The 72,089-nt window shown below is 44.2% G+C and overlaps 1 protein-coding gene across 1 annotated transcript; it reads right to left on the bottom strand.

Annotated features, from left to right (window-relative positions):
* Nucleotides 1-34,488: 34,488 nt before the first annotated feature.
* Nucleotides 34,489-46,622, bottom strand: LOC123729532 (extensin-like). The gene is made up of 3 exons (XM_045704404.1): nucleotides 46,592-46,622; nucleotides 44,995-45,892; nucleotides 34,489-34,837 (listed from the first exon to the last, which is right to left on the bottom strand). The coding sequence occupies exons 1-3, from the start codon at nucleotides 46,620-46,622 to the stop codon at nucleotides 34,489-34,491; spliced, it is 1,278 nt and encodes a 425-aa protein (XP_045560360.1).
* Between the last annotated feature and the right edge of the window lie 25,467 nt (nucleotides 46,623-72,089).

Below are 72,089 nucleotides of genomic sequence, written 5' to 3'. Positions count from 1 at the left end.
AACAACTACCTTATACACACAAGTGTAAAGGAATGATTAAGAATATGCATATATAAATATATGGATGAGCGATGGCCGAACGTCATAGACAAGATACAGTAGATTGTATAGAGTACAGTATATACATATGAGATGGGTAATGTAGGGTATGTAAACATTATATAAAGTGGCATTGTTTAAGTGACTAGTGATACATTTATTACATCCAAATGTTAATTATAAAAGTTGAGTCTGTATGTTGGCAGAAGCCACTTAATGTTAGTGTTTAACAGTCTGATGGCCTGTTTTTCAGTCTCTCGGTCCCAGCTTTGATGCAACTATACTGACCTCGCTATACTGACCTCGCCTTCTGGATGATAGCGGGGTGAACAGGCAGTGGCTCGGGTGGTTGTTGTCCTTGATGATCTTTTTGGCCTTCCTGAGACATCGGGTGGTGTAGGTGTCCTGGAGGGCAGGTAGTTTGTCCCCGGTGATGCGTTGTGCAGACCTCACTACCCTCTGGAGAGCCTTACGGTTGTGGGCGGAGCAGTTGCCATACCAGGCGGTGATACAGCCCGACAGGATGCTCTCAATTGTGCATCTGTAAAAGTTTGTGAGTATTTTTGGTGACAAGCCAAATTTCTTCAGCCTCCTGAGGTTGAAGAGGCACCGCTATTGTGTCTTCTTCACCACGCTGTCTGTGTGGGTGGACCATTTCAGTTTGTCTGTGATGTGTACTCCCAGGAACTTAAAACTTTCCACGTTCTCCACTGCTGTCACTTCGATGTAGATAGGGGGCTGCTCCCTCTGCTGTTTCCCGAAGTCCACGATCATCTCCTTTGTTTTGTTGATGTTGAGTGTGAGGTTATTTTCCTGACACCACACTGCGAGCGACCTCACCTCCTCCCTCTAGGCCGTCTCGTCGTTGTTGGTAATCAAGCCTACCACTGTAGTGTCGTCTGCAAACTTGATGATTGAGTTGGAGGCGTGCATAGCCACGCAGTCATGGGTGAACAGGGAGTACAGGAGAGGGCTGAGAACACACCCTTGTGGGGCCCCAGTGTTGAGGATCAGCGGGGTGGAGATGTTGTTTCCTACCCTCACCACCTGGTGCGGCCCATCAGAAAGCATGGACCCAGTTGCACAGGGCGGGGTCGAGATCCAGGGTCTCGAGCTTAATGACGAGTTTGGAGGGCACCATGGTGTTAAATGCTGAGCTGTAATCAATAAGCAGCATTCTTACATAGGTATTCCTCCTGTCCCGATGGGTTAGGGCAGTGTGCAGTGCGGTTGCGATTGCGTCGTCTTTGGACCTATTGGGGTAGTAAGCAAATTGGAGTGGGTCTAGGGTGTCAGGAAGGGTAGAGGTGATATGATCCTTGACTAGTCTCTCAAAGCACTTCATGATGAAGGAAGTGAGTGCTACGGGGCGATAGTCGTTGAGCTCAGTTACCTTAGCTTTCTTGGGAAAAGGAACAATGGTGGCCCTCTTTAAGCATGTGGGAACAGCAGACTGGGATAGGGATTGAATATGTCCGTAAACACAGCAGCCAGCTGGTCTGCGCATGCTCTGAGGACGCGGCTAGGGATGCCATCTGGGCCGGCAGCCTTACGAGGGTTAACATGTTTAAATGTTTTACTCAAGTTGGCTGCGGTGATGGAAAGGTTTTGGTAGCGGGCCGTGTCAATGGCACTGTATTGTCCTCAAAGCGAGCAAAGAAGTTGTTTAGTTTGTCTGGGAGCAAGACATCGGTGTCCGCGACGGGGCTGGTTTTCTTTTTGTAGTCCGTGATTGACTGTAGACCCTGCCAAATACGTCTCGTGTCTGAGCCGTTGAATTGCGACTCTACTTTGTCTCTATACTGATGCTTAGCTTGTTTGATTGCCTTGCGGGGGGAATAGCTACACTGTTTGTATTCGGTCATGTTTCCGGTCACTTTGCCATGATTAACAGTAGTGGTTTGCGCTTTCAGTTTTGCGCGAATGCTGCCATCAATCCACGGTTTCTGGTTGGGGAAGGATTTAATAGTCACCGTGGGTACCACATCACCGAAGCAGTTGCTAATAAACTCGCTCACCGAATTAGCATATACATCAATGTTATTGATGATGCTACCTACATGTACAAATTACCTCAACTAACCTGTACCCCCGCACATAGATTCAGTACCGGTACCCCCTTGTATAAAGCCTCGTTAAAGTTACGTTATTGTGTTAATTATTATTATTTATTTTTTATTTTACTTTATTTTATTTGATAAACTCTTTTTCTTGAGCTGCATTGTTGGTTAAGGGCTTGTAAGTAAGTATTTCATGGTAAGGTTGTTTTCGGCGCATGTGACAAATACAATTTTATTTGACGTTCTAGACGATTCTAGGCTACTAACTTTATGGCAACAGTTTAGGGAAGGCCATTTCCTGTTTCAGCATGACAATGCCCCTGTGCACAAAGTGAGGTCCATACAGAAATGGTTTATCGAGATTGGTGTGGAAGAACTTGACTGACATGCACAGCGTCCTGACCTCAACCCCATCGAACACCTTTGGGATGAATTGGATCACTGACTGCGAGCCAGACCTTTTCGCCCAACATCAGTGCCCGACCCCACTAACGCTCTTGTGGCTGAATGGAAGCAAGTCCCCGCAGCAATGTTCCAACATCTACTGGAAAGCCTTCCCAGAAGAGTGGAGGCTGTTATAGCAGCAAAGGGGGGACCAACTCCATATTAATGCCCATGATTTTTGAATGAGATGTTCGACAAGCAGGTGTCCATATACTTTAGTCTTAAACAAATCTACTTTGAAACAGAAGCATACACCTCACACACAAGGTTATGGTCTTTGAAAAATAATATACCTGTACCATGTCAGATACAGAGTTGGAATTTCTTTAAAAAAAATGTTTGCATCCCACAATTACTCATCACAGAAGACTGAAATATAACATAACTGCTTGACATAGAAACATCAGATTTTAATTGTTTAAAAAAAAAAAAAATCTTTATGAATGATGATATTATGAAATATATTAAGAACGTTCCACCCATGAGGCTAAAGAGGGCGCTTTTGGTAATTGACTGCAGGAAAGGAGAGAGGTCTGGGAGAGTAGAGTAGAGCTGAGTAGAGTATTGCTGATTAGAGTAGAGCAGAGTAGAGCTGATTAGAGTAGAGCTGAGTAGAGTAGAGTAGAGCTGATTAGAGTAGTATAGAGCTGATTAGAGTAGAGTAGAGCTGATTAGAGTAGCGTAGAGCTGATTAGTGTAGAGCAGAGTAGAGCTGATTAGAGTAGCATAGAGCTGATTAGTGAAGAGCAGAGTAGAGCTGATTAGAGTAGCGTAGAGCTGATTAGTGTAGAGCAGAGTAGAGCTGATTAGAGTAGCATATAGCTGATTAGTGTAGAGCAGAGCTGATTAGAGTAGAGTAGAGCTGAGTAGCGTAGAGCTGAGTAGAGTAGCGTAGAGCTGAGTAGAGTAGAAATGATTAGAGTAGAGTAGAGCAGAACAGAGTAGAGTAGGGAATAGAGCTGATTAGAGTAGAGCTGAGTAGAGTAGAGTAGAGCTGATTAGAGTAGAGTAGAGCTGATTAGAGTAGAGTAGAGCTGATTAGAGCAAAGTAGAGCTGAGTAGAGTAGAGCTGATTGGAGTAGAGCTGATTGGAGTAGAGCTGATAAGAGTAGAGCTGATTAGAGTAGAGTAGAGCTGATTTGAGTGGAGTAGAGCTGATTAGAGTAGAGCTGATTAGAGTAGAGTAGAGCTGATTAGAGTAGAGTAGAGCTGATTAGAGTAGAGTAGAGCTGAGTAGAGTAGAGCTGATTAGAGTAGAGCTGATTAGAGTAGAGTAGAGCTGAGTAGAGCAGAACACAGGACAGCAAAGTAGAGTAGAGCTGAGTAGAGTAGAACACGGTAGAGCAGAGTAGAGTAGAGCCAGGTTAGGAGCATTTAGATTCCATACACACATCAGTGATCTACTGTGGGGAGCTCTTCCCCCTAGTGGATTAGAACTGTAGTGGTATGCAAAGATGCTCAACACAAATGATTAAGGATTCTTTGGGTCATAATGATTCAATGCTAGTGTTAGTATAATTTCCAATGTAGTAGAAGCAACACCAGTTTTATTTTCAGTGGTAGTAGAAGCAACAGTGATGATACTAGTGGTAGTAGAAGCAACAGTGATGATAGTGGTGGTAGTAGAAGCAACAGTGATGATTGTAGTGGTAGTAGAAGCAACAGTGATGATAGTGGTGGTAGTAGAAGCAACAGTGATGATAGTGGTGGTAGTAGAAGCAACAGTGATGATACTAGTGGTAGTAGAAGCAACAGTGATGATAGTGGTGGTAGTAGAAGCAACAGTGATGATTGTAGTGGTAGTAGAAGCAACAGTGATGATAGTGGTGGTAGTAGAAGCAACAGTGATGATAGTGGTGGTAGTAGAAGCAACAGTGATGATAGTGGTGGTAGTAGAAGCAACAGTGATGATACTAGTGATAGTAGAAGCAACAGTGATGATAGTGGTGGTAGTAGAAGCAACAGTGATGATAGTGGTGGTAGTAGAAGCAACAGTGATGATAGTGGTGGTAGTAGAAGCAACAGTGATGATACTAGTGGTAGTAGAAGCAACAGTGATGATAGTGGTGGTAGTAGAAGCAACAGTGATGATTGTAGTGGTAGTAGAAGCAACAGTGATGATAGTGGTGGTAGTAGAAGCAACAGTGATGATAGTGGTGGTAGTAGAAGCAACAGTGATGATACTAGTGGTAGTAGAAGCAACAGTGATGATAGTGGTGGTAGTAGAAGCAACAGTGATGATAGTGGTGGTAGTAGAAGCAACAGTGATGATACTAGTGGTAGTAGAAGCAACAGTGATGATAGTGGTGGTAGTAGAAGCAACAGTGATGATAGTGGTGGTAGTGACAGTAGAATTGGTCATTTGTACAGGTAAGACAAATGCCCTTCTACATATACTGAATATGCTAATATTTATGATATTGATGCATATGTGTATTGCTTGTTACTTTAAGGGACTTTGGGGGGAACTTTGGGAAAGGTTATTAACATTGCAGACAGCTGTACTATTGGTATTACAGTGAGCCAAGCCTGTGTAAGTTTGTTGTGTTGAGCACTGGTGTCGGGACATTCTGTTGCTATTTCTGTTTCTGTTACTGTGGAGTATTCTGCACAGTGATTTCTGTTCTGGCGGGCTGATTTCCTGCTGCTCAGCAGTTTCCCAGCCGGGCCTCCAGGGTCCACAGGGGGACGTATGACTGGGCCATGCAGAACTGAGGTAGTCACTCAGAGAGAGCGTTCCGCAACAGACACATCCCCTTGGCGTCCTTCCTTCTGGCATGTTCATGTCCACTGCCCTCCTCCACCTCCCCTCTCCTCTCCTCCCTCCTCCTCTCCTCAGCATGGCAACACACATAGGGTGAAATGCCCAATGTTCTCCTGTATATCCGGCTTCATATTCAGAAGTGGAGACTGTGAAACAGGTGCACATGTTGCCACAAGGACAAAATTGACATTTCTGCTCTCGCATCCTCAGCAAAGCTTCCGCGATGACATAACATGTTACCACCCACTAGTACATACTATGTCTGGAACACTCGCTTAACATTTACTGCATGCAGTGATTAATAAGGCTGCCTGCAACTTCCATTCTGTATACTCAGTCCTGTTGTCAAGGAAGAACATGGTACAACATCAGAAGCCTTAACATTGGTTGTTTTGTTGTCACAGTCAATGTGTCTTAGCCATAGCATCTGTTTGGAACTGAGATTAAACAGGACGCTGTATCTTTCCACACTCACAGTGCATGGTAACCCTGCAGCCATGGTAACCCCGCAGCCATGGTAACCCCGTAGCCATGGTAACCCTGCAGCCATGGTAACCCTGCAGTCAGTCAACGTTGCCAACAGCAGACTAACTGCTGTTTCTGATTTACGTAGAAGACGGCACATATTTTCTGAACCTCTCTGAGATAATGAATAATACTTATAACAAATGTTACTGTATGTTTATTAGGTAATTAAAACAAAAAGACAGTTTACAAGATACATTTACAGTAGGTTTTATGTCATGACTGAACATGTGTGTGGAACCAGATGAAGAGTAATTCTATTTAGCCTGAAATGAGCAGTTTGTGTTGTGTTTCTCCCTTCTGTGCCGTGGGCAATGCTTTGCATTGTTTTTTTGGTGAGCATGAATGCTGACCTCTGACCTGTGAAATGGCCCCTCCGACCCCACTGAAAGTTCACAGGAGGGTCAATGAGTCCTGTGCCTCTGTCTGCAGACGCTGTATGGATGGAGGCTCCAACCCCTCAGGCCAGAGGCTCACACATACAGTATAGTACATAGCCTCCGTACATATCCTGCTGTCTACTATACATCTTACAATGAGATCAGCTATCACATTTACATGATACTGAGAATAGAAGTCAGATCTCGCATTCAATGTATTATTCATTTTATGCCTCCTCACTTTTAGTCAATATCTAGGGTCAGCTTCCCGGACACAGATTAATCCTAGCCCTGGACTTAAACACATGCTCAGTGGAGAATCTCTGTCTAGGAAACCGGTCCTCAATGTCACAGGCTTTTACGGTAAATAGAAAATTGACAGAGATTCATTTTTCAATATTTGATGTTTCATTTCTGTGCCATTGGAGATAAGTGTAGACGTTTATCACGAAGAACAATGTGCTTGGCTGGGACATTTACCATAATATCTACTGGGCTGGGCTATCTACCATACACTCTTAGAAAAAAAGGGTTCCAAAGTGGTTTTTTGGATTTCCCTACAGGAGAACCCTTTTTGGTTCCAGGTAGAACCCTTTTTGGTTCCATGTAGAATCCACTGTGGAAAGAGTTCTACATGAAACCCAAGCCGAAGAACCCTTTTAAATTCTACATAGCACATTTTTTCTAAAAGTGTAATGGGAGAAATCATTCTCATGCATTAATTAATACACTATATGATTGAATTCAATCTCGCTTCTTGTGTGATTTGAATCATCTCTGTGTTGTGTTGTAGGGTAGTGCATGACAGCCTGCTTTGCTAGGCCCGGAATAGTTTGTTTAGGGTCTGACTGGGCGAGGCTGTTGCTTGGTGATGGAGAGGATCATGATGATTACTATGACATCATTACACGTGTGTTCTGCTCAACACATCCATCTTCACACGCAGTACAGACACTCCTGAGATGAATGAATTGTTCATTTCTGAGTTCAGAGCCAGGTCACAGACGCGTATCCCCAGATATCAGAGGAGCACAGCATGTAAACAAAGGGACTTGCACAACTCATTTTTCTTGCTTTCATTTTTTTCATTATTTGCGGTATCAAATTACTTATCAAATTATTTCACTTAAAGGGCTGATCTATCATGAAAGGTTTAAGATAAACATTAGATTCAGATTTATGACACTATCAAACATCTTGATTTACAAAATGGAAGAGATAGATTCACAGAAACCACGCAAATAAATATCAGCACGACTGCTAACATAGTAGCTGTGTGGCCATGCTAACTATACTAATATAGTAGCTGTGTGGCCATGCTAACTATACTAATATAGTAGCTGTGTGGCCATGCTAACTATACTAATATAGTAGCTGTGTGGCCATGCTAACTATACTAATATAGTAGCTGTGTGGCCATGCTAACTATACTAATATAGTAGCTGTGTGGCCATGCTAACTATACTAATATAGTAGCTGTGTGGCCATGCTAACTATACTAATATAGTAGCTGTGTGGCCATGCTAATCATAGCAAGACATTGTTGATGTAGATGAACATGAATCTGGTTTTGCTTCTGTCCTCTAACTGATATTACAACTCTGCTTAGGGTCCATTATATTTCAACTTTACACATTCCACTTCACATAGCTGTCTGGGAAAAATACAGGTACAGTCTAAGGTCTTTCAAGCCATGTCCCCTCACTGTACTACACTGTACTATATTATACTATACTGTACTGTACGGTACTATACTATACTATACTATACTATAGTATAATATAGTATACTATACTATACTATACTATACTATACTATAATGCGTTCTGCATTAGCATCGAACTGCCCCCGCGATATGCAACTTTTCAGGGAAGTTAGAAACCAATACACACAGGCAGTTAGAAACGCCAAGGCTAGCTTTTTCAAACAGAAATTTGCTTCCTGCAACTCAAACTCTAAAAAGTTCTGGGACATTGTAAAGTCCATGGAGAATAAGAACACCTCCTCCCAACTGCCCACTGCACTGAGGATAGGAAACTCTGTCACCACTGATAAGCCCACTATAATTGAGAATTTCAATAAGCACTTTTCTACGGCTGGCCATGCTTTCCACCTAACTACCCCTACTGCATTCAACAGCACTGCACCCCCCACAGCTACTCGCCCAAGCCTCCCCCATTTCTCCTTCACCCAAATCCATTCAGCTGATGTTCTGAAAGAGCGGCAAAATCTGGACCCCTACAAATCAGCTGGGCTAGACAATCTGGACCCTTTCTTCCTAAAATTATCTGCCGAAATTATTGCAACCCCTATTACTAGCCTGTTCAACCTCTCTTTCGTGTCGTCTGAGATTCCCATAGATTGGAAAGCAGCTGCTGTCATCCCCCTCTTCAAAGGAGGTGACACTCTTGACCCAAATTGCTACAGACCTATATCCATCCTACCCTGCCTTTCTAAGGTCTTCGAAAGCCAAGTCAACAAACAGATAACCGACCATTTCGAATCCCACCGCACCTTCTCCGCTATGCAATCTGGTTTCAGAGCTGGTCATGGGTGCACCTCAGCCACGCTCAAGGTCCTAAATGACATCGTAACCGCCATCAATAAGAAACAATACTGTGCTGCCGTATTCATTGACCTGGCCAAAGCTTTTGACTCTGTTAATCACCACATCCTCATCGGCAGACTTAGTAGCCTTGGTTTCTCAAACGATTGCGTCGCCTGGTTCACCAACTACTTCTCTGATAGAGTTCAGTGTGTCAAATCGGAGGGCCTGCTGTCCGGACCTCTGGCAGTCTCTATGGGGGTACCACAGGGTTCAATTCTTGGGTTACCTCTTTTCTCTGTATACATAAATGATGTCGCTCTTGCTGCTGGTGAATCTCTGATCCACCTCTACGCAGACGACACCATTCTGTATACTTCTGGCCCTTCTTTGGACACTGTGTTAACAACCCTCCAGACGAGCTTCAATGCCATACAACTCTCCTTCCGTGGTCTCCAACTGCTCCTAAATACAAGTAAAACGAAATGCATGCTCTTCAACCGTTCGCTGCCTGCACCTGCCCGCCTGTCCAGCATCACTTCTCTGGACGGTTCTGACTTAGAATTTGTGGACAACTACAAATACCTAGGTGTCTGGTTAGACTGTAAACTCTCCTTCCAGACTCACATCAATCATCTCCAATCCAAAGTTAAATCTAGAATTGGCTTCCTATTTCGCAACAAAGCATCCTTCACTCATGCTGCCAAACATACCCTCGCAAAACTGACCATCCTACCAATCCTCGACTTCGGCAATGTCATTTACAAAATAGCCTCCAATACCTTACTCAACAAGCTGGATGCAGTCTATCACAGTGCCATCCGTTTTGTCACCAAAGCCCCATATACTACCCACCACTGCGACCTGTACGCTCTCGTTGGCTGGCCTTCGCTTCATAATCGTCGCCAAACACATTGGCTCCAGGTCATCTACAAGACCCTGCTAGGTAAAGTCCCCCCCTATCTCCGCTCACTGGTCACCATAGCAGCACCCACCTGTAGCACGCGCTCCAGCAGGTATATCTCTCTGGTCACCCCTAAAGCCAACTCCTCCTTTGGTCGTCTCTCCTTCCAGTTCTCTGCTGCCAATGACTGGAACGAACTACAAAAATCTCTGAAACTGGAAACACTTATCTCCCTCACTAGCTTTAAGCACCAGCTATCAGAGCAGCTCCCAGATCACTGCACCTGTACATAGCCCATCTATAATTTAGCCCAAACTACTACCTCTTCCCCTACTGTATTTATTTATTTAATTTATTTTGCTCCTTTGCACCATATTATTTATATTTTAACTTTGAACTTTCTTCAAATAACAAATCTACCATTCCAGTGTTTTACTTGCTATACTTTATTTACTTCGCCACCATGGCCTTTTTTGCCTTTACCTCCCTTATCTCACATCATTTGCTCACATTGTATATAGTCTTAATTTTTTCTACTGTATCATTGATTGTATGTTGTTTTACTCCATGTGTAACTCTGTGTTTTTGTATGTTGTCGAACTGCTTTGCTTTATCTTGGCCAGGTCGCAATTGTAAATGAGTACTTGTTCTCAACTTGCCTACCTGGTTAAATAAAGGTGAAATAATATAAATAAATAAAAATACTACACTATACTATACTATACTATACTATACGATACTATACTGTACTATACTGTGTTATATTGTACTATACTATACTATACTGTACTCTACTATACTATACTGCACTGTACTGTACTGTACTATACTATGCTGTACTAGGTTGTACTATACTATACTATACTATACTGCACTGTACTATACTATACGATACAGTACTGTACTGTACTTTACTATATTGTACTATACTGTACTATACTATACTGTACTGTACTGTACCATACTGTACTCTACTGTAGTGTACTATACTATGCTGTACTGTACTATACTGTACTGTACTCTACTATACTATACTGTACTATATAATACTGTACTATACTATACGCTGCTGTACTGTGCTGTAGTGTACTATACTATGCTGTGTTGTACTGTACTGTACTCTACTGTACTGTACTATACTATACTATAGTGCAATACACCATACTATACTGTACTATACTATACTATATGGTACTGTACTATACTGTACTGTTCTGTACTATACTGTACATCCAACTTAACTGACAGATAGACTGAAGGTGCAAGAAAGGCACAATTTACCCTCCTCATGCTCCTCACCATGCGCTGCAATCTTTACAAAGTATCTCCAGCGGATGTGAAAGGGATCATTAGTTGTGTGGCAGCGGAAGAGGCAGTGTTGTCAGCTACCCCTCATTACTGTAGCGCTGGCGCTGGTGGGAGTGCCAACATCATTAACATGGCTGTCATTAGCACTGTCCTAAACCTCATGGAGAACTTAGTCCTGGAGAGATGAATGAATCTCCTCTCAGCACCATCACACTGTCTGGCTACAGCATATACAGTATATGCCACCAACACCAGTGAGGCGTGCCTGACAGGAACTGAACTGCCTGGAGTGGAGGAGGTAGCAGATGATCTGGTCAGACTTCACTCAACGGGAGGAACCACACATTGGACTGACATATTTTAATGCTGGTAATCTCCCCACAAATCCCTGGGGGAATTTCTGCATTGCTGAGTTTAGCGGTATTTTCTTAATATGTAAAAATGTTGGCCATTTCTCAAAACCACTGCGCTATACAGTAGAACTGTTCTTGACTGATTAGGTGGGTAGGAGACCTGTGTTTTCATTCTCACCAGTGATTAGTGTCTGGACAGCTAGCAGCATATTATGATTTGAATATGGTAGCGTTACACCAGAATGTAGTTATTATTTTCAATGGATCATCCATCTACCAAGCAGTATAGGATGGCCATGGTTACTCCACCACAACATTCACCACATAGTGGCAGACTTTAACAAGAAGACAAAACCATCTTGTGGTAGAGGACAACTTCATGAAGATATGATCCATGGACTGAGAGAGACCATGTGAAATCAGGTTTCAGATGATTCAGCTACAGTTGTAGAGAGAAGATCCTCTGGAAAGAGGGTCCTGATGATGTCAGCAGAGCCATCAGTCTAGACATGAGATGAGAGGACAGAAGAAGCCTCTGTGACAGGGATATCGTTTTTTCTCTCCTATTAATTGCACATAGTGAGGGATTAAAACAAAGTTTCTCACACCTTGTCATCTGCCTGACCTGAGTTGATGTTATTGTAGCCAACTTCAAGGCCTCTGAAGCAGCTGCAATCACTTACAGCTCTCTGGTCTGCAGCTCGGCCCCTCTGTGCCCCCCAGTAAAGTTTCCCGTCAGGCTTTAGATGAGGGATAATGCTGGTCCATGTCCAACCTCTCTGGGCCAGGGATAATGCTGCTCCATGTCCAACCTCTCTAGAGCAGGGATAATGCTGCTCCATGTCCAACCTCTCTAGAGCAGGGATAATGCTGCTCCATGTCCAACCTCTCTAGAGCAGGGATAATGCTTCTCCATGTCCAACCTCTCTAGAGCAGGGATAATGCTGCTCCATGTCCAACCTCTCTAGAGCAGGGATAATGCTGCTCCATGTCAAACCTCTCTAGAGCAGGGATAATGCCGCTCCATGTCCAACCTCTCTGGAGCAGGGATAATGCCGCTCCATGTCCAACCTCTCTAGAGCAGGGATAATGCTGCTCCATGTCCAACCTCTCTAGAGCAGGGATAATGCCGCTCCATGTCCAACCTCTCTAGAGCAGGTATAATGCTGCTCCATGTCCAACCTCTCTAGAGCAGGAATAATGCCGCTCCATGTCCAACCTCTCTGGAGCAGGGATAATGCCGCTCCATGTCCAACCTCTCTGGAGCAGGGATAATGCCGCTCCATGTCCAACCTCTCTAGAGCAGGGATAATGCTGCTCCATGTCCAACCTCTCTAGAGCAGGGATAGGCCACTCTGTCTCGGCTCTCTGCTTCTTAAGCACAACAGAAAGCATTGTATTTAAACACTGTGTCCGTGTCTTCAAAAGGACTGTTTCAGAGGCCAAAGGCATGCTCTCTGATTCCATGTGTCTTTTTCTCCATGGGGCTGGGCGGTTTTCGTGCGGTTCTGACCAATGGGGGAGCTTGGAGTGCTGTGTCGCTCCCCTGATGTACTGCTCATCATTAAATCAGCACATTCCTTCCCCTGGAGGCCCAGGTGGCTGGGGGGCCCGAGGTCCAGACCCAGAGGAGAGTTAGAACACAGGAGAGCTGAGTGGAGTAGAACACAGTAGAGTTAGAACACAGTATAGTTAGAACACAGCAGAGCAGAGAGGAGTAGAACAGAGTATAGTTAGAACACAGCAGAGCAGAGAGGAGTAGAACACAGTAGAGTTAGAGCACAGTAGAGTTAGAGCAGAGCAGGGCAGAGTAGGACACAGTAGAGTTAGAGCACAGCAGGGCAGAGCAGAGTAGAACACAGTAGAGTTAGAGCACAGCAGGGCAGAGCAGAGTAGAACACAGTAGAGTTAGAGCACAGCAGGGCAGAGCAGAGTAGAACACAGTAGAGTTAGAACACAGCAGAGCAGAGCAGAGTAGAACACAGTAGAGTTAGAGCACAGCAGGGCAGAGCAGAGTAGAACACAGTAGAGTTAGAGCACAGCAGGGCAGAGCAGAGTAGAACACAGTAGAGTTAGAACACAGCAGAGCAGAGCAGAGTAGAACACAGTAGAGTTAGAACACAGCAGGGCAGAGCAGAGTGGAGTAGAACACAGTAGAGTTAGAGCACAGCAGGGCAGAGCAGAGTAGAACACAGTAGAGTTAGAGCACAGTAGAGTTAGAGCAGAGCAGGGCAGAGTAGGACATAGTAGAGTTAGAGCACAGCAGGGCAGAGCAGAGTAGAACACAGTAGAGTTAGAGCACAGCAGGGCAGAGCAGAGTAGAACACAGTAGTGTTAGAGCACAGCAGGGCAGAGCAGAGCAGAACACAGTAGAGCTAGAACACAGCAGGGCAGAGCAGAGCAGAACACAGTAGAGCTAGAACACAGCAGGGCAGAGCAGAGTAGAGTAGAACACAGTCGTGCTAGAACACAGCAGGGCAGAGTAGAGTAGAGTAGAACACAGTAGAGTTAGAGCACAGCAGGGCAGAGCAGAGTAGAGTAGAACACAGTCGTGCTAGAACACAGCAGGGCAGAGCAGAGTAGAGTAGAACACAGTCGTGCTAGAACACAGCAGGGCAGAGCAGAGTAGAGTAGAACACAGTCGTGCTAGAACACAGCAGGGCAGAGTAGAGTAGAGTAGAACACAGTCGTGCTAGAACACAGCAGGGCAGAGCAGAGTAGAGTAGAACACAGTAGTGCTAGAACACAGCAGGGCAGAGCAGAGTAGAGTAGAACACAGCTAGAACACAGTAGTGCTAGAACACAGCAGGGCAGAGTAGAGTAGAACACAGTAGTGCTAGAACACAGCAGGGCAGAGTAGAGTAGAGTAGAACACAGTCGTGCTAGAACACAGCAGGGCAGAGTAGAGTAGAGTAGAACACAGTAGTGCTAGAACACAGCAGGGCAGAGTAGAGTAGAGTAGAACACAGTAGTGCTAGAACACAGCAGGGCAGAGCAGATAGCTGGGCGCAGCAGAGCAGCTGCAGTCCAGGGGCATCCGGCATCGCACCACAGCTACGCCAACATCCCACACTGACAGGAAACACTTCATACAGACCATCTCAGCACCCTTTGTGTTTATGAAGGATATGTGCTGTCTCATTTATAGGCCCCCGAATCCTGTTTCCATCCCAGTTCAACTATCTGCCGATCTTGACAGAGATCGTGGTACACTTTAAAACTTAAGGGGAGAGTCGACCCTGTCAGATGCAATACATAAACACTATTCACAACATTAAAGACTAGCATAGATCATCTGAAAAAAAAATATTTTCTCTCATTGAGAATCAATCATTATAAAGCCATCATAACGCAATAGCAAAATGAAAGGATATGCAACATCTTGTTCACATAATAAACAATAATTTTTCTATTTCAGTTGTATTATTTGTTGTGGGTCTGTCCTGTAGGCCTGTACCAAATCAATAATTTACAACCTTTAAGTTTAAGTCTCTAGTCAAATTTCAGACCTCTTGTGTTTTTTGGGCCCCCCCTCCCCCCTTTAATGATTCAACATTCAATGAGTCACCAAGCATTGATGATGTCATAAGAGATTTTTGAACCTCTTTTGCCCCCTAGTGGTAGTACATGGTGCCGTGTTTCACCAAGAACCAGCTGCAGCTGAGCCTCCACAAGAATCCTAAGGAGAAGCAGACTTTACTGTACCTCTTCACTGTAGCTCTCTACTGTACCTCTTTACTGTAGCTCTCTACTGTAGCTCTCTACTGTAGCTTTCTGCTGTACCACTTCACTGTAGCTCTCTACTGTACCTCTTCACTGTAACTCTCTACTGTACCTCTTCACTGTAACACTTCACTGTAACTCTCTACTGTACCTCTTCACTGTAACTCTTTAATGTACCTCTTCACTGTAACACTACTGTAACTTCTACTGTACCTCTTCACTGTAACACTTCACTGTAACTCTCTACTGTACCTCTTCACTGTAACTCTTTACTGTACCTCTTCAATGTAACACTTCACTGTAACTCTCTACTGTACCTCTTCACTGTAACTCTTTACTGTAACTCTTCACTGTAACTCTCTACTGTACCTCTTCACTGTAACTCTTTACTGTAACTCTCTACTGTAACTCTTTACTGTACCTCTGGCTCTTATTTTCTACACTAAGCAGCAATTTAAGCCACTATATTATTAGCAGTCAAATCTACATGAAACCATTTGACCAGATGATTTGTTAAGATACAACATGGCTGCTCTGTCATTATGACAGTAAACACATGGAGTTGTTTTAGCGTTTAATTACATTTTACATACTGACTTTTCCTGTTTCCATGGCTACAAAAGCCCTGTCAGTCTATCCTCGGGCCCCTTTCAGCAGTGATCCTTACATAACTGAGAGTGAGCTGACGCTTACATTGTGTCCAATAATCTCTTTTTACGAACACCTGGGAATATCTTGTTGCTTGGCTTGTTAGGACATAGGGATTAGCATTGTTCATCAGGGTTTCACTCCGAGTTAGTAACTTTTCAATGTTCACTGTCTGTCACAACCTCTGAAATGCTTGAATCACTGTTAAATTCAACACAAATATGATGACATATACAGTATTACTGTATTTACTCAATGTGGTATAGCCATTGTTTGTGACTGGCATTTTGTGGGTATATCCTGTCTACCAGCCTTTATCATGGGGTATATCCTGTCTACCAGCCTTTCTAATGGGGTATATCCTGTCAATCATGAGGTATATCCTGTCTACCAGCCTCTGTCATGGGGTATATCCAGTCTATCATTATGTATATCCTGTCTACCAGCCTTTCTAATGGGGTATATCCTGTCTATCATTATGTATATCCTGTCTACCAGCCTCTGTCATGGGGTATATCCTGTCTATCATTATGTATATCCTGTCTATCAGCCTCTGTCATGGGGTATATCCTGTCTATCATTATGTATATCCTGTCTATAGGTCTCAGTCATGGGAGGTATGTTCTGTATATAGGTCTCAGTCATGGGGGTATATTCTGTCTACAGGTCTCTGTCATGGGGGGTATATCCTGTCTACAGGTCTCAGTCATGGGGGTATATTCTGTCTACAGGTCTCAGTCATGGGAGGTATGCTCTGTCTACAGGTCTCTGTCATGGGGGGTATATTCTGTCTACAGGTCTCTGTCATGGGGGGTATATCCTGTCTACAGGTCTCTGTCATGGGGGTATGTTCTGTCTACAGGTCTCTGTCATGGGGGGTATGTTCTGTCTACAGGTCTCTGTCATGGGGGTATGTTCTGTCTACAGGTCTCAGTCACCAATTTGTAAGTGGCTTTGGATAAGAGCGTCTGCTAAATGACGTAAATGTAATGTAAATGGGTATATTCTGTCTACAGGCCTCGGTCATGGGGGGTATATCCTGTATCATTGGCTCCCTTCCTATATAAACACTTGTTATCAGGGCAGATTTTTGTGTTGCTGTTGTGAAGAGCCTCTCTCTCCCTCCCCTGTTCAGTGGTAACATGAGTCAGACCCCAGGCCGTTGGCTGTGTCAGACACCAGACGGTCACACCAGGCATAACCTTCAGCTCTGGCCTTCCTCTCTGACACTGCATTTGTTGGTTCACTTCACACCTCGGCCACTTCACCAGGACCAGCAGCTAGTCATTCACAGGACATTATGTTAAGTATGGTTGTCTTTCTGTCATATTGTTTAGGATTCTGCCATATTGTTCAGGATTCTGTCATGTTGTTCAGGATTCTGCCATATTGTTCAGGATTCTGTCATGTTGTTTAGGATTCTGCCATATTGTTCAGGATTCTGTCATGTTGTTCAGGATTCTGCCATGTTGTTCAGGATTCTGTCATGTTGTTTAAGGATTCTGTCATGTTGTTCAGGATTCTGCCATATTGTTCAGGATTCTGTCATGTTGTTCAGGATTCTGTCATGTTGTTCAGGATTCTGTCATGTTGTTCAGGATTCTGTCATGTTGTTCAGGATTCTGTCATGTTGTTCAGGATTCTGTCATGTTGTTCAGGATTCTGTCATATTGTTCAGGATTCTGCCATATTGTTCAGGATTCTGTCATGTTGTTTAAGGATTCTGTCATGTTGTTCAGGATTCTGCCATATTGTTCAGGATTCTGCCATATTGTTCAGGATTCTGTCATGTTGTTTAAGGATTCTGTCATGTTGTTCAGGATTCTGCCATATTGTTCAGGATTCTGCCATATTGTTCAGGATTCTGTCATGTTGTTCAGGATTCTGCCATATTGTTCAGGATTCTGTCATATTGTTCAGGATTCTGTCATGTTGTTTAGGATTCTGTCATGTTGTTCAGGATTCTGTCATGTTGTTCAGGATTCTGTCATATTGTTCAGGATTCTGCCATATTTTTCAGGATTCTGTCATGTTGTTCAGGATTCTGTCATATTGTTCAGGATTCTGCCATATTGTTCAGGATTCTGTCATGTTGTTCAGGATTCTGTCATATTGTTCAGGATTCTGTCATATTGTTCAGGATTCTGTCATATTGTTCAGGATTCTGTCATGTTGTTCAGGATTCTGTCATGTTGTTCAGGATTCTGTCATATTGCTCAGGATTCTGCCATATTGTTCAGGATTCTGTCATGTTGTTCAGGATTCTGTCATGTTGTTCAGGATTCTGCCATATTGTTCAGGATTCTGCCATATTGTTCAGGATTCTGCCATATTGTTCAGGATTCTGTCATATTGCTCAGGATTCTGCCATATTGTTCAGGATTCTGTCATATTGTTTAGGATTCTGTCATATTGCTCAGGATTCTGTCATATTGTTTAGGATTCTGTCATATTGCTCAGGATTCTGTCATATTGTTTAGGATTCTGTCATATTGTTTAGGATTCTGTCATATTGTTTAGGATTCTGTCATATTGTTTAGGATTCTGTCATATTGCTCAGGATTCTGTCATATTTTTTAGGATTCTGTCATATTGCTCAGGATTCTGTCATATTGTTTAGGATTCTGTCATATTGTTTAGGATTCTGTCATATTGCTCAGGATTCTGTCATATTGTTTAGGATTCTGTCATATTGCTCAGGATTCTGTCATATTGTTTAGGATTCTGTCATATTGTTTAGGATTCTGTCATATTGCTCAGGATTCTGTCATATTGTTTAGGATTCTGTCATATTGTTTAGGATTCTGTCATATTGTTTAGGATTCTGTCATATTTCTTAGGATTCTGTTATATTGCTCAGGATTCTGTCATATTGCTCAGGATTCTGACATTCTGTTTATGTAACGGCCGTCGTCGTAATGAGACCAAGGTGCAGCGGAGGATGTGTGTTCATCTTTGAAATTTAATGTAAAAGAGAACACTTTACAAAAATAAACCAAAGACGACAGCAAAACAGTCCTGTCAGGAAAACTCTCAACAGAAAACAATCACCCACAAACCCCAAAGGAAAAACAGGCTGCCTATGTATGACTCCCAATCAGCAACAACGAACTACAGCTGTTCCTGATTGGGAGCCACACACGGCCAACCAAAGAAACAAACCAACATAGAAAAATAAACATAGAACGCCCACCCATGTAACACCCTGGCCTAACCAAAATAGAGAACAAAAACCCCTCTCTATGGCCAGGGCGTTACAGTTTAGGATTCTGTCATATTGTTTAGGATTCTGTCATATTGTTTAGGATTCTTTCATACTGTTTAGGATTCTGTAATATTGTTCATAATTCTGTCATATTGTTTAGGATTCTGCCGTATTGTTCAGGATTCTGTCATATTGTTTAGAATTCTGTCATATTGTTAAGCATGGCTTATATTGTTTCAATATTTTAGGGAAAATATTCAAATGCAATTGTCTGTGATTTGCAAGTTGAAAGCATGTCTGTCTGACAATTCAGAAAACTCTCTCTCTCTCTCTAGTACAAATGGTTAAAGTACACAAGGGAAAATAAATAAGCATAAATATGGGTTGTATTTAGAATGGTGTTTGTTCTTCACTGGTTGCCCTTTTCTTGTGGCAACAGGTCACAAATCTTGCTGCTGTGATGGGCACACTGTGGAATTTCACCCAGTAGATACGTGAAATTATCAAAATTGGGTTTGTTTTCGAATTCTTTGTGGATCTGTGTAATCTGAGGGAAATATGTGTCTCTAATATGGTCATACATTGGGCAGGAAGTTAGGAAGTGCAGCTCAGTTTCCACCTCATTTTGTGGGCAGTGTGCACATAGCCTGTCTTCTCTTGAGAGCCATGTCTGCCTACGGCAGCCTTTCTCAATAGCAAGGCTATGCACACAGAGTCTGTACATAGTCAAATCTTTCCTTAAGTTTGGGTCAGTTACAGTGCTCAGGTATTCTGCCACTGTGTACTCTCTGTTTAGGGCCAAATAGCATTCTAGTTTGCTCAGTTTTTTTGTTAATTCTTTCCTATGTGTCAAGTAATTCTCTTTTTGTTTTGTCATGATTTGCTTGGGTCTAATTGTGCTGCTGTCTTGTGGCTCTGTGGGGTGTGTTTGTGTTTGTGAACAGAGCCCCAGGACCAGCTTGCTTAGGGGACTCTTCTCCAGGTTCATCTCTCTGTAGGTGATGGCTTCGTTATGGAAGGTTTGGGAATCGCTTCCTTTTAGGTGGTTGTAGAATTTAAAGTTCTCTTCTGGATTTTGATAATTAGTGGGTATCGGCCTAATTCTGCTCTGCATGCATTATTTGGTGTTCTACGTTGTACACTGACAATATTTTTGCAGAAATCTGCATGCAGAGTCTCAATTTGGTGTTTGTCCCATTTTGTGAAATCTTGGTTGGTGAGCAGACCCCAGACCTCACAATCATAAAGGGCGATGGGTTCTATGACTGATTCAACTATTTTTAGCCAGATCCTAATTGGTATGTTGAATTTTATGTTCCTTTTGATGGCATAGAATGCCCTTCTTGCCTTGTCTCTCAGATCGTTCACAGCTTTGTGGAAGTTACCTGTGGCGCTGATGTTTAAGCCAAGGTATGTATAGTTTTTTGTGCTCTAGGGCAATGGTGTCTAGATGGAATTTGTATTTGTGGTCCTGGCGACTGGACCTTTTTTGGAACACCATTATTTTGGTCTTACTGAGATTTACTGTCAGGGCCCAGGTCTGGCTGAATTTGTGCAGAAGATCTAGGTGCTGCTGTAGGCATTCCTTGGTTGGTGACAGAAGCACGAGATCATCAGCAAACAGTAGACATTTTACTTCAGTTTCTAGTAGGGTGAGGCCGGGTGCTGCAGACTGTTCTAGTGCCCTCTCCAATTCATTGATATATATGTTGAAGAGGGTGGGGCTTAAGCTGCATCCCTGTCTCAACCCACAGCCCTGTGGGAAGAAATGTGTGTGTTTTTGTCGTATGTTTTACCCCCAACACCACTTTCCATCAATTTGTATAGCAGACCCTCATGCCAAATTGAGTCGAAGGCTTTTTTGAAATCAACAAAGCATGAGAAGACTTTGCCTTTGTTTTGGTTTGTTTGTTTGTCAATTAGGGTGTGCAGGGTGAATACATGGTCTGTTGTACGGTAATTTGGTAAAAAGCCAATTTGACATTTGCTCAGTACATTGTTTTCACTGAGGAAATGTACGAGTTGCTGTTAATGATAATGCAGAGGATTTCCCAAGGTTGCTGTTGACGCATATCCCACGGTAGTTATTGGGGTCAAATTTGTCTCCACTTTTGTGGATTGGGGTGATCAGTCCTTGGTTCCAAATATTGGGGAAGATGACAGAGCTAAGTATGATGTTAAAGAGTTTTAGTATAGCCAATTGGAATTTGTTGTCTGTATATTTGATCATTTCATTAAGGATACCATCAACACCACATGGCTTTTTGGGTTGGAGGGTTTTTATTTTGTCCTGTAGCTCATTCAATGTAATTGGAGAATCCAGTGGGTTCTGGTAGTCTTTAATAGTTGATTCTAAGATTTGTATTTGTTCATGTATATGTTTTTGCTCTTTGTTTTTTGTTATAGAGCCAAAAAGATTGGAGAAGTGGTTTACCCATACATGTCACGCCCTGTTGATAGAGAGCCTTTTTCTTCTCTATGTTATTTAGGTCAGGGTGTGACTAGGGTGGGTAATCTAGTGTGTGTAATTCTTTGTTTGCCTGGTATGGTTCCCAATCAGAGGCAGCTGTTTAGCGTTGTCTCTGATTGGGGATCATATTTAGGCAGCCATTTCCCCACTGTATTTTGTGGGATCTTGTTTATGTGTAGTTGCCTGTGAGCACGCCATATATTCACGTGTTCGTCTATTCTTTATTGTTTTTTGTTGTTGAGAGTTTCATTTAATAAACATGTGGAACCCAGATCACTTTGGTCCGAGTATGCTTCCAACAATGATCGTGACAATATTTCTCCATTTTGGATAGATCATTCTTCGTGTTGTTTGTTTAGTGTTTTCCAATTTTCCCAGAAGTGGTTAGTCTATGGATTCTTCAATTACATTGAGCTGATTTCTGACGTGCTGTTCCTTCTTTTTCCGTAGTGTATTTCTGTATTGTTTTAGTGATTCACAATAGTGAAGGTGTAGACTCAGGTTCTCTGGGTCTCTATGTTTTTGGTTGGACAGGTTTCTCAATTTCTTTCCTAGATTTTTGCATTCTTCATCAAACCATTTGTCATTGTTGTTCATTTTCTTCAGTTTTCTATTTGAGATTTTTAGATTTGATAGGGAAGCTGAGAGGTCAAATATACTGTTAAGATTTTCAACTGCCAAGTTTACACCTTCACTATTACAGTGGAACGTTTGACCCAGGAAATTCAAGGATTTGAATTTGTTGTTGCTAAATTGTTTTCTGGTAGGTTTCCAAACTGCATTCCTTCCATCTATAGCATTTCTTAATGTTACTCAGTTCCTTTGGCTTTGATGCCTCATGATTGAGTATTGCTCTGTTCAAGTAGACTGATTTTGCTGTGGTCTGATAGGGGTGTCAGTGGGCTGACTGTCAACGCTCTGAGAGACTCTGGGTTGAGGTCAGTGATAAAGTAGTCTACAGTACTACTGCCAAGAGATGAGCTATATTCTCTCTCTCTCTCTCGCTCTCTCTCTCTCTCTCTCTCTCTCTCTCTCTCTCTCTCTCTCTCTCTCTCTCTCTCTCTCTCTCTCTCATATAGTAGACCCACATACTTCACAATAAAGTTCCTGCTTAATTAAGTTCCTCTTTAATAAAGTTCCTCCTCAATAGGAAGGTCATCTTGTAGATTGTCACTTTTATGAAATGGACCTCTGTGTTGTTAGTATGGTCTCTTAACCTTGCCATCATGTCTTGTTATGAATGGTTAGGATTAAGAACAATGCTTCCTCTTACAATTAAAGTGTCAAGCGCTTGGCATACAAACGGTTCGATTGTGGCAGGTTCTAGCCTAAATGAGGGTTTGCTGCCAGGGAGAAAGAGTGAAACGCAAGTCAACCATGTAGTGTTTGTTGCATTGTTCAATAGTAGCTTTAATTTTACTGACTCCTAGGGAGAGAGGCCGTGCAGCTGTTTCCTCCATGGGTCCACACACGTCCTCTTTCAACAGAGCCAGAAATACTGCATGGGAAAATTAATCAAACATCTGGCCTTATGGGCTGCTTCCTGTTGTCAGTGTGCCATCAGTCGCAGGTTAAAATGGGAGGTTAATAAAACATAAGTTATGGTAACTTTCACTTCACGAATGATTTACGACAGCACCAACATCAAGCGTTTTATTTGAATCCTATTGGAGCGTTGGGTCAATAGAGAAGAGTGTACGGGTCACTATCTCTCCTGTTGGAGTGTTTTGACCACCCTTTTGTTTTATGTGAGAGGTTTAGCTGCCACATGACTGTACAGTAATGGACGACATACTGTAAAGCCATACTGCACAGTGATAGAGCTCATAGCTCTTCTAACTTGTGGGTCAGAGAAGGCAGTGTGCTTTCATCCGACTAGCGTTGAGAGCACAAATCACAGCACGTGCTCTGGTTTCTTGTCAGCGTTGGGAGAATAAGTATACCTCCCCCAGGACCAAAGGCTTCTCCAGTTGTATATGCGTAGAACGTCATCACTCCTGTTCAACAACCTGACACATATTTTGGTGGGATTGTCACCACAAGAAGGAAGTTGTAAACCAGAGAGGCTCCCAATCCAGGAAGTATCTATTCTTTAGGGAGAATCTTGCCTTGAGAGCAGATGGAACCCTGTGTGGCTCCCTAACCTACCATAGAACACACAGAGAAGCACAGTTACACTAACCTGCTACAGAACACACAGAGAAGCACAGTTAAACTAACCTGCTACAGAACACACAGAGAAACACAGTTACACTAACCTGCTACAGAACACACAGAGAAACACAGTTACACTAACCTACCATAGAACACACAGAGAAACACAGTTACACTAACCTGCTACAGAACACACAGAGAAACACAGTTACACTAACCTGCTACAGAACACACAGAGAAGCACAGTTAAACTAACCTACCATAGAACACACAGAGAAACACAGTTACACTAACCTGCTACAGAACACACAGAGAAACACAGTTACACTAACCTGTTACAGAACACACAGAGAAACACAGTTACACTAACCTGCTACAGAACACACAGAGAAACACAGTTACACTAACCTGTTACAGAACACACAGAGAAACACAGTTAAACTAACCTGTTACAGAACACACAGAGAAACACAGTTACACTAACCTGCTACAGACACACAGAGAAACACAGTTACACTAACCTGCTACAGAACACACAGAGAAACACAGTTACACTAACCTGCTACAGAACACACAGAGAAACACAGTTACACTAACCTACCATAGAACACACAGAGAAACACAGTTAAACTAACCTGCTACAGAACACACAGAGAAACACAGTTAAACTAACCTGTTACAGAACACACAGAGAAACACAGTTACACCAACCTGCTACAGAGCACACAGAGAAACACAGTTACACTAACCTGCTACAGAACACACAGAGAAACACAGTTACACTAACCTGCTACAGAACACACAGAGAAACACAGTTACACTAACCTGCTACAGAACACACAGAGAAGCACAGTTAAACTAACCTGTTACAGAACACACAGAGAAACACAGTTAAACTAACCTGCTACAGACACACAGAGAAACACAGTTAAACTAACCTGCTACAGAACACACAGAGAAACACAGTTACACTAACCTGCTACAGAACACACAGAGAAACACAGTTACACTAACCTACCATAGAACACACAGAGAAACACAGTTAAACTAACCTGCTACAGAACACACAGAGAAACACAGTTAAACTAACCTGTTACAGAACACACAGAGAAACACAGTTACACCAACCTGCTACAGAGCACACAGAGAAACACAGTTACACTAACCTGCTACAGAACACACAGAGAAACACAGTTACACTAACCTGCTACAGAACACACAGAGAAACACAGTTACACTAACCTGCTACAGAACACACAGAGAAACACAGTTACACTAACCTACCATAGAACACACAGAGAAACACAGTTAAACTAACCTGCTACAGAACACACAGAGAAACACAGTTAAACTAACCTGTTACAGAACACACAGAGAAACACAGTTACACCAACCTGCTACAGAACACACAGAGAAACACAGTTACACTAACCTACCATAGAACACACAGAGAAACACAGTTAAACTAACCTGCTACAGAACACACAGAGAAACACAGTTACACTAACCTACCATAGAACACACAGAGAAACACAGTTACACTAACCTACCATAGAACACACAGAGAAACACAGTTAAACTAACCTGCTACAGAACACACAGAGAAACACAGTTAAACTAACCTGTTACAGAACGAAACAGAGAAACACAGTTACACTAACCTGCTACAGAACACACAGAGAAACACAGTTAAACTAACCTGCTACAGAACACACAGAGAAACACAGTTACACTAACCTGCTACAGAACACACAGAGAAGCACAGTTACACTAACCTGCTACAGAACACACAGAGAAACACAGTTACACTAACCTGCTACAGAACACAAAGAGAAACACAGTTACACTAACCTGCTACAGAACACACAGAGAAACACAGTTACACTAACCTGCTACAGAACACACAGAGAAACACAGTTAAACTAACCTGCTACAGAACACACAGAGAAACACAGTTACACTAACCTGCTACAGAACACACAGAGAAACACACTTACACTAACCTGCTACAGAACACACAGAGAAGCACAGTTACACTAACCTACCATTGAACACACAGAGAAACACAGTTACACTAACCTGCTACAGAACACACAGAGAAACACAGTTACACTAACCTGCTACAGAACACACAGAGAAACACAGTTACACTAACCTGCTACAGAACACACAGAGAAGCACAGTTACACTAACCTACCATTGAACACACAGAGAAACACAGTTAAACTAACCTGCTACAGAACACACAGAGAAACACAGTTACACTAACCTACCATAGAACACACAGAGAAACACAGTTACACTAACCTGCTACAGAACACACAGAGAAACACAGTTACACTAACCTGCTACAGAACACACAGAGAAGCACAGTTACACTAACCTGCTACAGAACACACAGAGAAACACAGTTACACTAACCTGCTACAGAACACACAGAGAAACACAGTTACACTAACCTGCTACAGAACACACAGAGAAACACAGTTACACTAACCTGCTACAGAACACACAGAGAAACACAGTTACACTAACCTGCTACAGAACACACAGAGAAACACAGTTACACTAACCTGCTACAGAACACACAGAGAAGCACAGTTACACTAACCTGCTACAGAACACACAGAGAAACACAGTCACATTAACCTGTTACAGAACACACAGAGAAACACAGTTACACTAACCTGCTACAGAACACACAGAGAAGCACAGTTACACTAACCTGCTACAGAACACACAGAGAAACACATTTACACTAACCTGCTACAGAACACACAGAGAAACACAGTTACACTAACCTGCTACAGAACACACAGAGAAACACAGTTACACTAACCTGCTACAGAACACACAGAGAAACACAGTTACACTAACCTGCTACAGAACACACAGAGAAGCACAGTAGAGTGTTACTACACATCTGCATGACATTTAAATGGGTCTTTGGTGTACATTATTATCTGTTCATTACAGTATTCGTCAACACCTCCTTTCAACATCTTCCACTAGGTCGGATCCACCGTCACTTCTAATAAGGGGGGGGGAGTATTTACTTGGTGAAGAATGAAGAACGGAGACTGACACCAGTGCTTAAAACCTCTTAAATCTAGATGTCCCGCTAGTGGAACGCCTCGCCAATATCCAATGATAGAGCGTGGCGCGAATTTCTAACTCCTCAAAAATCCCAAAACTATTTTACACCATTTTAAAGACAAGACTCTCCTTTATCTAACCACATTGTCCGATTTCAAAAAGGCTTTACAATGAAAGCAAAACATTAGATTATGTCAGGAGTACCAAACCAGAAATAATCAGACACCCATTTTTCTAGCTAGCATATAATGTCACAAAAACCAAAACCACAGCTAAATGCAGCACTAACCTTTGATGATCTTCATCAGATGACACTCCTAGGACATTATGTTATACAATACATGCATGTTTTGTTCAATCAAGTTCATATTTATATCAAAACACATTTTTTTAGATTAGCATGTGACGTTCAGAACTAGCATACCCACCGAAAACTTCCGGTGAATATACTAGATTACTCACGATAAACGTTCACAAAAAACATAACAATTATTTTAAGAATTATAGATACAGAACTCCTTTATGCAATCGTGGTGTCCGATTTTAAAATAGCTTTTCGGTGAAAGCACATTTTGCAATATTCTGAGTAGATAGCCCGGCAATCATGGCTAGCTATTTTGACACCCACCAAGTTTGGCACTCACCAAACTCAGATTTACTATAAGAAAAATTGGATTACCTTTGCTGTTCTTCGTCAGAATGCACTCCCAGGACTTCTACTTCAACACCCAATGTTGTTTTGGTTCCAAATAATCCATAGTTATATCCAAATAGCGGCGTTTTGTTCTTGCGTTCAAGACACTATCCGAAGGGTGACGCGCCGGCGCATATCGTGACAAGAAATATCAAAATATTCCATTACCGTACTTCGAAGCATGTCAAACGCTGTTTAAAATCAATTTTTATGCGATTTCTCTCGTAAAATAGCGATAATATTCCGACCGGGAGACGTTGTATCCGTTCAAAGAAGGAAAGAAGTAAAATGGTGTATCACATGCACGCATGCACCCGTGTCATTGTTCTCAGATCGACCACTTTCCAAATCCCCTACAGTTTTTCGCCCAGGGACTGCAGAGTCATCATTCCCCGTCCTGGCACCTTCTGAGAGCCTATGGGTGCCTTAGAAAATGTCACGTTACAGCAGAGATCCTCTATTTTCCATAAAGAGGCTATAGAAGGCCAAGAAATGGTCAGAGAGGGCACTCCCTGTATGGAATCTTCTCAGGTTTTGGTCTGCCATATGAGTTCTGTTATACTCACAGACACCATTCAAACAGTTTTAGAAACTTTAGGGTGTTTTCTATCCAAATAAAATAATTATATGCATATTCTAGTTTCTGGGCAGGAGTAATAACCAGATTAAATCGGGTACGTTTTTTATCCGGCCGTGAAAATACTGCCCCCTATCCTAAACAGGTTAAGACCTGTTAGTTGTTTTTATATCCTCTCTTCCTGGACACTTTGGTAACTCCAACCAGAGGCGTCATGCCCATAGGGGCAGGTGCCCCCTCAGATTTTTCTGATGTTAAATGAATGTCTAAACTTTATTTTTAAGCCCACTTTTTATCATAATAATTCATACAAAGATCTGTCATCTGTGTTTTGCAGAGGGGGCACACTACCTGAAAAAGGTGTGTTATTGTCCCTATTAAGTGACTCCTTCCAAGGTGTAAAGATATGTGTGCAGACAATATCGTGAGTGGTGAGTGTTTGATTTGATTTTAGCTGCCGGTGATTGGCAGGACTCGCAGGATGTATGTTTGTACATTTATTTGATCAAACTATGCTATGTCGCTTATTGATTCCTTATTGATGAATAAATAAAAACTTGTCAATTTTTACGAAGTTGGCTTCAGCTAGCCAGCTAGATAGGTTCCCAGTCTCCCAACCTCATAACCAGCTACCAGGCCATTTCATGCTCTCAATCAAGTTAGAGTAGCTTGTCTAACTATCTTAGCTGGCATGCCTGGTGGCAAGGTTGCTAGACTTTAGAAAATACTAAAATGTATTTAATTCTTGGGCTATGTTAGTATATATATATATCATCACTCATCAACATTAGAATTATAATTCCTAAAACCAGGTCTCAAGCATGGATTACACTTGAGGCCCATGCGATTTCCACAGAGTTGGGTATGGCTGCCTTTTCCTGTTACGCTCCTTGCCTATGGAAACTTAAACTTGAGACTTTTGTCCCCCTTGCCCATTTTAAACATTTATTGGAGGATTTTAATTTTTGTATTGCTTGTAACTGTTTCGGGAAATGCAAGTTCTTGTGCTGTTAGGGGAATAACCTATGTGTAAATGTAATAATCTACTGCTGTATTTCTTGTGTTATCTGTGATCATTTTGTTTGTCTTGTGTAATTTTTTAATCATTGTACCTAAACTGTATGTGTAAACATGTATACGCAGGGCCCAGCTGTAAAAGAGACCTTGGTCTCAGTCTGTGTTCCTTGTTGAAATAAAGGTATAATATAATACCACTGTAGCAGTTGTACTAAACTCTGAAGGCATTGACATTCTTAAAGAATCAATGTGCAAGCCCATCTCCAGACCTCCCCCCCAGACAACCCCCCTCCAAATACCCCCCTCCAGACTACCTCCCCCAGACCACCCCCCAGACAACCCCCCTCCAAATACCCACCCTCCAGACCTCCCCCAGACAACCCCCCTCCAAATACCCCCCCTCCAGACTACCTCCCCAGACCACCCCCCTTCAAACTACCCCCCCCTCCAGACCCCCCAGACCACCCCCCCTCCAAATTACCCCCTCCAAACTACACACCCTCCAGACCCCCCCAGACAACCCCCCTCCAAAATACCCCCCCTCCAGACTACCTCCCCCAGACCACCCCCCAGACAACCCCCCTCCAAATACCCACCCTCCAGACCTCCCCCCAGACAACCCCCCCTCCAAATACCCCCCCTCCAGACTACCTCCTCCAGACCACCCCCCCTTCAAACTACCCCCCCCCAGACCCCCCCAGACCACCCCCTCCAAATTACCCCCCTCCAAACTACCCACCCTCCAGACCCCCCAGACAACCCCCCTCCAAAATACCCCCCCTCCAGACTTCCTCCCCCAGACCACCCCCCCTCCAAACTACCCACCCTCCAGACCTCCCCCTCCAAACTACCCCCCCTCCAAACGACCCACCCTCCAGACCCCCCTACCCTCCAGACTACCCCCCAGACCACCCCCCACCTTCATCCTTACATACCTCTTGCCCACCTCTAGTGTAATGGATACGTGACGCCCCTGACTCCAACCCTTCATTACTTCCTTTTAGACATTGCACTCAACAGCTGGCTAGGGGCTCACAGAATGACTCATTTGCCATGCTTTTTATTGCAGTCATATAGTTGGAACAGGAAACGCCTGTCTGACTGGGCATTGTGCTAGGTTGTTTAGGACGTACAAAACGCTCAGAGATCTCACAGGAGGTGCACATTGTCAACATTCACCCCAGAGCTCAGCCTAAATTCAAGAAAACACATGCAGTTTGAAGAACATATATGGAATGCTTAGTACATCTCTATAATAGAACAGGCATTAGTCATACCATTCTAGAACATTGCTGCAGTAGCTGAATATGGAATAGGGTTCTACAACCCAGTCTCTCATTGGCTGGTTGTCAGCTGCATGAATACTGTGGGGGACAGGGATTGGCAGCTCTATAACTCCTTCAGACAGGTTTGTCATTCAGTGTCAGTGGTCCGCTAGGGAGCTCCCTTCAATATCAAAGCCAGTTCTGACGGATGACTGTTGGCCCACTGTTGGTGGGGTGTCGCTGACACGTCCTGACCTTACCTGGCACGTGATGCTGTACTGTATGTGTCTCTGAAGTGTGCATCAATGGCATCCCGCTCCCACTATGGTCAAGAGCACGGTTATGGAGCCCTACAGGCAGCCATACACAGAGGAGCCCTACAGGCAGCCATACACAGAGGAGCCCTACAGGCAGCCATACACAGAGGAGCCCTACAGGCAGCCATACACAGAGGAGCCCTACAGGCAACCATACACAGAGGAGCCCTACAGGCAACCATACACAGAGGAGCCCTACGAGCCCTACAGGCAGCCATACACAGAGGAGCCCTACAGGCAGCCATACACAGAGGAGCCCTACAGGCAGCCATACACAGAGGAGCCCTACAGGCAACCATACACAGAGGAGCCCTACAGGCAGCCATACACAGAGGAGCCCTACAGGCAGCCATACACAGAGGAGCCCTACAGGCAGCCATACACAGAGGAGCCCTACAGGCAGCCATACACAGAGGAGCCCTACAGGCAGCCATACACAGAGGAGCCCTACAGGCAGCCATACACAGAGGAGCCCTACAGGCAACCATACACAGAGGAGCCCTACAGGAAACCATACACAGAGGAGCCCTACAGGCAGCCATAGGGCCCAGAGGAGCCCTACAGGCAGCCATACACAGAGGAGCCCTACAGGCAGCCATACACAGAGGAGCCCTACAGGCAGCCATACACAGAGGAGCCCTACAGGCAGCCATACACAGAGGAGCCCTACAGGCAGCCATACACAGGGGAGCCTACAGGCAGCCATACACAGAGGAGCCCTACAGGCAGCCATACACAGAGGAGCCCTACAGGCAGCCATACACAGAGGAGCCCTACAGGCAGCCATACACAGAGAGCCAGAGCCCTACAGGCAGCCATACACAGAGGAGCCCTACAGGCAGCCATACACAGAGGAGCCCTACAGGCAACCATACACAGAGGAGCCCTACAGGCAGCCATACACAGAGGAGCCCTACAGGCAGCCATACACAGAGGAGCCCTACAGGCAGCCATACACAGAGGAGCCCTACAGGCAGCCATACACAGAGGAGCCCTACAGGCAGCCATACACAGAGGAGCCCTACAGGCAGCCATACACAGAGGAGCCCCTACGGGCAACCATACACAGAGGAGCCCAGGGTACAGGCAGCCATACACAGAGGAGCCCTACGCAGGAGCCCTACAGGCAGCCATACACAGAGGAGCCCTACAGGCAGCCATACACAGAGGAGCCCTACAGGCAACCATACACAGAGGAGCCCTACAGGCAGCCATACACAGAGGAGCCCTACAGGCAGCCATACACAGAGGAGCCCTACAGGCAGCCATACACAGAGGAGCCCTACAGGCAGCCATACACAGAGGAGCCCTACAGGCAGCCATACACAGAGGGGAGCCCTACAGGCAGCCATACACAGAGGAGCCCTACAGGCAACCATACACAGAGGAGCCCTACAGGCAGCCATACACAGAGGAGCCCTACAGGCAACCATACACAGAGGAGCCCTACAGGCAGCCATACACAGAGGAACCCTACAGGCAGCCATACACAGAGGAGCCCTACAGGCAGCCATACACAGAGGAGCCCTACAGGCAGCCATACACAGAGGAGCCCTACAGGCAGCCATACACAGAGGAGCCCTACAGGCAGCCATACACAGAGGAGCCCTACAGGCAGCCATACACAGAGGAGCCCTACAGGCAGCCATACACAGAGGAGCCCTACAGGCAGCCATACACAGAGGAGCCCTACAGGCAGCCATACACAGAGGAGCCCTACAGGCAGCCATACACAGAGGAGCCCTACAGGCAGCCATACACAGAGAGGAGCCCTACAGGCAGCCATACACAGAGGAGCCCTACAGGCAGCCATACACAGAGGAGCCCTACAGGCAGCCATACACAGAGGAGCCCACGCCCTACAGGCAGCCATACACAGAGGAGCCCTACAGGCAGCCATACACAGAGGAGCCCTACAGGCAGCCATACACAGAGGAGCCCTACAGGCAACCATACACAGAGGAGCCCTACAGGCAGCCATACACAGAGGAGCCCTACAGGCAGCCATACACAGAGGAGCCCTACAGGCAACCATACACAGAGGAGCCCTACAGGCAGCCATACACAGAGGAGCCCTACAGGCAGCCATACACAGAGGAGCCCTACAGGCAGCCATACACAGAGGAGCCCTACGAGCCCTACAGGCAGCCATACACAGAGGAGCCCTACAGGCAGCCATACACAGAGGAGCCCTACAGGCAGCCATACACAGAGGAGCCCTACAGGCAACCATACACAGAGGACCCATACAGGCAGCCATACACAGAGGAGCCCTACAGGCAGCCATACACAGAGGAGCCCTACAGGCAGCCATACACAGAGGAGCCCTACGAGCAGCCATACACAGAGGAACCATTCAGGAAACCATACACAGAGGTCATTGCTCCACAGATAAGCAATAAAATGGTAATACTATATTGTTGTGGCTGATAGCATTGTATGTTGGAGTTGAAAACACTTTCTATAGTGAATTCATTTCAGCAAACCCAATGGTGTGCTTTATTTTCCTCAAAGGGATTCTTATTGAGGTGGCTGTGGCATAGCTAACAACACACTAACACCACCCCAGGGCTTCTATGAAGGTTCCAGTCATTGTTTCACAGTTCCTATTGGCTGAAGTACCTAGCAGGAAGGAAGAGGGGCTGGGTGGGGGGTTGTGTAGGGAGTGTGAGCCTAGACCATAAAGCCTGGCAACCACCCTGCTGCATTGTTCACCAGCGTCATTCCAACACAGTCTCATTGGATTCCTCCAGCCTCTCTGCACATCCTGTCCTGTTATTGGTACTAAAGGTCTTTGCTGACAGCCAGACACAACATGTATCCTGACCATACTGGCTGATCGCTTTTGTTTTGCCACGAAGCTTCTTGCCCAGCATGAAGACGGAATGACTATAGAAATAGAATGTAAAGGGTAGCTCAATGCCATATTATAAAACAAATGACTAGACTATGAAGTGTGAAGAAGCAGTCATGGCAAAGAAACATCCCAATAATATGCTGATCATATGCTGCAGGGTACTGTAGATTGAGCATACTACGCAGACGAATACATTTCCTACCCTTTACCCACAGCCTAAGCCTGTGTCAACCACATTTCTTCTTTTGGCACCACCTTGTGGCCCAGCACTGTGGTCCTCTCAGGAAGAACAGCTCTCCTGCCCAGCACTGTGGTCCTCTCAGGAAGAACAGCTCTCCTGCCCAGCGCTGTGGTCCTCTCAGGAAGGACAGCTCTCCTGCCCAGCGCTGTGGTCCTCTCAGGAAGGACAGCTCTCCTGCCCAGCGCTGTGGTCCTCTCAGGAAGAACAGCTCTCCTGCCCAGCACTGTGGTCCTCTCAGGAAGAACAGCTCTCCTGCCCAGCACTGTGGTCCTCTCAGGAAGAACAGCTCTCCTGCCTAGTACTGTGGTCCTCTCAGGAAGAACAGCTCTCCTGCCCAGCACTGTGGTCCTCTCAGGAAGAACAGCTCTCCTGCCTAGTACTGTGGTCCTTTCAGGAAGAACAGCTCTCCTGCCCAGCGCTGTGGTCCTCTCAGGAAGAACAGCTCTCCTGCCCAGCACTGTGGTCCTCTCAGGAAGAACAGCTCTCCTGCCCAGCACTGTGGTCCTCTCAGGAAGAACAGCTCTCCTTTATTACATTAAAACATTTACAGGTGCAACGCATGGCTTTTATGTAAATCCCTCTCAACTATACAAACACATCAAATTACATTGTTTCTTTTGTAAAATAGGTGTTTTATGAGAATCATACAGGTCCCACAGCCATATGTTGTCAACAGGAACCTATTTGTGTTCAATGTTCAATGTGTCTTTTGTTTTTATAAATAATCAGATAAAGGATTTCATAGGCTGACCACGTTGAAACATTCTAGTGATGTCCTCCACATGTACAGTATACAGTGTACAGCTGTCTGGGATGTCAAGCAGCCTCTGTGTGTGTGTGTGAAGGCATAAACATGAGAATGAATCTGCACCCTCTGGTGGTGGGGTCCAGGGATTGAACCCTCAGGTGGTGGGGTCCAGGGATTGAACCCTCAGGTGGTGGGGTCCAGGGATTGAACCCTCCGGTGGTGGGGTCCAGGGATTGAACCCTCCGGTGGTGGGGTCCAGGGATTGAACCCTCAGGTGGTGGGGTCCAGGGATTGAACCCTCTTGTGGTGGGGTACAGGGATTGAACCCTCTGATGGTGGGGTCCAGGGATTGGACCCTCTGGTGGTGGGGTCCAGGGATTGGACCCTCTGGTGGTGGGGTCCTGGGATTGAACCCTCTGGTGGTGGGGTCCAGGGATTGCACCCTCTGGTGGTGGGGTCCAGGGATTGGACCCTCTGGTGGTGGGGTCCAGGGATTGGACCCTCTGGTGGTGGGGTCCAGAATGTTCTGGAGAGTGGTTTAGTTGCTCTTTCCCAACACAACCAACAGGGGCGACATGGTGCTGTGAGAGTGAAAGTGGAGAAACTGTCCCCACTATTGGTTACTGTTCTATCAGCAGTTTCACCTCTGCAATATGACTCCACAAATATAAGTCACATTCCTTTAGTGTTTCTGCCATGTTGTTTTTCAGTAGCACTTTATCATGGTGGGATCGTATGAAGACATCAATAAATGAATTTATGAGGTATTATCCAGTAGGCAACAATACTTCATAAATTCAGTATTTTTTATATCTGTCTTCCTTTTTGATCTATCTCTCATGGTGGGGAAGAGGACACGTGCTGACAGGCTGTGGTCGAGGTGTTTGATAAACGTTGCAAGGCAGAGGAAAAGACACATCTCACTGCGTTAGGATAGCTGGTCGAAACAACACAAAACGCCTCCTTTGTTTTTTCATCAAGAACATCATGGTTAAAGACTAGGTTAACCCACATTCATGTTGGGAAATATTATTACCTTTTTTGTACCTTTTTAAAATAGCTTAGGCTATACAGTAAGCACCATAAGACTGGTATGTGTTTCACTGTAAAGTTACTTTTAACTAAGCTAGGTTGGACCTGGGGATGGTGTAACTAAACTAGGTTGGGCCTGGGGATGGTGTAACTAAACTAGGCTGGGTCTGGGGATGGATGATGTAACTAAACTAGGCTGGGCATGATGATGATGTAACTAAACTAGGCTGGGTCTGATGATGATGTAACTAAACTAGGCTGGACCTGGGGATGGTGTAACTAAACTAGGCTGGGTCTGAGGATGGTGTAACTAAACTAGGCTGGGCCTGGGGATGGTGTAACTAAACTAGGCTGGGCCTGGGGATGGTGTAACTAAACTAGGCTGGACCTGGGGATGGTGTAACTAAACTAGGCTGGGTCTGAGGATGGTGTAACTAAACTAGGCTGGACCTGGGGATGGTGTAACTAAACTAGGCTGGACCTGGGGATGGATGATGTAACTAAACTAGGCTGGGCATGATGATGATGTAACTAAACTAGGCTGGGCCTGGGGATGGATGGTGTAACTAAACTAGGCTGGGCATGGTGATGGTGTAACTAAACTAGGCTGGGTCTGAGGATGGTGTAACTAAACTAGGCTGGACCTGGGGATGGTGTAACTAAACTAGGCTGGACCTGATGATGGTGTAACTAAACTAGGCTGGACCTGGGGATGGATGGTGTAACTAAACTAGGCTGGGTCTGATGATGGTGTAACTAAACTAGGCTGGACCTGATGATGGTGTAACTAAACTAGGCTGGACCTGGGGATGGATGGTGTAACTAAACTAGGCTGGGTCTGATGATGGTGTAACTAAACTAGGCTGGGTCTGATGATGGTGTAACTAAACTAGGCTGGGTCTGAGGATGGTGTAACTAAACTAGGCTGGACCTGGGGATGGTGTAACTAAACTAGGCTGGATCTGATGATGGTGTAACTAAACTAGGCTGGACCTGGGGATGGATGGTGTAACTAAACTAGGCTGGACCTGGGGATGGATGGTGTAACTAAACTAGGCTGGACCTGAGGATGGATGGTGTAACTAAACTAGGCTGGGTCTGAGGATGATGTAACTAATTCTAGGCTGGGTCTAGGCTGGGGGATGGTGGAACTAAGCTAGGCTGGGTCTGAGGATGGTGTAACTAAACTAGGCTGGACCTGATGATGGTGTAACTAAACTAGGCTGGACCTGGGGATGGTGTAACTAAACTAGGCTGGACCTGATGATGGTGTAACTAAACTAGGCTTGGCCTAGGGATGGATGGTGTAACTAAACTAGGCTGGGTCTGAGGATGGTGTAACTAAACTAGGCTGGGTCTAGGCTGGGGGATGGTGGAACTAAGCTAGGCTGGGTCTGAGGATGGTGTAACTAAACTAGGCTGGGTCTAGGCTGGGGGATGGTGGAACTAAGCTAGGCTGGGTCTAGGCTGGGGGATGGTGGAACTAAGCTAGGCTGGGTCTAGGCTGGGGGATGGTGTAACTAAACTAGGCTGGGTCTGAGGATGGTGTAACTAAACTAGGCTGGGTCTAGGCTGGGGGATGGTGGAACTAAGCTAGGCTGGGTCTAGGCTGGGGGATGGTGTAACTAAACTAGGCTGGGTCTAGGCTGGGGGATGGTGGAACTAAGCTAGGCTGGGTCTAGGCTGGGGGATGGTGGAACTAAGCCAGGCTGGGTCAAGACACAGGGTTGCTTCTCTTAATTTAGAGTGGCGATGATGATGGCAGTCTCCATCACTCACACTATTCTTGAAGAAAGACAGTATCTACTGTAGTATGTAGTGTACAGGGGATGCAGTTTTCCCAAAATGTTGCTGCATTTATATGGAGCTTGTTAGTGGTCAGGATTTATATGGAGCCTGTTTATGGTACGAACTTATATGGAGCCTGATAGTGGTCAGGATTTATATGGAGCCTGTTAGTGGTTAGGATTTATATGGAGCCTGATAGTGGTATGAACTTATATGGAGCCTGTTGGTGGTCAGGATTTATATGGAGCCTGTTTATGGTACGAACTTATATGGAGCCTGTTAGTGGTCAGGATTTGTATGGAGCCTGTTGGTGGTCAGGATTTATATGGAGCCTGTTAGTAGTCAGAATTTGTATGGAGCCTGTTAGTGGTCAGGATTTATATGGAGCCTGTTAGTGGTCGGTATTTATATGGAGCCTGGTAGCGGTCAGGATTTATATGGAGCCTGATAGTGGTCAGGATTTATATGGAGCCTGGTAGTGGTCAGGATCCCAGGCTTGGACTCTATCTGCTGTTTTTTGTTCCTGTCCAAACTAGATTACAAATTGTAATCCCTAAATTAATATTGACAGAGATTTTGCTCATTGAGGGAATGACTGTAAATTACATCAAACAAACCTGACATGTTGTTTTTTGGGGATTGGAGGAATAAATAGGCCCAGTCGACTCACTCCCTCTGAGTTACAGTAGAGGAATAAACAGGCCCAGTCGCCTCACTCCCTCTGAGTTACAGTAGAGGAATAAACAGGCCCAGTCGCCTCACTCCCTCTGAGTTACAGTAAAGGAATAAACAGGCCCAGTCGACACACTCCCTCTGAGTTACAGTAGAGGAATAAACAGGCCCAGTCGACACACTCCCTCTGAGTTACAGTAGAGGAATAAACAGGCCAGTCGACACACTCCCTCTGAGTTACAGTAGAGGAATAAACAGGCCCAGTCGACACACTTCCTCTGAGTTACAGTAGAGGAATAAACAGGCCCAGTCGACACACTTCCTCTGAGTTACAGTAGAGGAATAAACAGGCCCCGTCGACTCACTCCCTCTGAGTTACAGTAGAGGAATAAACAGGCCCAGTCGACACACTTCCTCTGAGTTACAGTAGAGGAATAAACAGGCCCCGTCGACACACTTCCTCTGAGTTACAGTAGGGTTCATCTGAGTTACAGTAAAGGAATAAACAGGCCGTCGCCTCACTCCCTCTGAGTTACAGTAGAGGAATAAACAGGCCCAGTCGACGCACTCCCTCCGAGTTACAGTAGAGGAATAAACAGGCCAGTCGACACACTCCCTCTGAGTTACAGTAGAGGAATAAACAGGCCCAGTCGACACACTCCCTCTGAGTTACAGTAGGGGAATAAACAGGCCCAGTCGACTCACTCCCTCTGAGTTACAGTAGAGGAATAAACAGGCCCAGTCGACTCACTCCCTCTGAGTTACAGTAGAGGAATAAACAGGCCCAGTCGACTCACTTCCTCTGAGTTACAGTAGAGGAATAAACAGGCCCAGTCGACTCACTCCCTCTGAGTTACAGTAGAGGAATAAACAGGCCCAGTCGACTCACTCCCTCTGAGTTACAGTAGAGGAATAAACAGGCCCAGTCGACTCACTCCCTCTGAGTTACAGTAGAGGAATAAACAGGCCCCGTCGACACACTTCCTCTGAGTTACAGTAGGGTTCATCTGAGTTACAGTAGAGGAATAAACAGGCCCAGTCGACACACTTCCTCTGAGTTACAGTAGAGGAATAAACAGGCCCAGTCGACACACTCCCTCTGAGTTACAGTAGAGGAATAAACAGGCCCAGTCGACACACTTCCTCTGAGTTACAGTAGAGGAATAAACAGGCCCAGTCGCCTCACTCCCTCTGAGTTACAGTAGGGTTCATCTGAGTTACAGTAGGGTTCATCTGAAGTACAGTAGGGAGCATCTGAAGTACAGTAGGGTTCATCTGAGATACAGTAGGGTCCCTCTGAGTTACAGTAGGGGACATCTGAAGTACAGTAGGGAGCATCTGAAGTACAGTAGGGTTCATCTGGGATTCAGTAGGGAGCATCTGAAGTACAGTAGGGTGCATCTAAAGTACAGTAGGGTCCCTCTGAGTTACAGTAGTGTGCATCTGAAGTACAGTAGGGTGCATCTGAGATACAGTAGGGTGCATCTGAAGTACAGCTGTGTTCATCTGGAGTACAGTAGGGTCCCTCTGAGTTACAGTAGGGTGCATCTGAAGTACAGTAGGGTCCCTCTGAGTTACAGTAGGGTGCATCTGAAGTACAGTATGGTCCCTCTGAGTTACAGTAGGGTGCATCTGAAGTACAGTATGGTCCCTCTGAGTTACAGTAGGGTCCCTCTGAGTTACAGTAGGGTGCATCTGAAGTACAGTAGGGTCCCTCTGAGTTACAGTAGGGTGCATCTGAACTACAGTAGGGTCCCTCTGAGTTACAGTAGGGTGCATCTGAAGTAGAGTAGGGTCCCTCATGGAGTTACGGTAGGGGTCCCTCTGAGTTACAGTAGGCTGCATCTGAAGTACAGTAGGGTCCCTCTCAGTTACAGTAGGTGCATCTGAAGGGTATAGTGAGGGTACTTCCCCTCTCAGTTCATGGGATTGGTAGGGTGCATCTGAAGTACAGTAGAGTCCCTCTGAGTTACAGTAGGGTGCATCTGAAGTAGAGTAGGCTATAGGCCCATTCATGGGATTGGTAGGGTATAGTGACTACTTCCCCTTGCTCATTCATGGGATTGGTAGGGTATAGTGACTACTTCCCCTTGCTCATTCATGGGATTGGTAGGGTGTAGTGACTACTTCCCCTTGCTCATTCATGGGATTGGTAGGGTATAGTGACTACTTCCCCTTGCTCATTCATGGGATTGGTAGGGTATAGTGACTACTTCCCCTTGCTCATTCATGGGATTGGTAGGGTGTAGTGACTACTTCCCCTTGCTCATTCGGATCTCAGAAGGTGTGTTGTTTCACACACTTTGGTTTGTTCCTTTATCTTTGATACTAGATTACAAATCTCAGTCCCCTGAACACTATTTTCTAAATCAATTTGGAAGCGATGCCACTGAAGTCATCAGAGTCAGGCACTTCCCTCCGCACAGTTTGCCAGCAGTGCTCAGATGAAAAATGGAGCGCTCTGGATCGGAGGGGTAAATGACACAACCATTTGTTTGGCTCAGGTGAATATAGCCGGAGAGCAACACAGTCTTCTCTCTGCAGCAGGGTTAAGAGATGGGCCAGGGTACTATTGGAAAGTCATCCTGCACTGTAGTTTAATTGACATACATGTTTCTGTCCAAGAGAAGCCATGGAACAGATGATGTCATAGTTTACAATCGTTTAGATAATTAAGCAGTGAAGTACCCACAGACTCTACATACTTTTCTGTTTAATATCTTGTTTGTCTAAATGATTAGTAAATGACTTATAAATGACAGTTTTAGACCACAGTATAAACAGTTATTATGGTCATACTGAGATGTCGTTGTCCTTTAAGAGGATGTGTTTTTATGTGCTGCATGTGAGCTTAGTGCCAAACAACATTTTAGAATAGACAATAAAGCTTTGTGAATTGATTTTCCGCAAACCTAGTATGACACACTTTCTTAGTATATCCTCTAAATGCACATTCTCTGGCAACACAGGTGTGAACCATCTGTGTTCTGTGTGTTCTAAACAGCCCGTGTTCTGTGTGTTCTAAACAGCCTGTGTTCTGTGTGTTTTAAACAGCCTGTGTTCTGTGTGTTCTAAACAGCCCGTGTTCTGTGTGTTCTAAACAGCCTGTGTTCTGTGTGTTTTAAACAGCCTGTGTTCTGTGTGTTCTAAACAGTCAGTGTTCTGTGTGTTATGTATGTTCTAAACAGTCAGTGTTCTGTGTGTTATGTGTGTTTTAAACAGCCTGTGTTCTGTGTGTTTGAAACAATCTGTGTTCTGTGTGTTCTGTGTGTTTTAAACAGTCTGTGTTCTGTGTGTTCTGTGTGTTCTAAACAGTCTGTGTTCTGTGTGTTCTGTGTGTTCTAAACAGTCTGTGTTCTGTGTGTTCTAAACAGTCTGTGTTCTGTGTTTTCTAAACAGTCTGTGTTCTGTGTTTTCTAAACAGTCTGTGTTATGTTTGATCTAAACATTCTGTGTGCTGTGTATTCTAAACAGTCTGTGTTCTGTGTGTTTAGAGTTGGAGAAGAGGAAGATAATGAATTAGAATCTAAGGCACCTTGACGATTAGTCAGGGCTGCTGCTCAGCCCTGTAGGAAATGAATTGGCCTTTATTTAACATTACAAATTACAGTTGAGACAGAGGAGAGAGAGCACCGAGTTAGAGAGATGTGACAAATACATTTAAAGTAGAAATGATTCCCTCCAAGATACCTGTTGTGAAAATGCCAGAGATGAAATGACAGAGGACATTAGGTAATGTTTGATACTCAACGTGATGATAAGCATAATGTGGTTAGTTGGTAATGAATATGTCTATTCCTGTCACAATTACAATTTAAATATGAAATTACATTAGTTTAATTGTAGTATTACAAATGATCATGATGATTACAGCGTTTTGGAAGGGCAGAGGGTACGAAGCAGACATTTTTTGTATTTCATTTTTTTATTAACCCATCCACTCCCTCTTCAGACGACACATATCTTGTTTGTTTTTTACAGCTTTTCTGCTACATATACGTACATTTTACATACATCGTACTTTTGTATAGAGCAGTCTCATAATGATAATACATTACCAAACATAAACTCTTTAATCCCAACCCTCAGCCACTCTCAGCCCATCCCACCTATCACCATAGATGACCCTCGTTTGGTTTCCATGTGCCATATATTTTTCAATTGTGCTGTGATGTTTTACATAGGTTTTGAACCTTTCTAATCATATAGTATCTACAGATAGTGAGCTAAAGATGAAAACCTTTCCTACTGGTATTATTATATTATTTATTGATTGACTATGGCTTTCCAGATCGCCCAACACTGCTATTTGTAAGGTTAATTTTAAGTGCATGTTGTGATTTTTTAACCGTTCCTGAACCTGTGACCAGAAACAAGCTACATAGGGACAATACCAGAATAAATTATCTATTGATTCTGTCTCTTCGCAGAAAAATCTACAGAGCTGAGATTGTTGTATGCCCATATATATAGCATTCTGTTGGTGGCAAGAATTTTGAATAAAAATTTAAATTGAAAAACTCAAAATGTTGAATCAAATGTTTTTTATACAAGTTCATAAACCATGTGCCATGGAATCGGTACATCGAAAATCTCTTCCCATTTATTTTGCAACCTGTATGTTTCTGGAGGATGAAACTGAAATTGTAACCATCTTTGTATAGCTTGTTTAAAAAAGGGCAACACTTTAAACAAAATTTTATTTTCAATTAGTCGGAAATGAGAAGTTGTAATCTGTATAAAGGCAAAAAGTCAATTTTTGAACCAAGGACAAGACTTTCTTAATAATCTACTGGAGAATCATTTTGGGTTTAAGTATAACTTGTATGAGTGAAGCTTTTAGTGAGAGTTTTAAAGCTTTAATATGTAATCATTTTAGGCCCCCAAACTCATATTCATTATATAAATAGGCACATTTAATTTTGTCTGCCTTAGCATTCCAAATATAATGAAATATTTTTTGCTGATATGATTTAAAAAACGAGTTGTGTGGAGTAGGCAGCACCATTAGTAAGTAAGTAAACTGTGATAGGACCAAAGAGTTAATCAATGTGATTTTTCCATAAATAGACAAGTATTTACCTCTACATGGTTGCAGAATCGTATCTTTCTATTGAAATTGATTGTGGTAAGTTCATTTATATTTTTTGAGATGTGAATACCAAGTATGTATACTTCACCATCAGCCCATTTTATTGGTAAACTACAAAGTAGTGTAAACACTGTGTCTTTTAACGATCCAATACGTAATATGGTACACTTGTCATAATTAGGTTTTAATCCAGAGAGGCTAGAAAAGTTATCAAGATCTTCAATGAGACTGTGCAGGGATCCAGATTGCGGACTTAAGAAAAAACTAGAGTCATCGGCATACATTGACACTTTAGTTTTTATCCCCTGGACTTCTAACTCCTTGATGTTCTTGTTGGATCTAATTTGAATAGCTAGCATTTCAATGGCCATAATAAATAGATATGGAGACAACGGACAGCCTTGTTTAACTCTTCTTAAACGCTCAATACTTTCTAAGAAGTAACCATTATTTACTATTTTACATCTGGGGTTGCTGTAATGCACATTCTCTGGCCACACATGTGTGAACAGTCTGTGTTCTGTGTGTTTTAAACAGCATGTGTTCTGTGCGTTCTAAACAGTCTGTGTTCTGTGTGTTCTAAACAGTCTGTGTTCTGTGTGTTCTAAACAGTCTGTGTTCTGTGTGTTCTAAACAGTCTGTGTTCTGTGTGTTCTAAACAGTCTGTGTTCTGTGTGTTTGGAGCTGGAGAAGAGCAAGGTAATGAATTAGAATCTGAGGCACCTTGGCGATTAGTCAGGCCTGCAGGAAATGAATTGGCCTTTATTTAACATTACAAATTACAGTTGAGACACAGCGGAGAGAGCACCAAGTTGGAGAGATGTGACAAATACATTTAAAGTAGCAATGATTCCCTCCAAGATGCCTGTTGTGAAAATGCCAGAGATTAAATGACAACGAATATTAAGTAATGTATGATACTCAACGTGATGATAAGCATAATGTGGTTAGTTCAATTTTTATTTGTCACACGCGCCGAATACAACAGGTGTAAACCTTACTGTGAATTGCTTACTGAAAAGCCCTTAATCAACGATGCAGTTTTAAGAAAAAATAAGTGTTAAGTAAAAATAGATAAGTAAAAATTAAAATAACAAATAACAAATAATTAAAGAGCAGCAGTAAAATAACAGTAGCGAAGCTATATACAGGGGCTACCGGTACAGAGTCTATTCCTGTCACAACTACAATTTAAACATGAAATTACATGAGTTTAATTGTAGTATTACAAATTATCATGATGATTGCAGCGTTTTGAAAGGGCAGAGGGTATGAAGTAGACATTATTGTGGGAGTGGTTTGCTTGAGGATGCTACAATGTGTATTTTGAACTAATTATGGAATGATGAGCTTGGGGTTTGACTGCACTTCCTCCACCTTGCCCTGGTCCATGGTCAGTGGTCCACCTTGCTCTGGTCCATGGTCAGTGGTCCACCTAGCTCTGGTCCATGGTCAGTCGTCCACCTAGCTCTGGTCCATTGTCAGTGGTCCACCTAGCTCTGGTCCATGGTCCACCTAGGTCATGCCCCCATGATGCTAAAGACCAATGTATCATTCCATTGAATTCCTTCTGGCATGGTCCATGAGCTTTATATCCTATGATATAACCTATGACAACGGAATTAGGGCATCCCTCGATCGACAGGTATCAGATATAGCTTATCATTTACCTCATGGAGATACACTTATCTATTTCAGTCAGAGTGGTTACAAACCCAACTAGCTCTCACAGTCTCTCGTCAGAATTAGACATTCATCGATGTTTCTCAAATGTCAAATTTCGAAGTTGTTGCAAACGTCATCTCCCGACATCCTCAGACATGGATGGTCGTTGAATACTGACTTATATCACGGGTGACCTGGCTGTACAAACCATGCTTCACACCATCATCTCCTCCCTCCCTGGTAATTGGACGTTTGCCTGCTGCATAATGAAGTGTTGGAGTTCAGTAATGAGACTGTTTACAGGGTGTGCTTGTTTCACTTGAATCAGGCCCAGTATGCAGTCAGGAAATGGGAGCTGAATTCCTGTGGAATAAATGAAGGGGAAATGTGTGAGAGGCTGGCCTTGCCTACTGCAATATCCTCTGAAACGAGAGGGTCTGAAAGCCATAGCCCTCTCCTCTGGTGTAGACCAGTGGTGGACCTGTTGTGGGCCTGTGGTGTGGGCCTGTGGTAGACCTGTGGTAGACCTGTGGTGGACCTGTGGTGGACCTGTGGTGTTGACCTGTGGTGTAGACCTGTGGTGGTCCTGTGGTGTAGACCTGTGTTGGACCTGTGGTGTGGACCTGTGGTGGACCTGTGGTGTGGATCTGTGGTGGACCTGTGGTGTGGACCTGTGGTGTAGACCTGTGGTGGTCCAGTGGTGTAGACCTGTGTTGGACCTGTGGTGTGGACCTGTGGCAGACTTGTGGTGTAAACCTGTAGTGGCCCTGTGGTGTAGACCTGTGGTGGACCGGTGGTGTGGACCTGTGGTGTAGACCTGTGGTGGACCTGTGGTTTAGACCTGTGGTGGACCTGTGGTGTAGACCTGTGGTGGACCTGTGGTGTAGACCTGTGGTGTTCCTATGGTGTAAACCTGTGCTGGACCTGTGGTGTAGACCTGTAGTGGACCTGTGGTGTAGACCTGTGGTGTTGACCTGTGGTGTAGACCTGTGGTGGACCTGTGGTGTATACCTGTGGTGTGGACCTGTGGTGTGGACCTGCAGTGTAGACCTGTGGTGGACCTGTAGTGTACACCTGTGGTGTGGACCTGTGGTGTAGACCTGTGGTGTAGACCTGTGGTGGACCTGAGATGTGGACCTGTTGTGTAGACCTGTGGTGGACCGGTGGTGTGGACCTGTGGTGTGGACCTGTGGTGTGGACCTGTGGAGGACCTGTGGTGGACCTGTGGTGTAGACCTGTGATGGACCTGTGGTGTGGACCTGTGGTGTGGACCTATGGTGGACCTGTGGTGTAGACCTGTGGTGTAGACCTGTGGTGTGGACCTATGGTGAACCTGTGGTGTAGACCTATGGTGGACCTGTGGTATAGACCTGTGGTGTAGACCTGTGGTGGACCTGTGGTGTAGACCTGTGGTGTAGACCTGTGGTGTAGACCTGTGGTGTAGACCTGTGGTGTAGACCTGTGGTGGACCAGGACTCAGTAGCTGAGTGTTTTTTTCATTAGCAGCATGGTTGAATGTTTTCCATCATCTTGATGACAGAAGCGGGGAGACCCTTATTCCAGAGCTGGACAAATTACTCTTTCCCTCTGGGAGATCCAACTGCATTCAATATTGAGTGTGCGCGTGCGTGTGCGTGTGCGTGTGTGTGTGTGCATGAATGAATGCTTTCTAAGGAGGATCATGGAGGGGGTTTCTGCATGTGGAAATAATAACTAACCACAACATGTTCAGTAAGCCTTTAGTTTACCCAGGTACCTGGATTCCTCTCATTTCCTATTACCGTTTAATGTGAGACCATGTTCTCCATTTCAATGTGTCTCCGTTCACTGGTCCTTAGTGGTTGGGAAGCATGTCCTCAATATGTCAGTTGTGTAAACCTATCAATCCAGCCTGGTTGAAGCGATGTTGAGGTATGCTGGCAGACAGTATGTGGAACATACTATTGGTGATTCATATTAGCCCTTAACGGTTAAGGCTTAACCCAACTAATCCCCCCATTAACTCCACCTGCAAACACTTCATATCCCAGGTGACCCATTTTCCCAATTACTAATGCCATTAGTCTGCACATTCCATTTACAAAGACAGCTTTGCCTTTTCGACACCAGCGTACATCCATATTTTGTGTAGATTTCATGAGCTCTCTTGGGATGATTACTCTATTATGTGTTAACCCTATTTCGAGCACAAAGACTGCTGTAGAAGGGTTACTGCACCTCTCAAATGAAGGGGGGCAGGTAGCCTAGTGGTTAGAGCATTGGGCAAGCAACCGAAAGGCTGCTTGATCGAATCCCTGAGCTGACAAGATAACAATCTGTCGTTCTGCCCCTGAACAAGGCAGTTAACGCACTGTTCCTAGACCGGCGTTGTAAAAAAGGATTTGTTCTTAACTGTTTTGCCTAGTTAAATAAAGGTACAAATTAAACAAGCTTAGTGATACATGTAATCTGTAAATGCACATGCCTATAGTACTGAACAGTAAGTCAAGCTTAGTAGTTACATACAATACAAAACATTAAGAACACGTGCTCTTTCCATGACATAGACTATTGAGGTGAAAGCTAAAACTCAGCAAAAAAAGAAACGTACTGTCAACTGTGTTTATTTTCAGCAAACTTAACATGTGTACAGATTTGTATGAACATAACAAGATTCAACAACTGAGACATAAACTGAACATGTTCCACAGACATGTGACTAACAGAAATTTAATAATGTGTCCCTGAACAAAGGGGGGGGGTCAAAATAAAATAAAAGTAACAGTCAGTATCTGGTGTGGCCACCAGCTGCATTAAGTACTGCAGTGCATCTTAAGTACTGCAATGCACTCCACCAGATTTGCCAGTTCTTGCTGTGAGATGTTACCCCACTCTTCCACCAAGGCACCTGCAACTTCCCGGACATTTTTGGGGGGAATGGCCCTAGACCTCACACTCCGATCCAACAGGTCCCAGAAGTGCTCAATAGGATTGAGATCCGGGCTCTTCGCTGGCCATGGCAGAACACTGACATTCCTGTCTTGCAGGAAGTCCCGCACAGAATGAGCAGTATGGCTGGTGGCATTGTCATGCTGGAGGGTCATGTCAGGATGAGCCTACAGGAAGGGTACCACATGAAGGAGGAGGATGTCTTCCCTGTAACCTACACCGTTGAGATTGCCTGCAATGACAACAAGCTCAGTCCAATGATGCTGTGACAAACCGCCCCAGACCATGACGGACCCTCCACCTCCAAATCGATCCCGCTCCAGAGTACAGGCCTCGGTGTAACACTCATTCCTTCGACAATAAACGCAAATCAGACCATCACCCCTGGTGAGAGAAAACCGCGACTCGTCAGTGAAGAGCACTTTTTGCCAGTCCTGTCTGGTCTAGCGACGGTGGGTTTGTGCCCATAAGCCATCCTGTACCTGTCCCGCAGGTGTGATGTTCGGATGTACCGATCCTGTGTAGGTGTTGTTACATGTGGTCTGCCACTGCGAGGACAATCAGCTGTCCATCCTGTCTCCCTGTAGCACTGTCTTAGGTGTCTCACAGTACGGACATTGCAATGTATTGCCCTAGCCACATCTGCAGTCCTCATGCCTCCTTGCAGCATGTCTAAGGCACATTCACGCAGATGAGCAGGGACCCTGGGCATCTTTCTTTTGTTGCTTTTCAGAGTCAGTAGAAAGGCCTCTTTAGTGTCCTAAGTTTTCATAACTGTGACCTTAATTGCCTACCGTCTGTAAGCTGTTAGTGTCTTAACGACGATTCCACAGGTGCATGTTCATTAATTGTTGGGAAACAGTGTTTAAACCCTTTACAATGAAGATCTGTGAAGTATTTGGATTTTCACAAATTATCTTTGAAAGACAGGGTCCTGAAAAATAATGTTTCTTTTTTGCTGAGTTTATGATCCCTTATTAATGTAATTTGTTAAATCCACTTCAAGCAGTGTAGATGAAGGGGAGGAGACAGGATAAAAAGTATTATTAAACCTTGAGACAATTGAGACATCTGTTGAGAATGTGTTCCATTCAGAGGGTGAATGGACAAGACAAAATATTTAACCTCTATGGGCTAGGTGGGACGCGTCCCACCTACGTAACAGCCACTGGCAGCCTGTGGCGCGATTTTCAAAACCTTAAAAATCCTATTACTTCAATTTCTCAAACATATGACTATTTTACAGCTATTTAAAGACAAGACTCTCGTTAATCTAACCACACTGTCCGATTTCAAAAAGGCTTTACAACGAAAGCAAAACATTAGATTATGTCAGCAGAGTACCAAGCCAGAAATAATCAGACACCCATTTTTCAAGCCAGCATATAATGTCACCAAAACCCAGAAGACAGCTAAATGCAGCACTCACCTTTGATGATCTTCATCAGATGACAACCCTAGGACATTATGTTATACAATACATGCATGTTTTGTTCAATCAAGTTCATATTTATATCAAAAACCAGCTTTTTACATTAGCATGTGACGTTCAGAACTAGCATACCCCCCGCAAACTTCCGGGGAATTCGTTAACATTTTACTAAATTACTCACGATAAACGTTCACAAAAAGCATAACAATTATTTTAAGAATTACAGATACAGACCTCCTCTATGCACTCGATATGTCCGATTTTAAAATAGCTTTTTGGTGAAAGCACATTTTGCAATATTCTAAGTACATAGCCTAGGCATCACGGGCTCGCTATTTAGACACCCGGCAAGTTTAGCACTCACCATAATCATATTTACTATTATAAAAGTTTGATTACCTTTTGTTGTCTTCGTCAGAATGCACACCCAGGACTGCTACTTCAATAACAAATGTTGGTTTGGTCCAAAATAATCCATCGTTATATCCGAATAGCTGCGTTTTGTTCGTGCGTTCCAGACACTATCCGAAATAGTAAAGAAGTGTCACGCGCATGGCGCAATTCGTGACAATAAAATTCTAAATATTCCATTACCGTACTTCGAAGCATGTCAACCGCCGTTTAAAATCAATTTTTACGCCATTTTTCTCGTAGAAAAGCGATAATATTCCGACAGGGAATCTCCTTTTCGGCAAACAGAGGAAGAAATCCCAAAGGCGGGGGCGGTCGGGTCACGCGCATAAGCCCAGTGTCCCTTGATCGGCCACTTGAGAAAGGCGATAATGTGTTTCAGCCTGGGGCTGGAATGACGACATTCTGTTTTTTCCCGGGCTCTGAGCGCCTATGGACGACGTGGGAAGTGTCACGTTAGAGCAGAGATCCTTAGTAAATGATAGAGATGGAAAAGAAGTTCAAGAAATGGTCAGACAGGCCACTTCCTGTAAAGGAATCTCTCAGGTTTTGACCTGCCATTTGAGTTCTGTTATACTCACAGACACCATTCAAACAGTTTTAGAAAATTTAGGGTGTTTTCTATCCATATGTAATAAGTATATGCATATTCTAGTTACTGGGTAGGAGTGGTAACCAGATTAAATCGGGTATGTTTTTTATCCAGCCGTGTCAATACTGCCCCCTAGCCCTAACAGGTTTTAAGTGCCTTTGAACGGGGTATGGTACTATGTGCCAGGAGCAACGGTTTGTGTCAAGACCCCTGTAGAGTCCATTCCCCAACGAATTGAGGCTGTTCTTAGGGGGGTCAACTCAACTCAACTCACAGTAACTCAACTCACAGTTCAGTAGTTAGTACTTACATAAATCTACAGTACAGTAGTTAGTAGTTACATATATCTACAGTACAGTAATTAGTAGTTACATACATCTACAGTACAGTAATTAGTAGTTACATACATCTACAGTACAGTAGATAGTAGTTACACACAGTACAGTGTATTAGTTAGTAGCTACATATATCTACAGTACAATAGTTAGTAGTTACATACATCTACAGTACAGTAGTTAGTAGTTACACACAGTACAGTATATTAGTTAGTAGCTACATATATCTACAGTACAATAGTTAGTAGTTACATACATCTACAGTTCAGTAGTTAGTAGTTACATACATCTACAGTACAGTAGTTAGTAGTTACACACAGTACAGTATATTAGTTAGTAGTAACATATATCTACAGTACAGTAGTTAGTAGTTACATACATCTACAGTACAGTAGTTAGTAGTTACATACAGTACAGTACAGTACAGTAGTTAGTAGTTACATACATCTACAGTACAGTAGTTAGTAGTTACATACAGTACAGTACAGTACAGTACAGTACAGTAGTTAGTAGTTACATACAGTACAGTACAGTAGTTAGTAGTTACATACAGTACAGTAGTTAGTAGTTACATACATCTACAGTACAGTAGTTAGTAGTTACATACAGTACAGTACAGTACAGTACAGTACACTAGTTAGTAGTTACATACATCTACAGTACACTAGTTAGTAGTTACACACAGTACAGTATATTAGTTAGTAGTGACATACATCTACAGTACACTAGTTCGTAGTTGCATACATCTACAGAACATACTGTATGTGTATTTACCCTGGGATTGTATCCTTTGTACTGTAGATTACATGTTTTAGTGCTGTAGGTTGTTATGTGTCTTGGATGTACCATTTGTCACCACACATTAAGTTCCCTCCCAGGAAATAAAAGTTAATTGAATTTGAATAGAATATAATTAGAATATTAATGCATTTCATTTCAAATTAAGTTGCAAAAAATTCTAAAAACAGGTTTTCACTTTGTCATTATTGGTTGTGTGTACAGCAGATAGCCCTATTTGGTAAAAGACCAAGTCCATATTATGTTAAGAACAGCTCAAATAAGCAAAAAGAAATGACAGTCCATCATTACTTTAAGACATGAAGGTCAGTCAATTTGGAAAATGTCAAGAACTTTGAAAGTTTCTTCAAGTGCAGTCGCAAAAACCATCAAGCGCTATGATGAAACTGGCTCTCATGAGGACCGCTACAGGAAAGGAAGACCCAGAGTTACCTCTGCTGCAGAGGATAAATTATTTTGAGTTAACTGCACCTCCGATTGCAGCCCAAATAAATCTTTCACAGAGTTCAAGTAACAGACACATCTCAACATCAACCGTTCAGAGGTCGAATTGCCTTCATGGTCGAATTGTTGCAAAGAAACCACTACTTAAGGACATCAATAAGAAGAAGAGACTTGCTTGGGCCGAAACACGAGCAATAGACATTAGACCAGTGGAAATTTGTCCTTTCGTCTAATGAGTCCAAATTTGACATTTTTGCTTCTAACCGCCGTGTCTTTGTGAGACGCAGAGTAGGTGAACGGATGATCTCCGCATGTGTGGTTCCCACTGTGAAGCATGGAGGAGGAGGTGTGATGGCGTGGGGGTGCTTTGCTGCTGACACTGTCTGTGATTTATTTTGAATTCAAGGCACACTTAAACAGCATGACTACCACAGCATTCTGCAGCGATACGCCATCCCTTCTGGTTTGCACTTAGCGGGACTATCATTTGTTTTTCAACAGGACAATGACCCAAAACACACCTCCAGGCTGTGTAAGGGCTATTTGACCAAGGAGAGTGATGGAATGCTGCATCAGGTGAGCTGGCCTCCACAATCACCCGACCTTAACCCAATAACCCTAATAGGCCCAATTAAATGAGAGATAATAATTTGTTGTACGACTACTTTGGGAATATGAACTCATCATGGCCAGAAAAGGTGAGGAATTTATTCTGCAATTTTTATGATATAGGTATTATGTATGTATTATGTATTATTATGCTTATAAATGACTTATTGTCTACTCGAGAAAGTTGGCATTACAGTATTTAGAAGTAGTGTAACGCTCGTCGTAAAGATGGGACCAAGGCGCAGCGGGAATGTGTATGCTCATCTTAACTTTATTTGAACATTACACAAAACAAGAAAAAAACGAACGACAGCTAAACAGTTTTGCAGGCTAACCACAGCAGTGCAAAAACAACTTCCCACAAAAGACAGGTGGAAAAAGGGCAACCTAACTTTGGCTCCCAATCAGCAACAACGAAATACAGCTGTCCCTGATTGAGAGCCATACCAGGCCAACACAAAGAAATACACAACATAGAAAAAACATAGAAATACAAAAACATAGAAAAATACTCAAAAACCTCGACAACACAAAACAAACACACCCCTGCCACGCCCTGATCAAACTGCAATAACAAATAACACCTTATACTGGTCAGGATGTGACAAGTAGCCTATAAACATCAATGTAAAAGGTGAACAGTCTGTTCTACTGTTAAACTGCGCATCTGATCAGATCGCATAGAGAAAAATACTTTAAATCTATTTACTATTGTAAAGTGGGTTCATTTAATGAGAGATGGGATGAATAGTAGCCTATCCTGACTTGTTGTAGGTCTATACAGTAGGCTATTTAGCGAGAAGCCTATGAAACCATCAGTCAGAAAAGGTAAGGAATTTATTCTGAAATTCATCATGGAAATGAAATAATTTGTACGAAATATATGTCTATTTCTAATTATTTTAGACAGCAAAGGTCAGTACCGTGCAGTGTCGAAGAACCCTCACTGCTGATCGATCATCCTATTTTTCCAACTTAATTGAGGAGAATAAGAACAATTCAAAATGTATTTTTGATACTGTCGCAAAGCTAACAAAAAACATAATTCCCCAAATTAGGATGGCTTTCACTTCAGCAATGATAAATTCATGAACTTCTTTGACGAAAAGATCATGATCATTAGAAAGCAAATTACGGACTCCTCTTTAAATCTGCGTATTTCTCCAAAGCTCAGTTGTCCTGAGTCTGCACAGGACCTAGGATCTAGGGAGACACTCAAGTTGTTTAATACTATATCTCTTGACACATTGATGAAAATAGTATTGGTCTCTAAACCTTCCAGCTGCATACTGGACCCTATTCCAACTAAATTACTGAAAGAGCGGCTTCCTGTGCTTGGCCCTCCTATGTTGAATACAGTAAACGGCTCGCTATCCACCGGATGTGAACCAAACTCACTAAAAGTGGAAGAAATAAAGCCTCTCTTGAAAAAGCCAAACCTTGACTCAGAAAATATAAAAAACTATTGGCCTATATCGAATCTCCCATTCCTCTATGCATTTTTGAAAAAGCTGTTGCGCAGCAACTCACTGCCTTCCTGAAAACAAATAATGTATACGAAATGCTTCAGTCTGGTTTTAGACCCCATCATAGCGCTGAGACTGCACTCGTGAAGGTGGTAAATGACCTTTTAATGGCGTCAGACCAAGGCTCTGCATCTGTCCTCGTGCTCCTAGACCTTAGTGCTGCTTTTGATACCATCGATCACCACATTCTTTTGGAGAGATTGGAAACCCAAATAGGTCTACACGGACAAGTTCTGGCCTGGTTTAGATCTTATCTGTTGGGAAAGGTAGCAGTTTGTCTCTGTGGATGGTTTGTCTTCTGACAAATCAACTGTACATTTCGGTGTTCCTCAAGGTTCCATTTTAGGACCACTATTGTTTTAACAATATATTTTACCTCCTGGTGATGTCATTCGGAAACATAATGTTAACTTTCACTGCTATGCGGATGACACACAGCTGTACACTTCGATGAAACATGGTGAAACCCCAAAATTGCCCTCCCTGGAAGCCTGTGTTTCAGACATAAGGAAGTGGATGGCGGCAAATGTTTTACTTTTAAACACGGACAAAACAGAGATGCTAGTTCTAGGTCCCAAGAAACAAAGAGATCTTCTGTTGGATCTGACAATTAATCTTGATATTTGTACAGTCAACTCAAATAAAACTGTGAAGGACCTTGGCGTTACTCTGGACCCTGATCTCTCTTTTGACGAACATATCAATAATATTTCTAGGACAGCTTTTTCCCATCTTCGTAACATTGCAAAAATCTGAAAATTTCTGTCCACAAATGATGCAGATAAATGTATCCATGCTTCTGTCACTTCTAGATTAGACTACTGCAATGCTCTACTTTACGGCTACCCGGATAAAGCACTAAATAAACTTCAGTTAGTGCTAAACATGGCTTCTAGAATCTTGACTAGAACCCCAAAATTTGATCCTATTACTCCAGTGCTAGACTCTTTACACTGGCTTCCTGTTAAGGCAAGGGCTGATTTCAAGGTTTTACTGCTAACCTACAAAGCATTACATGGGCTTGCTCCTACCTATCTTTCCAATTTGGTCCTGCCGTACATACCTACACATATGCTACGGTCACAAGACACAGGCCTCCTAACTGTCCCTAGAATTTCTAAGCAAACAGCTGGAGGCAGGGCTTTCTCCTATAGAGCTCCATTTTTATGGAATGGTCGGCCTATCCATGTGAGAGACGCAGACTCATTCTCGACCTTCAAGTCTTTATTGAAGACTCATCTCTTCAGTAGGTCCTATGATTGAGTGTAGTCTGGCTCAGGGGAATGAATGTGAACGGAAAAGCACTGGAGCGATGTACCTCCCTTGCTGTCTCTGCCTGTCCGGTTCCCCTCTCTCCACTGGGATTCTCTGCCTCTAACCCTATTACGGGGCATGAGTCACTGGCTTACTGGTGCTCTTCCATGCTGTCCCTAGGAGGGGTGCGTCATTTGAGTGGGTTGAGTCAATGATGTGATCTTCCTGTCCGGGTTGGCGACCCCCCTCGGGTTTGTGCCGTGGGGATCTTCGTGGGCTATACTCGGCCTTGTCTCAGGGTAGTAGGTTGGTGGTTGAAGATATCCCTCTAGTGGTGTGGGGGCTGTGCTTTGGCAAAGTGGGTGGGGTTATATCCTGCCTGTTGGGCCCTGTCTGGGGGTATCGTCAGACAGGACAACAGTGTCTCCCAACCCCTCTTGTTTCAGCCTCCAGTATTTATGCTGCAATAGTTTATGTGTCGAGGGGCTAGGGTCAGTCTGTTATATCTGGAGCATTTCTCCTGTCTCATCCGGTGTCCTGTCTGAATTTAAGTATGCTCCCTCTAATTCTCTCTCTCTTTTTCTCTCTCTCTCTCTCTCTCTTTCTCTCTCTTCTCTCAGAGGACCTGAGCCCTAGGATCATGCCACTACAATGCCACGACCACTTCCTGGCCTGATGACTCCTTGCTGTCCCCAGTCCACCTGGTCATGCTGCTGCTCCAGTTTTAACTGTTCTGCCTGTGGCTATGGAACCCTGACCTGTTCACTGGGCGTGCTAACTTGTCCCGGACCTGCTGTTTTGGACTGTATCTCTACCGCACCTGCTGTCTCTAACTCCGAATGATCAGCTATGAAAAGCCAACTGACATTTACTCCTGAGGTGCTGACCTGTTGCATCCTCTACAACCACTATGATTATTATTATCTGACCCTGCTGGTCATCTATGAACGTTTGAACATCTTGGCCATGTTCTGTTACAATCTCCACCTGTCACAGCCAAAAGAGAACTGGCCACCCCACAGAGCATGGTTTCTCTCTAGGTTTCTTCCTAGGTTCTGGCCTTTCTATGGAGTTTTTCCTAGCCACCGTGCTTCTACATCTGCATTGCTTGCTGTTTGGGATTTTAGGCTAGGTTTCTGTACAGCACTTTGTGACATTGGCTGATGTAAAAAGGGCTTTTTAAATACATTTGATTGATTGATTGATTGATTGATTGATTGATTGATTGATTGATTGATTGATTGAAAGGTAAAATAAATACATTTTTGCTCTTCTCACTAATGACAATTGATTGCACCGTTTTGTTATATTTAGCAGCCTGTTTTTTGTTTTTGTTCTGAATAAGAGTGTAATCATATATTCCTGCACAAGGCTACTAGGCTACTGTTGCCTTCTGGCAATGCAATACTTCAACCACTAGAAACTCATTGTCTAAAGTTTGTGGGAGGATAAGCACATTCTCACGTCAAGTTCAGTTTTTATAAAGTGGTGCACGAATGTTTTGGGGCATATTCTGTGTATACGCAACATTTATAAATGAGGCCCCTGGTCAATATATTGCATCTCGTCATGATCCTCAAAGCACCATCCATCTCTCTGGGCAAACACCACTGACACTAATCACAGTTGATAATGGATTCATTCTGTCAGGCTGTGGTGATAATCAAGGCATCTCCACAGCAGCCAGCCATATAGACAATAGTCATCAATGTCGGAGCTACATCAAATACATTTGTCATTCACAGCAGACGCTCCAGAGCTAGAGTTTACAGATGCCTTAAGGGATGCATAGTTCCTAGTTTGTTTACCGGAGTGTGGAATTTTAAGGAGAGAAACACTTACCCCCCAGGATTTGTTTATGAGACTGGCCAGTTTGAAGTGGGTCTATACATTTCTGTTTATATCTAGCTAGCTAAACCACTTTGCTGAAAAAAAAACCATGAATTATGCTGCCATCGTCATGACAATCTGAATATGACATCATCCTCCTGCCTCCCGGCCCGTGTCCTATATATGCAGTGTTCTGGTGTAACACTGGTTACATTGGATGTTTATATTATAAGGCTGGAGGTCATCTTCACACAGACCACCCCTCCTAGCCAGGCCTGTGTGTTTCTGGAGCACCCCTCCTAGCCAGGCCTGTGTGTTTCTGGAGCACCCCTCCCAGCCAGGCCTGTGTGTTTCTGGAGCACCCCTCCTAGCCAGGCCTGTGTGTTTCTGGAGCACCCCTCCCAGCCAGGCCTGTGTGTTTCTGGAGCACCCCTCCTAGCCAGGCCTGTGTGTTTCTGGAGCACCCCTCCTAGCCACGCCTGTGTGTTTCTGGAGCACCCCACCCAGCCTGGCCTGTGTGTTTCTGGAGTACCCCTCCTAGCCAGGCCTGTGTGTTTCTGGAGCACCCCTCCCAGCCACGCCTGTGTGTTTCTGGAGCACCCCTCCTAGCCAGGTCTGTGTGTTTCTGGAGCACCCCTCCTATCCAGGCCTGTGTGTTTCTGGAGCACCCCTCCTAGCCAGGCCTGTGTGTTTCTGGAGCACCCCTCCTAGCCAGGCCTGTGTGTTTTTGGAGCACCCCTCCCAGCTAGGCCTGTGTGTTTCTGGAGCACCCCTCCCAGCCAGGCCTGTGTGTTTCTGGAGCACCCCTCCTAGCCAGGCCTGTGTGTTTCTGGAGCACCCCTCCCAGCCAGGCCTGTGTGTACAGTACTGTAGTATGGCCTCACACAATGAGACAAAGCTACGTATTAACTAGACAGAAACCCTAACCAGGAATATACTCTATGTTATTGCAGTGTGTTGTGCTGCAGCAGTTGCAATTCTGTTCTCTTTATATTACAGTTGGATCTGTGGTAAAGTACAGGGGACTGTGTTGTCCCGTTGGAATACAGCAGGCTACAGATCGAACAATTAAAGCCAAGCTCTAACAATCGTCTACTGTGAGTGAGACATATTGGGGAATGAACAGGAACAAACAGTTTAGAATGTTTCACCCCCAACCTCACCAAAAACAATAGAACTAGCCATTAGAGACAAGGGAAATATGTGACTGGAATAGAACAAGTAACTGCTCTTGAATGTTCAGGGATATCTTTAAAGTAAACCCCCTTAACAAACAGATGTCAATCAACAGGGCCCAAAAAATTGCTTAGAAAATATTATGAACTTTTATCATTTATCTTGCATCCAGTTGGTTCGATTGAAACACAACACAAAGAGAGCGGTCTCTGCCCACTGCTGCGATCCATTCATTTGTTTCAGTTGGTTTCCTCATATTCCCTGCCGTATGCTAGTGATATTTTCTCAAGAATACCAACCCACATTGGGGCAGGGCTGCTGTTCAAATCAAATCAAGTCACATTTTATTGGTCACATACACATGGTTAGCAGATGTTAATGCAAGTGTAGCGAAATGCTTGTGCTTCTAGTTCCGACAGTGCAGTAATATCTAACAAGTAATCTAACAAATTTACAACGACTACCTTATACACACATATGTAAAGGGGTGAATAAGAATATGTACATATAAATAATAGGATGAGCGATGGCTGTGCGGCATAGGCAAGATGCAGTAGATGGCATAGAATACAGTATATACATATGACATGAGTAATGTAGGGTACGTAGACATTATTAAAGTGGAGTTATTTAAAGTCACTAGTGATAACTTTATTAAATCCATTTATTACATTTATTAAAGTGGCAAGAGATTTGAGTCTGAATGTTGGCAGCACCCACTCTATGTTAGTGATGGCTGTTTAACAGTCTGATGGCCTTGATATAGAAGCTGTTTTTCAGTCTCTCGGTTCTAGCTTTGATGCACCTGTACTGACCTCACCTTCTGGATGATAGCGGGGTGAACAGGCACTTCACCACAATGTCTGTGTGGGTGAACCATTTCAGTTTGTTCGTGATGTGTACGCCGAAGAACTTAAAACTTTCCACCTTCTCCACTACTGTCCCGTCGATGTGGATGGGGGATGCTCCCTCTGCTGTTTCCTGAAGTCCACGATCATCTCCTTTGTTTTGTTGACGTTGAATGAGAGGTTGTTTTTCTGACACCACACTCCAATTGCCCTCACCTCCTCCCTGTAGGCCGTCTCGTCGTTGTTGGTAATCAAGCCCACTACTGTTGTGTCGTCTGCAAACTTGATGAATGAGTTGGAGGCGTGCATGGCCACGCAGTCATTGGTGAACAGGCAGTACAGGAGAGGGCTGAGAACGCACCCTTGTGGGGCCCCAGTGTTGAGGATCAGCGGGGTGGAGATGTTGTTTCCTACCTTCACCACCTGGAGGCGGCCCGTCAGAAAGTCCAGGACCCAGTTGCACAGGGCGGGGTCGAGACCCAGGGTTAATGACGAGCTTAATGACGACCTTAATGATGAGTTTGAAGGGTACTATGGTGTTAAATGCTGAGCTGTAGTCAATGAAGTCATGAAGAGGGCACAACAAAGCCTATTTCCCCTCAGGAAATTTTACAGCTGCACCATCGAGATCCTGACTGGTTGCATCACTGCCTGGTACGGCAATTGCTCAGCCTCCGAGTGCAAGGCACTACAGAGGGAAGTGTGTACGGCCCAGTACATCACTGGGGCTAAGCTGCCTGCCATCCAGAACCTCTACACCAGGCCATGCCAGAGGAAGGCCCTAAAAATTGTCAAAGACCCCAGCCACCCAGTCATAGACTGTTCTCTCTACTACCACATGGGAAGCGGTACCGGAGTGCCAAGTCTAGGACAAAAAGGCTTCTCAACAGTTTTTACCCCCAAGCCATAAGACTCCTGAACAGGTAATCAAATGGATACCTAGACTATTTTCATTGTGTGCCCCCCTACCCAACCCCTCTTTTACGCTGCTGCTACTCTCTGTTTATCATATATGCATAGTCACTTTATCTATACATTCATGTACATACTACCTCAATTGGCTCGACCAACCAGTGTCCCCGCACATGGCTGACCGGGCTATCTGCATTGTGTCCCGCCACCCACCAAGCACCAACTCCTCTTTTACACTACTGCTACTCTCTGTTCATCATATGTGCATAGTCACTTTAACCATATCTACATGTACATACTACCTCAATCAGCCCGACTAATCGGTGCCTGTATATAGCCTCGCTACTGTTATTTTTCACTGTCTTTTTACTGTTGTTTTTATTTCTTTACTTACCTATTGTTCACCTAATACCTTTTTTGCATTGTTGGTTAGAGCCTGTAAGTAAGCAGTTCACTGTAAAGTCTACACCTGTTGTATTCGGCTCACGAGACAAATAAACTTTGATTTTATTTTATTTGAACAGCATTCTTACATAGGTATTCCTCTTGTCCAGGTGGGATAGGGCAGTGTGCAGTGTGATGGCGATTGTGTCGTCTGTGAACCTATTGGGTCGGTAAGCAAATTGGAGTGGGTCTAGGGTGTCAGGTAAGGTGGAGGTGATATGATCCTTGACTAGTCTCTCAAAGCACTTCATGATGGCAAAAGCGAGTGCTACTGGGCGATAGTCATTTAGTTCAGTTACCTTAGCTTTCTTGGGAACAAGAATAATGGTGGCCATCTTGAAGCATGTGGGCACAGCAGACTGGAAAAGGTATTGATTGAATATGTCCGTAAACACACCAGCCAGCTGGTCTGAGCATGCTCTGAGGACGTGGCTAGGGATGCCGTCTGGGCCTGCAGCCTTGCAAGAGTTAACACGTTTAAATGTTTTACTCAGGTTGGCCACGGTGAAGGAGAGCCTGCAGGTTTTGGTAGCGGGCTATGTCAGTGGCACTGTATTGTCCTCAAAGCGAGCAAAGAAGTTGTTTAATTTGTCTGGGCGCAAGACGTCGGTGTCCGCAACGGGGCTGGTTTTCTTTTTGTTATCCGTGATTGACTGTAGACCCTGCCACATACGTCTCGTGTATGAGCCGTTGAATTGCGACTCTACTTTGTCTCTATACTGACACTTTGCTTGTTTGATTGCCTTGCGGAGGGAATAGCTACACTGTTTGTATTCGGTCATGTTTCCAGTCACCTTGCCATAATTAAAAGCAGTGGTTAGCACTTTCAGTTTTGCGCGAATGCTGCCATCAATCCACAGTTTCTGGTTAGGGAAGGTTTTAATAGTCACCGTGGGTACAACATCACTGATGCGCTTGCTAATAAACTTGCTCACCGAGTCAGCGTATACATCTAAGTTATTGTCTGATGCTACCTGGAACATATCCCAGTCCACGTGATCGAAGCAATCTTGAAGCTTGGAATCCGATTGGTCAGACCAGCATTGGATAGACCTGAGCACGGTCGTTTCCTGTTTAAGTTTCTGTCTATAGGCTGGGAGCAACAAAATTGAGTCATGGTCATATTTGCCGAAGGGAGGGCGGGGGAGGGCTTTGCATGCATCATGGAAGTTGGAGTAGCTATGGTCCAGAATGCTACCAGCCCGTGTTGCGCATTCAATATGCTGATAGAATTTAGGAAGCCTTGTTCTCAGATTAGCTTTGTTAAAATTCCCAGCTACAATAAATGCAAGCTCAGGATATATGGTTTCCAGTTTACACAGAGTCCAGTGAAGTTCTTTCAGGGCTGTCGAGGTATCTGCTTGGGGGGGATATACACGGCTGTGAATATAATCGAAGAGGATTCTCTTGGTAGATAATGCGGTTGGCATTTGATTATAAGTAACTCTATGGCAGGTAGACAATGAGACTTGAGTTCCTGTATGTTGTTATGATCACACCATGAGTTGTTACTCATTAAGCATACACCCCCTTTTCTTCTTACCAGAGAGATGTTTGTTTCTGTCGGCGCAATACGTGAAGAAACCGGGTGGCTGTACCGACTCTGACAACATATCCCGAGTGAGCCATGTTTCCATGAAACAGAGAATGTTACAATCTCTGATGTCTCTCTGGAAGGCAACTCGTGCCCTAATTTCGTCCACCATGTTGTCTAGAGATTGGACATTGGCAAGTAATATGCTCGGAAGCGGTGTATGGTGTGCTCGCCTTCTGAGTCTGACCAGTAGGCCGCTCCGACTGCCTCTCCTGTGGCGATCGTGTCGTTTTGGGTTGGCCTCTGGGATAAGATCCCATGTCCAGGGTGGAGGTCCGAGCAAAGGATCCGCTTCGGGAAAGACGTATTCCTGGTCGAAATGATGGTAAATTGACGTCGCTTTTATATCCAATAGTTCTTTCCGGCTGTATGTAATAACACTTGAGATTTTCTGGGCTAACAACGTAAGAAATAATACATTAAAAAAAACAAATTACTGCATAGTTTCCTAAGGACCTGAAGCGAGGCGACCATCTCTGTCGGCACCATAAGAGTTCCTCACCATCATAAGAGTTCCTCACCATCATAATAGTTCCTCATCACCTGATAACTACCCAACAAAGCCATTATAGTCTTGTTTTGATAAATGTGACCAAAGATTTGCCAAGTGTTAGAACCACAGGATGCAGGAAGATATGTCATTGGTCCTGTGCTGTGCTGTGGTGTGGCTGACAGAGGCCATTTTAAAAGGCAGCATGGCCTAGCCTGCTCTGTCTCTCTGTTTAATAACCCACCCCCTCCACTCACTAGCGCTTTGACTACCCCCCTCAGCAAGGGGTAGTCAAAGGGAAATGTTATTTTCTTTCCCACCAAGGGGGTCTCCCCTGGCAACCTGTCTGGAAGTTAAGCTGAGAGTTTGTACTATTAGGACATCATTAAGACAGGAATCCAATTTCGCCCACTTCCCATTCACTGTGATGTGATTATTGTAGTGCCGATGAACATCATATGGCGTTTTGTTTGTTATGTGGGATATTTATACCAGAGGATTGTGGGGGAATGATATTATGCTGTCCTAGAACAATAAGACGTACGGAGGTTGAGCTAAAACAGTGGAGAAAACTAGAGAAATAGTCTAAGAGCTTATGTAGAAAATTGTTAAGAGTCCATGTCTTCTACTTATATTAAACAGTTATATCTTCAGTGAAATAAACTAGTTCTTAGCTATTGACCTTATAATACCTTGCTACACCTCACAGTCCAATCCCCCTGCACCTACTGTAGAGCCTGTCCTGGTTGTGTTGTGTGTGTAGAGCCTGTCCTGGTTGTGTTGTGTGTGTAGAGCCTGTCCTGGTTGTGTTGTGTGTGTAGAGCCTGTCCTGGTTGTGTTGTGTGTGTAGAGCCTGTCCTGGTTGTGTTGTGTGTAGAGCCTGTCCTGGTTGTGTTGTGTGTAGAGCCTGTCCTGGTTGTGTTGTGTGTAGAGCCTGTCCTGGTTGTGTTGTGTGTAGAGCCTGTCCTGGTTGTGTTGTGTGTGTAGAGCCTGTCCTGGTTGTGTTGTGTGTAGAGCCTGTCCTGGTTGTGTTGTGTGTGTAGAGCCTGTCCTGGTTGTGTTGTGTGTGTAGAGCCTGTCCTGGTTGTGTTGTGTGTAGAGCCTGTCCTGGTTGTGTTGTGTGTGTAGAGCCTGTCCTGGTTGTGTTGTGTGTGTAGAGCCTGTCCTGGTTGTGTTGTGTGCTGCAGACAGACAGGCATGCCTCTCATCATTCAGTTACCTGCCTGCATAGAAGGTTGGTGGCACCTTAATTGGGGAGAACGGGCTCGTGGGTAATGACTGGAGAGGAATAGGCGGAAGGGTATCAAATACATGGCTTCTATGTGTTTGATGCCATTCCATTCACACCGTTCCAGACGGTATTATGAGCCGTCCTCCCCTCAGCAGCTTCCATTGGCTGCCTGCTACCTTCTGCTACAGCCCTGCACAAACAGATGGCTGGCTTATCACAGATCATACATCCAGCTCCACCTTTCTCCATTATGGCAATTAACAGAGGGCCCTGTTGGCCAGACATGGAAAGCAACCTGCTTGTCTGAAGCCTCAAGGCTGTTTGGTTAACATATCTTTATCAGGATGTCATATCCTCACTGGGAGAGGAGAACCAGCCATACATCCTGGCCCGTGTTGTGACTGTGAGTGTTCCTGTTATCACCGGCTTAACTCTGTCCAGGTGGAAATGGTCCACATATTGAAATGTTTTTATTCTTTATTTTTACTTGATTCATTACCCTCATTATCATACAATGTATTTTCCTCATGGCGGCGCTGGACTCATTTCCTCATTTAACAAATGGTGGAGTTGACTTTGTTCCACGTGCCTTATTTGAAGTTTCAGTCAGTCGGCCACAGAATATGTACAGTACTGTATAGTTACGCAGTTACTCTCACTACAGAGAAAATATGTTTACTTTACTATTTAAAAGACAATCTGGTGAGGAGCAGAAAGTACCTCTACAGTAGATGCTATTTTACTAGCTTTGTGTGCCTAGGGTCTCTGGTGCTTCATACTTCCTATTCAAAGCAGCTGTAGATGTCTTAAACTTCTTTGTGACAGACTCCTGTCTCTCCTGGCCACAGGGCTCTAAGACAGACACAAGACAAGACAAGGACTCTGTCAGCTTTACCCTGGGAGCTGAGTGATATGACCCAGGACTCTGTCAGCTTTACCTTGAGAGCTGAGTGATATGACCCAGGACTCTGTCAGCTTTACCCTGGGAGCTGAGTGATATGACCAAGGATTCTGTCAGCTTTACCCTGGGAGCTGAGTGATATGACCCAGGACTCTGTCAGCTTTACCCTGGGAGCTGAGTAATATGACCCAGGACTCTGTCAGCTTTACCCTGGGAGCTGAGTGATATGACCCAGGACTCTGTCAGCTTTACCCTGGGAGCTGAGTGATATGACCCAGGACTCTGTCAGCTTTACCCTGGGAGCTGAGTGATATGACCCAGGACTCTGTCAGCTTTACCCTGGGAGCTGAGTGATATGACCCAGGACTCTGTCAGCTTTACCCTGGGAGCTGAGTGATATGACCCAGGACTCTGTCAGCTTTACCCTGGGTGCTGAGTGATATGACCCAGGACTCTGTCAGCTTTACCCTGGGAGCTGAGTGATATGACCCAGGACTCTTGTCAACTTTTTTATTTTATTTTATTTCACCTTTATTTAACCAGGTTGGCTAGTTGAGAACAAGTTCTCATTTACAACTGCGACCTGGCCAAGATAAAGCAAAACAGTGTGACACAAACAACAACACGGAGTTACACATGGAATAAACAAACATACAGTCAATAATACAATAGAAAAAGTATATATACAGTGTGTGCAAATGAGGTAAGATAAGGGGTAAGGCAATAAATACGCCATAGTGGAGAAATAATTACAATATAGCAATTAAACACGAGTGATAGATGTGCAGAAGATGAGTGTGCAAGTAGAGATACTGGGGTGCAACAGAGCAAAATAAATAAAATAAATAACAGTATGGGGATGAGGTAGTTGGTTGGGCTATTTACAGATGGGCTATGTACAGATACAGTGATCTGTGAGCTGCTCTGTCAGCTGGTGCTTAAAGCTAGTGAGGGAGGTATGAGTCTCCAGCTTCAGTGATTTTTGCAGTTCGTTCCAGTCATTGGCAGCAGAGAACTGGAAGGAAAGGCGGCCGAAGGAGAAATTGGCTTTGGGGGTGACCAGTGAAATATACCTGCTGGAGCGTGTGCTACGGGTGGGTGCTGCTATGGTGACCAGTGAGCTGAGATAAGACGGGGCTTTACCTAGCAAAGACTTATAGATGACCTGGAGCCAGTGGGTTTGGCGACAAATATGAAGCAAGGGCCAGCCAATGAGAGCATACAGGTCACAGTGGTGGGTTTACCCTGGGAGCTGGGTGATATGACAGACATATTACACATAGTGATTAGTACACATGGTGATTAGTACACATAGTGGATCAATGAATGGCTGTAAGGCCCAGTTACGGCTCTCCCTGGACCATTTCTCTAGTTAAACACACTAAAAACAATCGTTTTTAAACATCTAAAATTGTGAACGTCAACCTCATCTGTTTTGGGTCCCAGTTAGAACAGGGCTCCATACAATCTCCTGTGTGGTAAAGATAGAGATCGTCGTTTGACGAATGATTATGATGATGATGATGATGTTTCCCATCCCACACCAGTCTACTTTTTCATTTCCTGGTGAGTCGTCTCTGTCGTCTCGGCTCCAGTCCTGTTCTCTGGACTTTGCTCTGATACAGCCCTTGCTTCCCTACCTCACTGGTTTGATTAAATCCACCATTTGTCAGGAGGGAGATGGTTGATATGCAGAACGTGCCATTCACACATTACGCTGAGGCAATCCCAGCTGTTTGTATAATGAGATCGGAGGCTTGTACTGGTTGGATAGGCTAGATAACAGCAATGAGTAATGTGCAGAAGATTTTACCATTATGACTTTATTGTTTTCCATTTGTTACCAACTGTGTTTGAAGACGCTTGATGTCTCTGGAGCCCAAACATTATTTTCAAATTGTGATTATGAGGAATTTCAATTACCATGTTCAAATTGATGCTCCGACGTTGATAACAAATGTCTTTGTTGAATAAAGAATAGATCATCAGATTGACGTTTCTAATGGAATTTAGATTGAACTCTGGCTGCATGTAATTTACAAGTTGTGAATTAATTGTGATACCGAGAACTTGTATTCTCTTTTTCTTTCAAGCAAAACTTAATGTAGCTCCTATATAGTATATCAAATCATTAATTTATTTGCTAAATAGAAAAGTAATAATGTGGAAATTACAACGGAATGAGAATTGGACCTGCCTATATTGCAATGGCGAAGGTTTATAGCGATGCTCACTGGAGTATGAATTAATTTGCAGCATGCAGTCATGTTATTAATGAACCATTATTTATCACAGATCTGCACCATTCATACCATTTACTGCTTGACATTCTGCACAATTATCACCCAAATGTGAATTAATATATTCATGGTGTCATATAAATGTATTCAAAGTCTTCTTCGGCTGTTTAACCTGTTCGTTTTTCAACATTTAATGATTGAAATTCACACATATATAAAAATACCTAAATATATGTACTGTATGAATCTTTTTTTTAATCTAATACTGTTCTGACTTTATTGTCCCCATGAGGAAATTTAGTTGCAGTATCATGTACACGTTTAAAGTGGTGTTTAAATAGAATAGACAACAAATTGACAATACAACATTTATAACAGTTACATAACTATGAAAAGAGACTAGCCTGCTGGCCTTACCGGATGGATAGCAACATTAGCCCAAGCTCATCCAGGATCATCCAAGCTCATCCAGGCTGTGGTGATAATCCTTCTCAGCGTATTTCTCTGGCTGACCGTGGCATTGCCAAACCAACAAGCAATACAACAAGTTAAAATACTCTCAAAGAAAGATTTGTAAAACACAGTCAGTATAGTCCAGTCAACATTAAAAGATCCCAGCTTTTTGAGAAAGTACAGTCTCTGTTGGCTCTTTTTGTAGATCAGGTCTGTACATTTACTCCACTGAAGCTTATTGTCCAAGAGGACACCCAGATATTTGTATTCCTCTTCAATCTGTATGTTCTGACCTCTGATAGATGTTGCAGAGGTGGGTGTTGTACGCTTCCTGAAGTCTATGCACATCTCCTTGGTCTTGTTTGTGTTGAGTGTGTGCTTCGTCAAGTGTGCTTCGTCACACCACTCAACAAAGTCATTTAGGACCAGGCCATGGTGTTCCTAATACAAATTATGCCAAGTGTTCTCAGTACTGTAGTTTCTGTACAGGGTAGGCTACTGTACATTTTGAATCCAATGCACACTCTCTCCGGATGTGATTGCTGCTTCTGCTGAGATGAAGTGAAAGAAAATTGTACTGAGAAGTGACCCTCACTTTACCAAGCAGCTTTTTTTACATGTAAATCCTCATTCTCAACATTTGTCAAACAGGAACACAGATTCATCTCAGGGTGAGTCTGGGCTGAACCAGGAGGAGAACTAGGAAGAGAACCAGGAGGATAACCAGGAGGAGAATCAGGAGGAGAACAAGGTGGAGAACAAGTAGGAGAACCAGGAGGAGAATGAGGAGTTGAACCAGGAGGAGAGCCAGGAAGAGAACCAGGAGGAGACAAAGGTGGAGAACAAGGAGGAGAACCGGGAGGAGAACCAGGAGGAGAATGAGGAGGAGAATGAGGAGGAGAACGAGGAGGAGAACCAGGAGGATAACCAGGTGGAGAACCAGGTGGAGTTAAAATTCAACCACAGAGGGCCGTTAGATTGTGGGAAAAGGCCACACTGGACGGTTGCGCACGAATCATTCCCATAGTGAATGGCTAAGCAGAGACTTTGATATTACCGGCCGTAATTGATATGGTGAGGCAGAGACACAGAAACTCACATCAATACCTTTGTCAGATAACACTGAGAGACTAAGAATTGATGCTCGAGCTAGCAATGTGGATTTTAACGAAGCAAAATTGAGAGCAAGTCTGCCTAAACTCTACCAGCATATTGATTGCGCTATACCCTCGACCACAGCTACTCTAACTTCCGCGATGCATACAAAGCCCTCCCTCGCACTCCCTTCGGCAAATCCGACCACAATGCCATCTTGCTCCTTCCATCTTATAGGCAGAAACTCAAACAGGATGTACCAGTGACAAGAACCACTCAGCGCTGGTCCGACCAATCGAAAGCCACGCTTCAACATTGTTTAATCACGCGGACTGGAATATGTTCCAGTCAGCCTCAGAGAACAACATTGACCTATACGCTGACTCGGTGAGTGCGTTTAGAAAGAAGTGCATTGGAGATGTTGTACCCACTGTGACTATTAAAACCTACCCTAACCAGAAACCGTGGATGGATGGCAGCATTCGTGCAAAACTTAAAGCGTGATCCACTGCATTTAATCATGGAAAGAGATCTGGGGATATGACTTAATATAAACACTGTAGTTATTCCCTCCACAAGGCAATCAAACAAGCGAAATGCCAGTACAGGGACAATGTGGAGTCGCAATTCAACAGCTCAGACACGAGACATATGTGGCAGGGTCTCCAGGAAATCACGGACGCTGACGTCACGCTTCCAGACAAACTAAACACCTTCTTTGCCCGCTTTGAGGATAATACAGTGCCCCCGTCACCGCCCACTAACAAGGACTGTGCCCCCTCCCCCCCTTCCTTGCGATTGTTAAACATGTTAACAATCGCAAGGTTGCTGGCCCAGACGGCATCCCTAGCCGCATCCTCAAAGCATGCGCAGACCAGCTGGCTGGTGTGTTTATCGACATATTCAATCGCTCCCTATACCCAGTCTGTTGTCCCCACATGCTTCAAGATGGTTACCATTGATCCTGTACCCAAGAAGGCAAAGATAACTGAACTAAATTACTACCGCCCCGTAGCACTTACTTCTGTCATCATGAAGGGCTTTGAGAGACTAGTCAAGGATCATATCACCTCCACCTTACTGGCCACCCTAAACCCACTTCAGTCTGCATACTGCCCCAACAGGTCCACATACGACGCAATCGCCATCACACTGCACACTGCCCTATCCCATCTGGACAAAAAGAATACCTTTGTAAGAATACTGTTCATTGACTACAGCTCAGCATTCAACATAATGCCCATTCAACATCAGCATTCAACATAATACCCTCCAAGCTCATCATCAAGCTGGAGGCCCTGGGTCTCAACCCCGCCCTGTGCAATTGAGTCCTGGACTTTCTGACGGGCCGCCCCCAGGTGGTGAAGGTAGGAAACAACATCTCCACTTCACTGACCCTCAACACTGGGGCCCCAAAAGGGTGTGTGCTCAGCCCTCTCCTGTACTCTCTCTTCACCCATGACTGCGTGGCCATGCACGCCTCCAACTCAATCATCAAGTTTGCAGACGACACAACAGTAGTGGGCTTGATTACTAACAACGTCGAGACGGCCTAGAGGGAGGAGGTGAGGGCACTTGGAGTGTGGTGTCAGAAAAACAACCTTTCACTCAACGTCAACAAAACAAAGGAGATGATCGTGGACTTCAGGAAACAGCAGAGGGAGCATCCCCCATCCACATCGACGGGACAGTAGTGGAGAAGGTGAAACGTTTTAAGTTCCTAGGGGTATACATCACAAACAAACTGAGGATCTGCAGAGGGTGGTGCAGTCTGTACAACGCATCACCGGGGGCAAATGACCTGCTCTCCGTGACACCTACAGCACAACTACCCGGCCACTGCCTGTTCACACCGTTACCATCTACAAGCTGAGGACAGTACAGGTGCATCAAAGCTGGGACAAAGAGACTGAAAAACTGTTTCTATCTCAAGGCCATCAGACTGCTAAACAGCAATCACTAACTCAGAGAGGCTGCTGCCTACATTGAGACCCAATCACTGGCCACTTTAATAAAAGGATCACTAGTCACTTTATACAATGCACTCCAAATAATGCCACTTTAATAATGTTTACATATCTTATATTACTCATATGACATGTATATACTGTATTTTATACCATCTATTGCACCTTGCCTATGCCACTCGGTCCATCACTCATCCATATACTTTCATGTACATATTCTCATTCACCCCTTCAGATTTGTGTGTATTAGGCAGTTGTTGGGGAATTGTTAGATTACTTGTTAGATATTACTGCACTGTCGGAACTAGAAGCACAAGCATTTCGCTACACTCACATTAACATCTGCTAACCATGTGTGTGACAAATAACATTTGATTTGATTTGAATCGAGAGGAAACTCTGACTCTGAACGACTCAAAAACACTTACTACTTAAGTCCTCCAAATGGACGTTAGCTGTGAGGGCCGAGATGCCCATGCATTGACTTTTGTTTGCTACGTGTCGGGGGAGTGTATTCACGAGGACATATTGTTCTGTCTCATCATTCCCGACCGTGAAACGGCTCAGGAGATGTTCAGTGTGCTGTGTGGCTAATATTGATGAAAAACAGATTCCATGGGATTGAATGGTGGGCTTTTGCACAGATGGGGCTCCATCTATCAAAGGATGACGGGCTGGCCTCTACACTCTAGTTATGAATGTGTCTCCCTCTGCCACATGGACATATTCTATGATACACCCACTGTGCAATAATGGATACTCCGAGAACAATGTCGGCAAAAGAGCTGAGTGCAGAACTGGGAGATATGCAGCAGGTAACTTCGATTGTAAACTACATCGCGGACCTCTGTTCGCAAAACTATGTGGAGATATGGGATCAGAGCATGAGAGTGTTCTATTTCACACTAGGTTTGATGGTTGTCGAGGGGGAGTGGTGGAAAGATGTTTTGAATTGAGAGAGGAACCGTTGTCTTTCGCAATATACAGTTGAAGTCGGAAGTTTACATACACCTTAGTCAAATACATTTAAACTCATTTTTTCACAATTCCTGACATTTAATCCTAGTATCCTAGTATGCTTTATTTTCTTTCATCACATTCCCAGTGGGTCAGAAGTTTACATACACTCAATTAGTATTTGGTAGCATTGCCTTTAAATTGTTTAACTTTCAAAACAACCTCCTAAACACCCTCTACCGTTTGACAACATATGAAAATGCAATTGAAGAAAAAACCCTCACCTCTCACCAATCAAGTTTGTGTCCAATCAGCTGTTTCCCATGCATGTTGTATGACCAGGGTGCAGCAGAGACAGTGATAGAAAGGCACAGGGAAAACTTGAGCTTTGTCTCTTGATGGGAGTGATGTCATCGGTTGATAGATGTGATGTCATAATTACAACAGAAAGCTCTGTCCCTATAGGCCTCAGCTCCGCTGTTCTCCTCTCCTCTCTCCTGTTCTCTCTCTCTGACCGCTAGCTAGTGAGGCTTTCTCGTACTACACCGGCTCCGACGCTAGTCGGACATGGCAGGGCTTGCAAACTATTACAGACAACAAAGGGAAGCACAGCCGAGAGCTTCCCAGTGACACGAGCCTACCAGACGAGCTAAATATGCTCCCTTCGAGGCAAGTAACACTGAAACATGCATGAGAGCATCAGCTGTTCCGGATGACTGTGTGATCATGCTCTCCACAGCCGATGTGAAGGTCACTATTCACAAGGCCGCAGGGCCAGATGGATTACCAGGACGTGTACTCTGAGCATGCACTGACCAACTGGCCAGTGTCTTCACTGACATTTTTAACCTCTCCCTGTCTGAGTCTGTAATACCAACATGTTTCAAGCAGACCACCATAGTCCCTGTGCCCAAGAACATTAAGTTAAACTGCCTAAATGACTACAGACCCGTAGCACTCACGTCTGTAGCCATGAAAAGCTTTGAAAGGCTGGTCATGGCTCACATCAACACCATCATCCCAGAAACCCTAGACCCAC

Source organism: Salmo salar, chromosome ssa21 (genome assembly GCF_905237065.1).
Source record: "Salmo salar chromosome ssa21, Ssal_v3.1, whole genome shotgun sequence".
Lineage (NCBI taxonomy): Eukaryota > Metazoa > Chordata > Actinopteri > Salmoniformes > Salmonidae > Salmo > Salmo salar.
This window is presented reverse-complemented; position numbering and strand designations above follow the sequence as displayed.

What these genes read in the sequence shown, in the direction of transcription:
- LOC123729532 (XM_045704404.1), bottom strand. Translation starts at nt 46,622, where the DNA reads ATGGGTCACCTGGGATATGAAGTGTTTGCAG. An exon ending in GGGATATGAAGTGTTTGCAG is followed by an intron (nt 45,893 to 46,591) that starts GTGGAGTTAATG and finishes TCCACACCACAG; the next exon opens with GTCTACACCACAGGTCTACA. An exon ending in TCGTTTCAGAGGATATTGCA is followed by an intron (nt 34,838 to 44,994) that starts GTAGGCAAGGCC and finishes CCCCACCACCAG; the next exon opens with AGGGTCCAATCCCTGGACCC.